This window comes from Saimiri boliviensis, chromosome 6 (assembly GCF_048565385.1).
Source record: "Saimiri boliviensis isolate mSaiBol1 chromosome 6, mSaiBol1.pri, whole genome shotgun sequence".
In the NCBI taxonomy this organism is placed as follows: Eukaryota; Metazoa; Chordata; class Mammalia; order Primates; family Cebidae; genus Saimiri; species Saimiri boliviensis.
In genome coordinates, this window is record NC_133454.1 from 116,418,081 (window position 1) to 116,490,169 (window position 72,089).

Genomic DNA, 72,089 nt, shown 5'->3' on the forward strand with positions numbered 1-72,089 from the left:
TAGGAAGCAGATCTAAAACCAACAAACAAGCAAACAAACAAACAATGTGAATGCAATTGTGAGAAATATTGTATTTATTCATACACTGAGTATTAAATGGAGAGCATGAGTTTGATTTTTATTTTAGGTTTCTTGTTGATTTTTCTAGATGGCATGCTTATTATGTAGATACCATCAAGCAGAATTAAAAATAATTAAATGCCTGAGTTAAAAGCAAACACATTCATGCTTGTTGACATAGATGACAATATAATTTCAACACGTATTAACATCATTAAGTCTGTGAGTAGGAAAGCTTACTTCTGTTTCGTGGGAGGGTTATCTGGGAAACAGACAAATGCAGTGGTTATCTGAGATTCCCTAACATCATATGTCTCCTTTATTTTCATAATAATTTAATTTTCATATACATATCTACCAATAAAATGAAAATAACAATTTTAAAAATGACATCAATTGAATTTTTCAATGTCTGCTCTCGTTGAAAAATGAGGAATGTATATTTCCTAACACTTCCATTAGAGATATACTCCAGGCAAATTAAGATAGACCCTGGAGTAAAATTAAAATATGAATCTAAGAGATTAAAGATGCTAATTGACCAAAATCTTTATTAGGTGAGTTTAAGCTTTCTGAGGAAGAGTTGCAAGTATAAGAATACTGCTTAACACACCAGCTTTCAGAAGAAAATCTTGTGTTGTGGGATTACTTTAGAAACACACTAAGACAAAAACTAATTCTAAATAGGAATCCAGGCTTGAGCAAAAAATACAAAGTTTTAATTCTTAAGCATGTGCATAAAAAACAAGTTAGCAAGAGCTCAATTTGGCTCTTATTTCTAACCTATTCCTGGAAGGTAATATATACAATACCCAGTATGTTCATCAAAACCACTATTTTTTCATTAACATCATAATATTTAGGTTCCATTATATAGGAAATAGATATCTATGCTAAGTAACAATAGCAACAGCGGTAACAACAGATCCAAGTTGTTATACTGACAATTCATGGTACTCAGAATTGCAGATGAGGCAAATATAACAAATCTGAAAATAAGTGAAAGATAGCTTAACCATAGGATGTTTCCTCTGGAAGACTGAATTCCAGGTACATTTAATTTTCTCATCCTCTTTTTCCTAAAATTTGTGTGACTGTCTGTCTCTGAGTAGTTTGCATGTTTCTCACATTGAGAAACTTGTTATTTTTTAAATGTCTGCCTCTTATAGTAGGCTTTAAGAAAAATGCCCTTCAACATGAGCAAGACAAAATGCTTTCATTGAACAAATGCTTGTCAAGTAAATGAATGGATAAATAGGAACATTTGTAATGATGGAACACATTAAATGATTAATTAGATTTGATATAATAATAGTATGTTACATTAGCATTATTAATAATTATTATTGTCGAGTCCATTTTGGTTACTCAAGGAGAGTGCTAAATGTCTAAACAAAGGTGATTTAAGTGTGCACGGCAGGCTAGTTTCAATTGCATCTATTTTGTAACATATTTCCATTAAATGAATTAGGCAATTAAGTTCTTTACATAGTTTCTAGGGTGCTCACCTGATAATTTAATTCTTATTTTTAAATGTAATAAATCATTTGTTTTACTGTTTTTAACATTTATATCATTGTCTTAAAAACTGCTATTTAGCAATTAATGAACTGGCTAGCACCTAATGTCATAAACATGTGTTTTTTATTTGGAAACAATCATGTTGTACAAACAAACACACATGAGAGAATTTCAACTACGTTATAGATGAAATTCCTCATTTGGTCTTATCACATCAAATTTTTTATTAGATAAATTGCTCTATTCATTAAATACAATTAATTTTGTTAGATAAATTGCTATATTTATTAAATACAAATCAATTTCATTAGATAAGTTGCTATATTCATTAGATATAATTAATTTGCTATATTTGTTAGATACAATTAATTTCATTAGATAAATTTCCAGACCCAGTGACAGACAGGGGTGGAGAATGGTACATCTCAGGAGGAATTTCTACACGTCCTTCCAGACACATATTTTTTATTTCACTCAGTCTTGAACTTGGGGATTTTTTTTTGTATTAATGTCTGTCAGTTTTGTAAAAAATAAAAATTATGCATAAATCTCTAGCTAACTTGAAGTTATTAAATTTTACTTTCCATTTGTAACTCTTTCATTGTTGGAGTCTGAGTTAACTCTGATTGTATATAGGGCCTTTAGATTTGAATCCTTTTCTAACTTTCATTACTGTTATTCAGCAGGTAAGTCAAAGGCCTGTGTTGATATAAATGGCTGGCCACAATTTCACTGAGGTGACTGTCTTCGTCCTCTCTGGATTTGCAACTCACACTGAATTACAAGTCAGTCTTTTCTTGATGTTTCTCTTCATTTATCTATTCACTGTTTTGGGAAACCTGGGATTGATGATGTTAATCAGAATTGATTCTCGGCTTCATACCCCTATGTACTTTTTCTTGAGCCATTTAGCATTCATTGACATATTTTACTCCTCTACTGTAACACCTAAGGCATTGGTGAATTTCCAATCCAATCTGAGATCCATCTCCTTTGTTGCCTGCTTTGTTCAAATGTACTTTTTTGTTGGATTGGTGTGCAGTGAGTGTTTCCTTCTGGGATCAATGGCCTATGATCGCTATGTAGCAATCTGCAATCCCTTACTGTATTCAGTACTCATGTCCCAAAAAGTACGCAACTGGCTGGGAGTAATGCCCTATGCAACAGGTTTCACAAATTCCCTGATATCCGTCTGTGTAATAAGCAGTTTGGCATTCTGTGATTCCAGCATCAATCATTTTTTCTGTGACACCACAGCTATTTTGGCACTGCCCTGTGTAGATGCACCCAGCACAGAAACGGTGATCTTTGTCTTAGCTGGATTTACTCTTCTTAGCTCTCTCCTTATCATCACCGTCACTTACATTGCCATCATCTCAGCCATCCTGAGGATCCAGTCGGCAGCAGGCAGGCAGAAGGCCTTCTCCACCTGCGCATCCCACCTCATGGGTGTAACTATCTTTTATGGGTCTCTGATTTTCACCTATTTGCAACCTGAGAGCACATCATCACTGACCCAGGCACAGGTGGCATCTGTATTCTATACGATTGTTATTCCCATGCTGAATCCACTCATTTATAGTTTGAGGAACAAAGATGTGAAAAATGCTCTTCTGAGAGTCATACACAGAGAACTTTTTCCATAAGAAATTTATGTACATTACAATTAAAAGAAACCTGGATGGCTTCAGGAATTCAATTACGTAACTAGGAAAATAATACAGTAAACTCAAAAAGCATAACACAAACTAAATGAGGACTTAGAGTGCTGAAGTTTGTGAATTGAATGATTATTTTATTTGTTTATATGGACCACTGACTCACTGTATTTTAGGGCCAATTTAACATATAAATTATTCAGACATAGATGTGCACAAGGAAATGAGACATCTGAACATCCATGTGTGAGCATGGCATCACACTGAAACAGATTTAAAATTATTAAATTGAGAACATGCAATTTTTTTCATTCTGTGCCCAATTTATATCACGTAACTGGATTGTTTGTATTAGACTGGTGCAAAAGTAATTGCGGTTTTTGTCATTAAACAAAACAAAACGGCAAAAACCACAGTTAGTTTTGCACCTACATGATAACTTAATGGATAAATGCTTGAGAAGAAGGATTAATCATTCTCTATGATGTGCTTATTTCACATTGCATGCCTGTATCAAAGTAGCTTATGTACTCAGTAAATATAGATATTTACTATGAACCCACAAATATTAAGGAAAAAAATTAAAAACTAAAAAAAAATTAAATTGACAAAATTTAAAAACTAAAAAAAATTAAATTGACACTCTTTTCTCAGCTAGTAGCAAATTGAGTAGAAAATTGGAAGATTAAGAGATAAGGACAGTTAAATTCTATGAAAAATATAAAATGACAGCTGATCACCTGAAAGTAGAGTCCAGAACTAAGTAAACAAATAAACAAACAAAAATAACAAAGCAATATTAGCTACAGGGAAAAACAGAGGATTGAAGCAATGTCAGTGCAAACACTAATGGAACAACAGACAATAGATAGTATAGAGAAATCACTTGACAATATGGAGTCATTTGTGCCTAACAGTTAAGTTCTTGGTCGTGTGTCTATGAACACGATTTTTGGTTACATAGAAAAGTGATCTGTTTATGGCATACTTTTTATAAAACCAGTAGAGTTGAATTTTGTATAGAATGTCTCACTCACTACAGCATTATCCCTAGATCATTTTGGATATATACGGAGATTTTTGCATCACCAAATCAAAAAGAAAGACATTGTTAATTCTCCAGTATTAAAGGAAGAAAATGTGTGTATGTGTTCATGTGTGTGGGTTGGGGTAGTGGTGCTTACCTTGAAAAGAGGCTTATTCCTGATTTAATGAATTCGCCCAGATGTTGTTAGAAGATGACCATTGAAAAAGTTTTTTCAGTACTGCCTTTCATGTCTAAGAATGAATGGATAATTATCAGAGTTGGGGTGTCATATTTAAAATTTGTGTTGAAAGGAACGGAAGATTAATTTGATGAGCCTATTTTAAAAGAAAATGTATATGCTTTTAATATTACTCTCCAGGAAGATTGTAAGCTCTTTGAGAGAAAAGTTTGCCTAATCATATTTGCACATTTCATAACAACTAGCAAATGTATCAATATGAAATATTTAAGTAAATATTTTCTTTTCATTTGTGTGTGGAAGCACAGTGATGAATTCATTAAGGTCACAGGCTCTGTTTTACTCATATTTGTATAGTTCTTTGGTGTTTGGACACTTGTACATAATCTTATTCAACTAATGTCAGTTTAGTTGAATTCCTAGAATTCTTTATCAAACATTTCTTATTGATATATTAAATATAGTATAGTGATTTACAGATGTATTTCCTCCCAAATGATGTTTTTTCTTTTTTTCTGAATGGCTAAAATATGCAACTAAGTATTCACAAAGTTATAGGCTGTATGTATGAATGTAAATAATGGAGGACAACTGATTAGGAATTCTCATCTCTTCATATATCACAAACCAACCTTCAGTAAAGAGAATATCCGTCTTCATTCTCGGGAGTGGTTGAGGATAGTTCATATGAATGGACCTGGGTGTGCACATGGTTGGGGCTCAGAAAATGATATTGCAAAGCATGACGCTTTGGCATACTGATAACTTTGAAATAAGAAATTGCAAGACCTTAGAAGTTGCCTCCGAGCCAAAGACTTGTTAACCTTCCCTGTTTCTCTTCCACCAAGCACAGGAGGGACATGCTCTGAAATTTTCTTACCTGACTGAGGAAACATCTTCTGAAAAGAAAAGAAAAGAAATTGTCTTAAACTCCTTCTCTAGGTATCTCATTAATTAACTAGAAAGATTAATCACTGCAGAAGAGAAGAGACTAAAAGTTGTCACCATACCCACACAACTTTTTATCTGTTCTTCTGAGGGCAGCTCTTAAACTCCTTCTCTAGGTATCTCATTAATTAACTAGGAAAGATTAATCATTGAAGAAGAGAAGAGACTAAAAGTTGTCACCATACCCACACAACTTTTTATCTGTTCTTCTGAGGGCGATTATGTAAGAGATTTTATCTGCATAATATTTAGCATTTGTTCAAAACAAAGTTCTGTCTCTTCCCTTAAATTGCTGGTTCCCTTCAGTTTCCTGCTAGAATCATTTACAAACAAACTGTCTATGCTTTGGGCTCTCATTTCTTCCCCATGAAAAGGGTGTTTATGCCTCAACCATCTAAGACTTGTTTGAGTGTCATATTTTGAGTGACTCCTGTGCTTATGCAGATTAATAAATCTGCATGCCTTTTCTCTTGTTTATTGTCAGTTCATTTCAGCTAACTTGAAACTTCAGAGGGGAATGGAAATTCACCTTAGCAGCACACATTCATATGTTCTGAATAAAATGATCATTTTTACAAGTATATGAGATACCATGGCTTTTACACTTTATTACATTTTTCCTGATTCTAATGTATGTATTTTTACTTTTGATTGTATTGAGTGTATATTTTCTATAATTTCAAATATTCTTATTTGCTTAGCATTAATAAAATTATGTATCAATTTTCTCTTTTAATGATTTTTTTTATTGCTAGTCTGTTTCTAGGAGCAAAACCACACCCTACTTTTGTTTGCTCATCATAACACATAATAATGTATTTTATTTATCCAAAATTGTGTCTAAATGTCCATATACACGCTTCTCAATATGCTTCTCTCAGTTTCCCCTGGCATATTCATATCTCCCATCATTCTCTCTCCTAGTTGCTCTGTGTGCACCTTCCCTCTAGATCCTGTCACACAGGTCTTTCCAGAATAAGCCTTGCCTTTTCGCCACTCATTCCTTCTGCTTCACTCTCCCAGCACTCTTGATCTTGACATCAGATGATTAATTGCATTCTTGGAAACTAAGTCCTCAGTAGTAACCTACTGTGTGAAATAGTCCAGATGTCTCCTTTCTTTTTTAATATGCTGAGCAAAGCCACTGAATTTAAAATATGTTTAACGTATCAAGCTTCAAAATAAACATACTTAGTTTTGGTTCCGTCTGTTAAGAGTGTGCCCTTGTAATGTGCCTGTCAGCCATTTGTATTCCTTGAGTTTGTGTTCTATTTCTCCAACTTTAAGAAAAATTTTGGTACGAAAAGTTTTTAAAAACTACTTTTAAAACAATTTTCATATCAATAAGTATTTCCAAAAATTCTGAAGAAACAAATTAGTCAATGAAAGTAAAATAAATTCAAAAATTGATTTTTGATATCAGAGATTCTGACTCCCTCTCATAGCCATATATTAAGATTAAAAGTCCATTTAAAATAAATTCAGATTATTATCTGTTACTTGGAGTAACTAGTGTAGCATGGCTAGGAATTTGCACAGATATTTGCTTTTTAAAATAGGGGAATAGGAGGATGGGTAGAAAAAATAACTAAAATTAATAGCTAAAGACAACAGATACAGCCCAGGTGTGGTGGCTCATGCCTGTAATCCCAGCATTTTGGGAGGCCTATACAGGCAGATCAGTTGAGGTTAGGAGTTTGAGAACAGCCTGGCCTACATGGTAAAACTGCATCTCCATTTTAAAAAAATACAAAAATTTGCTGGCTGCGGTGGGTGTGCTTGTAGCCCCAGCTACTTGGGAGGCTGAGGCAGGAGAAATGTTTGAATCTAGGAGACAGAGATTGCAGTGAGTCAAGATTGTGCTACTGCACTTCAGCCTGGGCAACAGAGCAAGACTCCAGATAAATAAATAGATAAATAAATATTTATAATGTAAACATAATTTTAACTCAAAATTTAAAAAAATTAGCATCATAATTTTGCTATGATTTTAATAACTTAAAGACTAAGTAAAGCTGAGGTTAATCTTAGTCAAATAAAAAATGAAAAATTTAATGTTAGAATATTTATATAATAAGCCATAATGGGAATAATTCAGATCACTATGTATATAGGTGAAAAGTGATACCTGTATGAATAATGTAAATACTAACTTCTGGTATTATTAAACAAGTAGCCATAAAAAATACTTTTACTAGGTGCTAGAGAAAAAATAATGACTCCAACCTGATAAAGTGCGGGCAATAAAATGTTAAAACAAAAATAACTAAAGTAACTAATGAAAAAGCAAGTTAATAAGTATTTAAACAAAGTCTATCAAAAAAAGTAATTTTTTAAATTGAGCCAAAGATTAAAAAAAAATAGTAAACTTAATCCATAAGAGAGAGAGAGAGAGAGAGAGAGAGAGAGAGAGAAAGAATAAAAGAGGCATAGGTAACATAGTTTAAATATAATGGCCTAAGGCCGGGCATCGTGGCTCACACCCATAATCTCAGCACTTTTGGGAGACCGATGCAAGAAGATTGCTTGAGCCCAGGAGTTCGAGACAAGCCTGGACTACATAGTGAGACCTCATCTCTACAAAGAATACAAAAAGTTAGCCAAGCCTGGTGGAGAGCACCTGTAGAGACCCCATCTCTACAAAGAATACAAAAAGTTAGCCAAGCCTGGTGGAGAGCACCTGTAGTCCCAGATACTTGGGAGGATGAGACAAGAGGATCACTTGAGCCCAGGAGGTGGACGTTACAATGAGCTGAGACAGGCCAACGGCACTCCAGCCTGGGCAACAAAGCGGGACTCTGTCTCTAAATAAATAAATTGTAAAAAATATAATTACCTAGAACATTACATTATTTCTCCATTTAGATTGAAAGGATAAAGGAAATGTGGCACATATATACCATAGAATACTATGCAGTCATAAAAAAAGGGATGAGTTCATGTCCTTTGTAGGGACACGGATGAAGCTGGAAACCATCATTCTCAGCAAACTGACACAAGGAGAGTAAACCAAACACCGCATGTTGTCACTCATGAGTGGGTGTTGAACAATGAGAACACATGGACACAGGGAGGGGAACATCACACAGCAGGGCTTGTTGAGGGTTGGGGGCGGCTAGGAGAGGGATAGCAGGGGGTGGGAGGATTGGGGAGGGCTAATATTAGGAGAAATACCTGATGTAGATGACAGGGGGATGGATGCAGCCAACCACCGCGGCACGTGTATACCTATGTAACAAACCTGCACATTCTGCACATGTACCCCAGAACTTAAAGTATAATAAAAATAAATAAATAAAATATCTCATCAGAATTAGGCTTCCGCAATGACATAATAAAAGGCAAAATAATTTTCCTGCCATTGTAAACAACTCTGAAACTGAACAAAATGGTTTTCAATGTTAGAAAAACATTGAGCAAGAAAACCCCTTGTTCACAGAGATTTTGCAGTCACCAAGTCTATTCAGGTTATGAGCAGTCGTAACCACATAGTTAGTTACCTTTTAACTCTTATTTGGTTTAAACCCTAATGTTGTCTATTGTTAAAGAGTGTGATGCTGGCTTTTAAATCTTTGAATCAACCTGTCTCAGGATCTCTAAATTTCTTATGAATACAATCGTCCTTTTCAAAGCTCATCAAAGCTACAATGAATACATACAATGCAGTGGTTTATACCTACCCACAGATTATCTCCTGAAATTCTACATTATTGGTACACTTTCCTTCTAGACTCATTTTTAAATTTATATGAAATTGATTTTATTATCGTGACTTAAGATTCATTTATTATTTTACTCTTAATTCACGTTGTATATTGTTTCAGATTCTTCCTTAACTTTCTCATCTTGGGCAAATAATTCTCAGTAGAATATTTCAGCTGTTCCTTATTTTAATATCTAACTCATATTTAAGAAAATAATATGACCTGATTATATATGGAGGAAGTAAGTTTTGGCTACTAAATCAATTATAAAATGTTTATTAGTCTCGGGGCTGATTTTTTCTTTCTTTCTTTTTTTTTTTTTTGACATGGAGGTTTGCTTTGTTACCCAGGCTGGAGTGCAATGGCACAATCTTGGCTCACTGCAACCTCCACCTCCCGGGTTCTAGCAGTTCTTCTGCCTCAACCCCCCTAGTAGCTGGGATTACAGGCCTGTGCCACCATGCCAGGCTAATTTTGTATTTTTAGTAGAGATGGGGTTTCACCATGTTGGTCAGGCTGGTTTCAAACTCCTGATCTCATGTGATCCGCTCACCTCAGCATCCCAAAGAACGGGGATTACAGGCGTGACTCACCACACCTGGCCCTGATTTTGCCTTTCTTCTCTCACTTTTGTTTTATAAAATTTTTATAAGCACATGGAAATAACAAAACATATTACACAAATGCTTTATGTAAATGAATTAGGTGACACTACCACACAGGGATGAATAACCAGTGCCATGATGTGGTAATGCTTCAAAACGTGTATTTATCAGCTGGCGAATGCTTCGTTAATTTAGTAAGTTATGGGGCACTAACCAATACATGAACCATAAAATTGTGCAGTTTATAAAAGGTTAATATAACATAGCCCATGGCATAGCATGCAATTTTGGTTATGAAATGAGGAAAATACACTAAATATATAGTACAATAATTGTTATGCAATCTATAAGTACATATACAAATAAGCATTAAGTGCGCAAAGCAAAATAATCAGAAAAAATACGTTAACAAAATGTTAATGACAGTTTTGAATTGTTTTCATTTACTTTTTTGAATTTTGTTATATTCAGCTTCTTTTCTAATTAACGTGTTTTACTTCTATGATAGTATCATACTTTTAAATATAAAAAACTGTGAAAAATACATTTATGCCATCCTTGAAGGTGTCAGTCATAGCGTATTTTTATGGAAATGGCTTCTCCACCACCCCAGTAAAAAATTGTGAACATCACACGAAAAGACCACGCCGTAATTTCCCTCATTTGTGTATTCCAAGGTAAAAAGGGAAACCTTTGAACGAAATGTAACATGGCTGCATTTAGTGCTTGAACTTTTGTCCTTGGAAACATGCCGAGCAATCTTCCTTGGCAAATGGTCCCCAGGGATTACCAAAAGGGTCTTATCATCAGCCTCTGGTAGATGAGGTCCACTGGAATTATCAGAGTGAGGGAAAGAATAATCTCCTTGTGGTCACAGTGGCTGCCAGTGTTCTTTGATACATGACTTCTTGGTAGTCTTTCCATTTTACCAGGACCTAAACAAAATTTCTAGGCTGGTTTATTTTAACTCAGAATAAAACATAATAAATGCACAAAAATGTAAAGACAACTTACCTTAAGGAAAACAGATACTATGAAAATTGCCATCACCTTAAATAGTTGCATATTTTATTTAATAACAAATTTGAGGTTGACAAATTTCCAGAAAATATAAGAAGAAAATTTTTTCACCAATTTTGACTCACACACAGTAAGTATTATTCTCGAAATTGGAAGATTTTGTTTCAGATTTTATTTCAGGTAAAATAAAACGGGGACTTTATCAGAATAATATATTAATACATACACACACCATTTAGTCTTTACCCTAAGTAGTGTAAGAGTTGTAACAAATACAGAGTTGATGGAATCAGAGTCTACAAGAAGAGTACATATTCTTGGAAGAAATTAGATTTTGATTAGTTAAGTCAGGAAAACATCACATCTTTTATAAATTTATACTGACATATCATCTATAATTTTAATGTAGTCTACTAAAATCCACAAGCATGAAATTTATTGAAAATTAGTATTAAATAATATTGGAAACAAAAGGGAAGTAAATAATATAATAAAACTTTCATTTTTGTATTACATATCTAGTTATTTTCTCAAGTTTTCTGAAATTATTTATAAACAAGGGTATAGTATATAAGCCTTCTCTCTGAAGTTAATACATCTTATAAGAATCAGTGTCTACATTTAATTGATCTGACTTCAGGTAAGTTACTCAAACTTTCCATACTCTATGGTAAAATATTTTCAGGTGGATTAAATGTATTAATAAATGAAGGCATTCAAAACAATGTCAGGTTTATTATTATGCAATATGGTACATTTTATTATAAAGTGCAAATGTTAATTTCTACTTGTATCTATATTGGCAATAAAATTAACTTAGTCATATTCTATAAATGTCTTATCAATTTATGGAATGCTAAACTAATTATTAAATGCTAGGTCATTCCTATAAACAGAATCCTTTAAAGTCGTTCCTGTTAAGTATCAACTTTGGTTTCTCAGCAGTTTAAAGCAGTTGAGAATCATGACTAGAAGGAATAACACGAATGTGCCTGACTTCATCCTAATGGGACTGACGGATTCTGAAGAGATCCAGCTGGCTCTCTTTATAGTATTTCTCCTGTTATATCTAATTACCGTGCTGGGGAACGTGGGGATGATACTGATAATCCACCTGGACCTCCAGCTTCACACTCCCATGTATTTCTTCCTCACTCACCTGTCGTTTATTGACCTCAGTTACTCAACTGTCATCACACCTAAAACCGTAGCGAACTTACTGACTTCCAACTCTATTTCCTTCAGGGGCTGCTTTACCCAGATGTTCTTTTTTGTCTTCTTGGGAACTGCTGAGTGTTATCTTCTCTCCTCAATGGCCTGTGATCGCTATGTAGCTATCTGCTGTCCTCTGCACTACCCAGTTAGGATGTCCAAAAGGCTCTGCCGCGCTCTTGTCATTGGACCCTATGTGATTGGCTTTATCGACTCCTTAGTCAACGTGGTTTGCATGAGCAGACTGCATTTCTGCAAGTCAAACGTCATTCATCACTTTTTCTGTGACACGTCCCCAATTTTATCTCTGTCCTGCACTGACACATACGACATTGAAATTCTGATACTTATTATCGCTGGTTCCACTCTGATGGTGTCTCTTATCACAATATCTGCATCCTACGTGTTCATTCTCTCTACTATCCTGAAAATTAATTCCACTTCAGGAAAGCAGAAAGCTTTCTCTACTTGTGCCTCTCATCTTTTGGGAGTCACCATCTTTTATGGCACTCTCATTTTTACTTATTTAAAACCAAGAAAGTCTTATTCCTTGGGAAGGGATCAAGTGGCTTCTGTGTTTTATACTATTGTGATTTCCATGCTGAATCCACTCATTTACAGTCTTAGAAACAAAGAAGTGAAAAATGCTTTCATTAGAGTCATGCAGAGAAGAGAGTACTCCAGGTAATTAAAATAGCAGGAATGCTGAACATTTACACTCATGTTTTCTTTCATTCCTATTTGGGTATTTTCTTGGTCTCTCCATAAAAACAATTGAATCCTTTAATTTATTTGCATTTCTCTTGTGCTACTTTTTGTTTGATTAAACATGATTTTGAACATTTCCAGGCATATGTTTTTAGAAATCTAAACGGTAGAAATCATAATATATGTGTCATATTTACATTTTAAATATATGTTTTTAAAACAACTGATGTGGAAAAGAAAATATGATTGTTGTTTAAAATTATACTATTCAAGTTCTTATGTATATTTCAATTGTAGACAAATTTGTTATGAAAAAAACTATTTGGGACACAATGATAGTAGTTTTAGATGTTATTCCATTTAGTATATGGGGAAGAATTATAGCAGAGTGGGTAGGAGTACCTATTTTGGAATAAAATTTTCCAAGAGTTAGAGTCTAAATGTGCTACATTTTTAGCTGTATAATCCATAATATGTTACTTAAAACTTGAGTCTCCTTTTCCTAAGTGTACAAGATAAATGATAACTCCAAATCTGATCAGAGGGTAGTTGTATTTAAGGCAATCATAATCAGTGCTGTCCATTATCATTAGAAGACTTACATTCCTGCAGAATGCCTTTTTTTCAGGAATTTTAACTTGTGTTTTACAAATTACTTTTGCTTAATTTAATTGAGAGAACATAAGCAACCAAAAGGAAAAAAATTATCAGCAGTTCAGAATTTTTTATTTTGGAAATAAAATATTTCAGTAGAATTATAGCATATATTAATATAATAGAAAATTTAGTATTATTATAATAATATAATAGAATTATTAATATAACAGAAAAATAGCATATATTCCTATAATCTTGGAGGAAATTTGAAAAATATTATAAAATATTAAAGAAAATAGAAATCCTCTACAAATATTGAGTTTTGGCTGCTCTTCCTGTGGAGCAGCCCTTCTGTTATTTCTTTACTTCTCTAATAAACTCGTTTTCAGTTTAAGAAAAACAAATATTGAGTTTTGTACATGTTCTTCTAAATCAGTAGTTTTGAATACGTGCTATATATATAACACATATAAACACATTTTCTGTCACTTTCCATGTACTGATTTTCACCTTTCTGTATCCATTTACAAGTTTAATATTTGATAATCTCTGTCATTGACAACTCCAATATTTGTTTTTTCTTTGTACATGGGCAAAAATCAAGACTCATTTCACAGTGTTTTGGACTTGAAATACAAACTCACCAAGTTAAAAATCGTGTTTGAAAGAAAGCCTCTTAAAGAAGACTCTGGAATCTAATCTGTTTATCAGTGCCCATTATATTCTTAAGTTTGGACATTTACCTCACCTTCTCTTTTAACATGGGTCTAATTTATTTGCCCTGTAATTTTCCATACGAATCAGTTGATTTAAAAGTTCATTTCTCACATTGTGCATTAAAATAAAAATTTGAACAATTAAAAAAACTACATGTAGTGATATCTGTTTTGTGTGCTAAACATTTGAAAACTGGATTTCTGCAATGTGTCAAACTGCTTCTTTGTTAAAATCCTGTGTGTGTGTGTGTGTGTGTGTGTTTTTAAAACATTGCATTTCTCCTGATTTCTACAAGTTTATTTTGGTTTTAAAAATAATTCCTTGAGTTAAATGCTTTATTCGTTGATTATACATTTATTTTTATTTTTATTTTTTTGAGATGAAGATTTGTTCTTGTTACCCAGGCTGGAGTGCAATGGCGCGATCTCGGCTCACCACAACCTCTGCCTCCTGGGTTCAGGCAATTCTCCTGCCTCAGCCTCCTGAGTATCTGGGATTACAGGCACATGCCACCATGCCCAGCTAATTTTTTGTATTTTTAGTAGAGACAGGGTTTCACCACGTTGACCAGGATGGTCTCGATCTCTCGACCTCGTGATCCACCCACCTCGGCCTCCCAAAGTGCTGGGATTACAGGCTTGAGCCACCACGCCCGGCCTGATTTTACATTTCTTAATACAGAAAAGTTGTGAAGCAAAGGATTGACAATGAATTCAGAGGTGACAGCCCATAAACTTTAGTCAGGTAGAGTGCTAAAATGTCTTTTATTTTTAAATTTTTCTCTTACATATTCTGGAATCACAGTTTTGTTTTCCTCTGCTATTTAAAGAATGCTTTAGAAGCTAGTTTTCATTTTTCCAAGTATTTGTCTTTTTTTTTGTTTAAGCTTTTGAAACAGCTACTGGATAGATTGTTTACATTCAAGTAATACTTTTTAAATCTTGTGAAAATTTTTTTCTTCGTATAATTATATTTGATTTTTTTTGGCTACATTCTGAATGTATATAGCTGGTTTATTCTTACATGCCTATATGATGGCTTCATATTTCTCCCACCCTTTGCCAAAACTGAAACAGTTCATATGTCCCATTTCCTCTTGAAAGGCTCTTCTCTCTGTTTGGAATTGAGATTATTTAAATGACTGCAGTCTTAGCTCCAGGATAGGCTCACAAAACTTGTGGTTTTATAGATTAACTGCATTGTTTTAAATAGGGTGGGAGCAGGTTATTTGTAACTTTCTACAGCTTATGTGGAAATAAAAGCTCTATATTACACTTTAAATCCTATCCATTGATATTACCTCAAATATGGCTGCTCTGAGTAAATCCACATTTACCTGTGCAATATCTCATTCTGCACCTTGAAAAGTAATGGAATCTCATAATCCATCCAGATATAACTCATCACATCTACTCTTTTCTTACATTGCTTATTTCTTTGCTTCTGTTTTTTCCGTTTCTTTTTTTTCTCTTTCTTTCCTCCTTTCTTTTTGGTCTTTATCTTATTGATCACTGAAGCCTCAAACCTGTAAACTATTTACATCTCAATAAATAGAATAAATTAGCAAGTTTTGTATAAACATTTATCCAATATTTTAAGTGCATTGTTTTTCTCTCTTATTTTTGTCATTGACTGTATGAAAACTCCTAATGTTTCCTAAAGTGTTGTCTAGAGGCAGAAAAATTAAGTTGGTAAAGTAAAATGATCAGTCAATTCTTTCACTCCATATACAACAAGCTTTAAAAAAAGGAATTCTGTAGCTAGGCAAATTAGGCTTGAATCCTCACATCACTCTTACGGACCATGTGGCATAGAGCAAATTATTTAAAGTTTGTGTGCACTGTTTCTTCATCTGTAATAAAAGATAATTATACAACCTTGAAGTTATGAGCATTACATGAGTTAATAATTGTAAAACATTTTTACAATTGTCCAATGCCTAATAAGCTGCATATAATTGTTATTGCTATTGTAAGGGAAGAAACTGTCCTTGAGCCTTCTAGAGTTCCTGGCTAGGACTGAATATAAAACTGACAAAAGAGGTTAACAGGAAAAACAATATACATTTATTTAATAAAAGTTTTTGTGACATGGGAGTCTACAGAAACTAGGATCCAAGGGTCCAGTAAAAATTGTCTAATTTAATGCATGGGTTCCATGAAGGATGGTCAGCTATGTAGAAATGGGATTGGATAAGAGGATATAACCTAATGGCAAAAGTCTATGAGGGGGAGGAGGGTAACCAAGCGAGTCCTGTGTTCAGATTCCTTTTGGCCTCTCACTGTAGCATTCCTTTACCTTGGAACAGGACAGGACCCTTCTAGAATGTGGATCTACTTTCAGACAACATAGAATTTCTTTACAATGAGCTCCTCTGCAAAAATCAGGAGAAGGTCAGAGTAATATTTTTATTTTTATTTTTATTTTTTGGCTTGCTTTGAAGAAAGGAATGCTATTTTCTATGACCCACCTTGGGGAAGAGAAACTCTAGTTTCTAAGTCTTGCCTTGGGAGGAAAGGGGAAGCAGAAGAAAGGAAGGTAGAAGAATGTAAAACAAACTAATAAACAAACTAATAAAAACCTAGATTCTGAAGCCCTTTCAGTCCCATTTGGTTCAAAGCACTCAGCTTGCCAAGTTACCATATTTCAAAGTATGGTATTCTGAGCCCCAGCGTTTCCCCCATCTGAAACTTTATAGAAAGTTTCAAAAATTCAGAGGTGAGCAAGTGGCAGGTTAGAGTATGAGTAGCAAATCTGCAAACGGGCAGAAGATATAGACTCTAAGGATAATGAACAAACTGAAAAGAACAAAATCTAGCACATTGAACAATCTAAGCATGTAAGAACAGATCTAACTCATTTATTAACTCACACTTTAGTCAGTAAATATTTTTGTTGATAAACTATATTTTCTATCTGCTCTTTTATACCCTGGGGATATAATTCTAATGTCAAATAGACACAACACCTATCTTCATGAAGTTGCAATGTCACCCTACTGGTGGATCTAAATACTAATCAAATAAAACAAAAATAATAAAAATGATTAAGTGATAAGAAAGAGAGGCCCCATGGGGATAGGATAAGTCAAATAGTATATTTGAGAGAAAAGTAATTGAGCTGAGTTATGTGAAGTTTTATTAACTTGAGCGTTAAATATATCGCTTTTCCATATTGGCCAGAACAAATAGAAGAACCTGAGAGACTGCTTACATCTATAATTTGGTTTCAAATAAAGTAGAATAAGAAGAACACTAGTAGAATTTTCATGCAGGTTAACTGGATGTTGATTCTTGATGACTTTTAGTGTATTTTCAATCAGATATTTTAGGCCTAAATGAGATTATTCTAATTCTTCATACTCACTTCTTCCTTTGCCAAAGAATGATTCTTTTTGTGAATTCGAAAATGCAATAATAAACCGGATGACAACCTTGACAAAAGCGTTTTCTTAACAATTTTGAAACCCAGATTTGGGTGACCGATGCCTAAAAATCTAAAAATGATCCTGGAATGCCGCAAAATATTTGAATTTTTAAGAGATGAATATTTAGAAACACACTGAGGCAGATTATTTCCTGCTTTCAGAAAACTCTCCTTAAAGGATTATGAACCAAAAAGTAGATTTTAAGATGCTGTGGCTTCAAATAGCATGTCTCTTTTTATAAGATAAAATCTTGTCTATAATATAGTTACTGATGTGTCTCTGCAAACTGCTTTGCTATTTTTAGAGGAATTTTGAGTGTATATTCTTCTTTCTAGTCTTTACTTATTCCAATAGAGATATACATGTTCTCTTTGCATAATTGATAAAAAAGATAAGAAACAGATGTACTAAAAATTATTATCTTGGGTCTCAAACTCACACTTACGAATTAACTCCAAAATGGACAATTGCTTCACTATATTCTAATATATTTTTTTCTCTGGCTGTATATCAGGACAATCACCCCTTTGGAGAGAGACAGTGTTTAACTAGAAAAAAAAAATAATGAATGCACTCTTAAAGGGTCTTTCTGTTAAAAAACTCTGGAACAAAAATAAATAAGGCAGAATAAGTAAAGCAGAAGGTGTGAGTTTAAGTAAAGTGAGATTGCTCCTGTGTTCTGGGCCTTGTTTGTAGGTAACCCCCGACATAGGCACCAAGGAAGGAGAGCTAAGCAGAATCCTGGCACAATTAAGATCTGAAACATACTTTAGGGGCTGCCATTGGGTATTCTTCTGGAAGGAATAGTTCAAGTTTAAAAGTCCCTCCCTCAAAGGGGGAATCCTGAGGGCCAGCAATGACCACATGAAAATAACGGGCGTTGCTCTCATCTGGTTCTGCTTTGATGCCAGGAACTGGTTCTGCCAGCAAACACTGGGTTCCCTTGATGATCCTGTGGGGCAGCCTGGCCATCTTGTCAGAACCCGAGTTTGGCCTCTGGTCTCCTCTTGGAATAATGTTATTAGAAACTATTATTTCAGTTCTAAGTCTGTTTGCTGCACTGAATCGTTCCCATGCCTTTAGGCCTTCTCAGCTGACAGATCAAGGAGGTAGAAATGTGGACATGCACTCATATATGTTGTATATACCTATCTATAACTATTTCTATCTAGTATATATATTAAGCTGAGAATAAGTTCATTTCATCGTTAACACTCATTGGTTATCACATGGATCACTCTAGAATACTCTCCATGCTAATCTGTAACCTCCTACTCCAATAATGTGAAATGTGGGATCAACTACCTGCCATTCATTTATTTAACTGTTCAGTTCTAGTATACAACCATACTGGTTTCAGAATTGTTGAAACAGATCTGTATGAGAAACAACTTTATAATTACAGAGTAATGTATAGTTCATTCTGTCTTTAATTTTCACACTCTTTTAGATGTTACTTAGGTCAGCACATTTATCCTATCCTTTACAGGTAAATTGTTTCATGATTTGTTATTGACAGATCTTGTTCTGTCTTTCAGGCTGGAGTGTAGTGGCACAATTTCGGCTCACTGTAACCTCTGCCTCCTGGGTTCAAGTTATTCTCCTGCCTCAGCCACCTGAGTAGCTGGTATTACGGGCATAGGTCACCACTCCCACTACTTTTTATACTGTTAGGAGAGACAGGGTTTTACCACGTGGACCCGGCTGGACTCGAACTCCTGCTTCAAATGATTTGTCCACCTCAGCTTCCCAAAGTGCTGGGATTACAGACATGAACCACTATGCCTGGCAAGTTTTGTGCATTTTTAATACAATATATTGTTTTGTCACATTCTACATTCCTTTTCAGATTCCTCAAACATACTGAGTATTCCTCAAACCTACTCTATGGGTATTTGAAAAATGGATGGTGTCATTTATCCACCATTATGGTATTATATCATACTGAATAGTTTGACTACAGGAAGTAATTCCATGTGTTTTACCTACTTAACTCTGCCCTTTTATCCCTCCTTTCAAGGAAGTCTTCTCATTTCTTTTAATAAATAATTATTTATGGGCCAGGCGTGGTGGCTCACGCCTGTAACCCCAGCACCTTGGGAGGCTGAGGCGGGTGGATCACGAGTCAAGAGATCGAGACCATCCTGGTCAACATGGTGAAACCCCGTCTCTACTAAAAATACAAAAAAATTAGCTGGGCATGGTGGCACGTGCCTGTAATCCCAGCTACTCAGGAGGCTGAGGCAGGAGAATTGCCTGAACCCAGGAGGCAGAGGTTGTGGTGAGCCGAGATCGCTCCATTGCACTCCATCCTGGGTAACAAGAGCGAAACTCCGTCTCAATAAACAAACAAACAAACAAATAAATAAACAAATAAATAAATAAATAAATAAATAAATATTTTACACACTCACCTTTTTCTATTTAAAAAAAGTAATAATGGTGTCCAAATATTCACAGATACTATGGTAAATTCACAGTGTCTGATTTATTGCTGTAGGCATTATCTTGTTATTTTTTAAATTTTTTAAGGTGAGCAGTAAAGGAAAGTAATAGATGAAACCCATGTAAATTATTTCACAACAGAGAGGAGGTATAAAACAGAGAGGATTGGAAAGTATCTACTCAATGCTTTTATGAAGAAACTTCTGAAGATTAAGAAAAATACTCAGGCTGAGCATGACAGCTAATGCCTGTAATCCCAGCACTTTGGGAAACTGAAGTGGGAGGATTGCTTGAGATCAGGAGTTTGAGACCAGCCTGGGCAACATGGTGAGATCCCATTTCTACAAAAACAAATAAATAAACAAACAACAAGAAAAAAAAAACATGGTAGGTGATGCATATCTGCCGTCTTAACTGTTTGGAAGGTGAAGCAGGAGGATCTCTTGAGTGTAGGAATTTGAAGTTACAGTGAGCTATGATCACACCATCACACTCAAGCCTGGGTGACAGAGCAAGATCCTGTCTCAAATAAAATAGTAAAAGATATTCAGAAATTTCTTCCCAAAAAGTTGTACTCATAGTATTGTTAGTTTGTTCAACACATTTTGTTTGAAAGGAACATGGATACAACTTTATTATTATACAAAGAGTGGTTTAACATTCACTCTCTACTTCAGGGTCCAAATAAAATCAAGCATTTTCTAGGACATTCTTTATAGCACCAGGTACAACATAGCTAATGCAGACGTCCAAACATTTTTTGTAAATTAATTTAAAAGGATACTTGTTCTCCTTCACTAGAGATGCCCAGTGTGGTTACATGAACATATAAAAATAATATTCCATTAATTTAACTTCACACTAGGTTAAATAATAATTTTTAAATTGATAAATAGTTACTGTATTTAATGAAGAAAGTACTGTTTCTTCACACACACACAAAAAAAATAATGAGGTCCTATCATTTGCAACAACATGAATGGAACTTGAGATCATTATGCTAAGTGAAATAAGCCAGGCACAGAAAGACAAACTTTGCTTGTTCTCATTTAATTGTGGGAGCTAAAAATTAAATAACTGAACTCATCGAGTTATAGAGTAGAATGATGATTATCAAAGCCTGGGAAGGGTAGTGGGGGACAAGTGGAGAGGTGAGGATAGTTAATAGGTACAAAAAATAGAAAGAATAAATAAGATCTAGAATTTTCTGGGCCTTTGATAGTAGCTGTGGATTCTTATTCTTATGATTCTTATTGTATTCAGTTACATTTCTTTTATACTAATATGTTTAGAGTTTTATCATGAAGCAATACTGAATTTTGTCATATGTATTTTCTGTTTATATTGAATCAATCATATGGTTTTGTTCTTCTTTCTGGTAACATGATGTATCATGTTTATTGAGTTGCATATGTAGAACCATCTTTGCATTCCTGGGATGAATTCCACTTGATCATAGTAGATAGTCTTTTTAGTATGCTATTGAATTCAGTTTACTAGTATTTTGTTGAGGATTTTTGCATGTATGTTTCTCTAGGATAGCGATCTGTAGTTTTCTTTTCTTCTTGTGTCTTTTTTCTGGTTTTAATATCAGGATAATAATGCTGGCCTTGAAAAGTGAGTTTGGAAATATTCCCTCATCTTTAAACTTTTGGAAGAGTTTGAGAATTGGTATTAGTTTTCTTTTTAATGTTTGGTAAAATTAGGCAGTGAGGACATTGAGTCCTGGGCTTTGTTTTGATGGGAGACTTTTTATTATTTATTTTGGTTTTCACAGTCTAGGAAAATTCTTTTCTGAGAACTCTCTTAAACTGTAGGATTGCTTACAAATTTGGGGCAGGTCATGTGGCATTGTCCTTAATCCTGTGACCACAGTAATTGCTGCAGTGCTAGGTGGTACCCTAAACCCAAGACTGCTGTGGTTACTGCATCTTGGGGCTGGAATCCTGGTGACTGTTGAGCTTGATGCAGCACTGGAGTACAGTGAAAGTCCACTGCCATTAAGGCCTGATTTGGCCAGAACCCAAGGTCAGTATAGTCAGCCATCTGTGATAGAGGCAAGATATCAGGTACATTTTCCATGGCTATAGGTTCATGACTGGTACCAGGATAGTCCAGGAGATTCAGTCTGCAGGATGCTAATATCTCAGTCAGGAGTTACCAGCCTGGATCCATGATGGACTGCAAGGTGCTGGATTTAACTATAGCAGCCCCAGTGTTGGAAACAAAAACATATCCTATGCTGACTTTCTTTTCTTTTTCCAAAGCAGATGGTGTGTCTGTCTATGATGTGCTTCCTGGGTTTGGAGGAGAGATGGTGTGGGTGATGTAAAATTGTTCTTCTTACTCTCTTCAATGCATCTTTTCTTATTACTATGCTCTAATCAGGTGCTGCAGACTCCACCTGGTTTTCTTAGCTCTTGTGAAGTTATTTTTGTGCATGGATTTTTGTTCAAATTGATGGTTCTGTTGAGAGTGATCCCTGGAGACTCCTATTCCAACATCTAGCTCCACCCTCTTACATTTCTTTTGATGTATTATAATTATCCTGACTTAAGATTTACTCCCTATACTTGAAGAAACTCTTCTACACTGAAACACACTTATAAATAAAGTGAACATACACATAGAATGTAACATATCTTGTTCAGTACAGTTCTTTGTCAATATTCGTTCATTTTTCTTTAGATGGAGTCTCACTCTCTCCCCCATGACGCAGTGCAGTGGAAGTATCTCAGATCACTGCAACTTTTGTCTTTCGAGTTCCAGCAATTCTCCTGACTCAGCCTCCTGAGTAGCCAGGATTACAGGCTTGTGTCATCATGCTTTGCTAATTTTGCATTTTTTGTAGAGATGGGGTTTCACCATGTTGCCAAGGCTGGTGTCGAACTCCTGACCTCAAGTGATCCACCTGCCTCAGCCTCCCAAAGTGCTGGGATTACAGGCATGAGCCTCTGCATCTGACCCCAAGATTCATTTTTAAGGTTCTATATCAAAAATCCCCCATGGAGCTTATTAATATATAAATTTATTGACCTTTATCTTATGATTCTGATTTGATAATTCTGAGATATAGCTGGGTTCCCGCTTATATTCAAAGCAGTACAAGAGATTTAAATGTACACTCAGTGAACAAGAGCTGTCAGAAAGCAGAACAAAATTTTTATAAAATGAATTTATTTTATTCCAAATATGTAAGAACCTTTCATTAACATGTTTCACTTAATAACATCACAACACAAGGCATTCATTTTGTATACTAAAGAAGAACAATACTTAGGAGAAAGAGACATTTTTACAGAATCCACGAAGTTTATAAATAATCCAGCATGAAAGTATATTAAATATGATACCTTGGGTCTGTCATTTAAAAATTATATAAATTATATTAAGTGGAATAAAATTATTTTAATCTTATTCTGGTTAGCATTCAAAATATAAATTCATTAATAGTATGAATTTCATTCTTTGAGCAAAATTACGAAATCATTAGACAATTTTATTTTAAATATGATTGTTAGTTCAATTTTAATAACTTAGCTGAAGAAAAGGATATTAATCATCTGTAAGTACAATTTTTCAAGAGGAATTAATTTATTATACCCAGCTATACCTGCAGGGAAGTGAATGAAGCCAAAGTATAAGAAAGTCAACTTAACTTATCTCACCATATTATTTTGCTTCATTCAAACTTATTTACATTTTTAATTTTTTTTCTAACTGCTGGAAACCATTTTTATTTCGAACTCTCTACCTGCTTAATCCCAGGCAGAATTGGTGAATAACATTTTTTTTTCTACATTAACCTCACAACTCAAAGAGTTTCAGTTTCGTTTTTAATTCAAGTCTCCTAAATTTTGTCTTGTAATTCCTACGATTGCTTATGAACCTGTAAATCAGATACCTACCTTTTCTTTTTCCTACATTTTCTCTCACATATGGCAGCTTATATTAACTCTCTCTTTATTTATCTGTACCGTTTAAAATTACATTGTTTTAAAGGAGAGCGCTGATTTGTCATGAATCTCTGTAGAGCAGACTTCACATCCTTATTCCTTAGGCTGTAGGTCAAGGGATTCAGCATAGGAATGACCAGGGTGTAAAACACAGAAGCCATCTTATCAGTATCTAATGAATGGTTACTTCGAGGCTGCACATACATGAATAGCAATGTCCCATAAAAAATTGTGACTGCCATCATATGTGAAGCACAGGTAGAAAAGGTTTTCTTTCTTCCTTCTGATGAACGTATTTTTAGAATGGACAAAACAATGTTGAAATAAGATACTAGAACTATAATCAAAGAACCAACCACATTTGTAGCTGCAGATACAAAGACAACTGTTTCTGGTAAGTAAGTATCAGAGCAAGATAATGCTAACAGAGGCACATTATCACAGTAAAAATGATTGATTACATTGGAAGAACAATAAGACATGGAAAATACACAAGATGACACCACAATAGCTGTAGAAAAGCCATAGAGGTACGTGAGGGAGACCAGCAAGAGGCAGAGACGCCGAGACACCACCACCATATAGAGCAGAGGGTTACAAATGGCCACATAGCGGTCATAGGCCATCACAGCCAGCATCATTACCTCCGATACAATAAAGAACAAGAACCCTCCCAGTTGGGTAGCACATTCATAGAATGAGGTAGTTTTCTTCTTTACTAAAAAGTTAATCAGCATTTTAGGGGCAATGACGGTAGAGTTGCCAAGATTGATGATAGCCAGATGTTGCAGGAAAAAGTACATGGGGGTCTGAAGTCGAGAGTCAACACTGGTGAGGGTGATGATGCCCAAGTTCCCTGTCATGGTCAGCACATAGAGCACCAGGAAGACCAGGAAGAGGGGAAACTGGAGCTCTGGAGAGTCAGAGACACCTGTGAGAATAAACTCAGTGACCCCGGTGACATTTTCAGGAGCCATGTAAGAGTTTGGAAATTCATCTGTTTGGGGGAAAAGAGAGGTTAAAAACTTTAAAGAATTATTTGTAGGACTGCCATTATATGGCTAGGACAGTTCCTTGGTAACATTTCTATGAATTATGTATTAATCTAACTCAATTATTAAACTCAAGCTTTGAAGTCTAATAAGTGAACAGTATAATCTGGGAGGGAGAAAAAGCAAGTATTGAAAAGTATAATAAATTAAATAGATAATCATGAAACATTTTGAGGATTGACTTCCTCACAACCTTATTGAATTATGAGTGTATTCTTAGTTTTCAAACATTTGAAGCCACAATTAATATTGTATATCATTTACGTTGAGCATGAGAAAGGCTTGAGGCATTTATATCTGCGAATAATCCAATTTCTAATCTGAGATGTCTTGCTTTTTCTTAAGAATGGATGATTCTAGATACTGTCTTGTCCCATTTTCTTTATTCCATGAGTATAATGTGAATTATGCACACGTAACTCATATGTTTACCATCCACATCTGTTTGCTTTTTCTCTCTTTTTTGAATTAACTCTAAAATACATAGAGCTATGTCCTCAGATCTGTTTTTCAGGTGACACATTTTCTTTTTAGCTTTAAATAACATCATATTGGTGAAAATTTCATTTTTGTAATTTCATGACATTATGCTTTACTGAATACTACTTTCTGTTCCTTCTTTCTCATTTCTTTTTTTTTTTTTTTTGGTGGTTGTTTCACAAGTTTGGACCACTCCTCATAGTTTTCACATTGTATCTTATGTATAATCACAATTTTATTTATATATTATTTATGTTGAACATATATCATATGATTATAATTATATTATCATATAATTATATATATTATTTTTACAACTTTTAAAGTATATCTGCTTTTTAGTTGATTTTTTATTCATCTTAATATTTTTAAGATTTTCATTACTGTAATAAGCGTAAGTATTGTTATTTTAGAGATTTTCTGTAAAAACTACAATGCTTATGTTTGACATAGAATTTAAATGCTATTTTAATATATCTAAATATTTCCCTTGAGTGCTTTATAAATTTAGGATGATCACCTACCCCTAATTGAGGCAATTAGGATGCCTTTTCTGCCATAATTTATAGTTCCACTGGTGTGGGCAATCCTATCATAGACCCTTATCTAAAAATGTGGAGTTAAGTTTCAGTGGCTTAACACAATATTATTAAAAATGCCTGAATTTTAAAATCCCAGAGCTGTTTACATTGTTTTGTCCTTCTGAAAAAAGGATAAATAGAAAGAAAAATATAAAACTATTCTGTAGTATGAAAAAAGAAAGAGATGAACCAAAATAATTCCTAACATTGTTAATATCTAATCTCAGTTTGATTCTGAAATCAAACGTGACACTTTTTCTTATTTTTAAAAATAATCACCTTATTTATTTATGTACACCTGTTTATTGAATACCTTACTCGGGTAACATGCAGACTTCAGATAAATTGCTTATCCCTCTTCTTATGGACCTGCTAGTCCAATGACAGGAAACATACAAAAATCTGGTAAACAAACATATAAACAAGATTATTGCACACTGCTATAAGTATAATAAATAAACAAGAAAATAGATTATGACAACTTGGGAGAATATTTTCACATGGTATGTTAAGGGAAGGTCTTTTTTAATTTTAGCAGTTTCCACCTTTGTGTTTTAACTTCTTTCTTGGGCTTCATTTCATAGACTAGATTCTCTCGTATAGCTGCATAAGCTTTCTTATATATCTCCTCCATCATGTCTGGAGTTAGGCTGTTCTTTATGTATAGAGAGAACTACTTCTTGTAAGCATCTTCATCTTCTTCATTAAGTAGCACATGTCATCTGCAACATTCTGGCCCATGATACACTTACAGTGTACTTCTATGTTAAATTCCTTGCTTTCAGAATCATGACCAGGGAATTGTTCGGTACTGTGAGGGATAGACAAGCCCCCATCCACAGCTCCCTTCAGGACACCAAAGCTTTGTTGCCAGTGGTAGTTCTGGCAAGGCCTGCATCCAAATAGCAGGTAAAGGCACCTGGTTGACCATCAATGCTTTCCACATGGTAATCATCGCCAGTCACTACCACTTGGCCTTTACAGGTCTTGTCCATGCCAAACCTATTGAGAAGTCTGCAGTCCGGCAGCAGGCCAGTACAATACACTGAGGCAGAATTTGTCAGGCCAGCCTTCACAACACACTTTGGCAGTTCGTGTGCATATGCTGTTGCTGAATATCGTATCCTCCTTTATACAGGAAAAAACAATCTGAAAAATGATATCTCTGTTTGTTATCCAAACTATCATCCTGTATTTGGGCATGTTGTATTTATTTTTATCCTATATCACCAAGTATTTCAGAGCGTAGTAATCCGTTTTACCATCGCATCATCTTCTAAATTTCACTTGGTGTCTTTTAAGGTAGGCCTTATTCTTCACAACTTTAACAAACCCCATTCTGCAGGAGAGAGACCCATGTCTGCAGCTCAACAGAGACCTGCAGGCCTTGAATTGTAAGCCATGACAACATTTTAAGATGGGTGAATAACATTATTAGCTTTATTTAAAAAGATTACTCTTGTTGTTATAAAGATAATGTACTATAGGACTGAAAAAGCCCAAGGCAGGACAGCAATAGAAATTGAAAAATAACAATAAAAAATGAGTTTAGAGGTTGATATGGGACTTCTGGTATAAAATAATGTGGACTTCGGCTAAAATGGAGAAACTCAAGATCAAAAGATGGTAACATTGATATCCTGGAGCAGAAACAAGATGATTTCCTCAATGTAATTTACGTAATAAGTTACATAAGTTATATATGACAGAATGACAGACGGGGGATTTATTTTGATTAGGGCAACAGCCATGCCATTTTTGAGTATGAGACAATATGTTTTAAAATGGAGTAAACAAAGTGATATTTTTAATATATTCAGTTATACTTGCTTAGGAAACATTTAAATAATCATTTCAGTAAGCTAATATTTAAATCTAGATGATATTGATGTGGTTAGACTTGGGAGACATCAATCTAGATAATGATAAAGTTTTTTGTTATATTTCAAGATTTTATAAAAAGGTATAACCCCAATTCCTAATTTGTTCTTCATTCAGTTTGCATCCTTTCTGACTCAAGATCAATCCTGTTTTCGACACTCTCATTTTTCTTTTATTTCCAAACACTGCACAACAGGTAGTCATGCTTCTGTGACACTCCAGTGCCCCTTTCTTAGCTGACTTTCTCTAGGTTTGCAATTTTAGTATTCCCTCTGCAGCTTTCAGCCACTCTGTTGCCCCCCTTAGCAAACACGCCAGATATCAGCCAATATGAATGCTTGCAGACTGTATTAGCTACTGTTTCTGATGACACCTAGTGCTTTACTGGCTTTATGATTTATTAAAAAATCCAACAATTAATTCTTAAAAGTAATCATTTTAAATCACAAAAACTGTATCCATCCTATAATTTTCTCTTTCAGATCTCAAGACTATGCTATGTGGTAATTTCCATGAATATTTTCCCATTCTATGAATCTCACTCTTCTACTTCCTTAGAGCAAGCAGTTTTATTAATTATTGTATCTTTCCTGGTTCACCATGTTATGATTCTTTTAGATTGACTGGTAAGAATGACAGTCATTAAGGCATTTTGTACAATTAAATTACGTTATCCAAGCTATTTTTTAGAATAATTGAAATATACTTTTACCTCATTTACCATCAGATTCACTTGACTTTTCTGGTCATCTACCTTAACAAACATGCATTAAAGGCATATTTTTATTTCTGACCCTTCATGTCCTCACTGGCATTGATTCTTCTGAGACTGGTTTCTTTTTCTTTCTCTTTCTTTTTTCTTTTCTTTTTCTTTTTTTGTAAATGTGAGAGGTACAATCTCCTCTGAAAAAAGTTTGTCCACCCTTTGTAGCAGTGTGTCCATATATTTAAAAACCAGAAATGAGGGTAGCATCAAATGAGGCTGATGAACTTTAATTTTGTAGTATTTAAAGATGTCGTTTGTGATCACTCTCTATGCATGTTCAATCTTTTCAAAACTACTATTGAATTGAAAGAGTAGAAAGATAGATGAGTTGCCTTTTTCTTGTGAGTCGGAGTCTCACGCTGTCACCCAGGCAGCTGGAGTGTGGTGGTGCAATTTCTGCTCACTGAAACTTCTGCTCCCAGGTTTAAGCTTCAGCCTCACTGGTAGCTAGGACTACAAGGAGTACACCACCATGCCTGCCTATTTTTTTATTTTTAGTAGAAATGGGTTGGTGGCCAGGCGGGTCTTGAATTCCTGACCTAAGGTGATCCACCTGCCTCAGCCTCCCAAAGTGCTGGGATTACAGTTGTGAGCCACTGTTCCCATTCTTGGACCCCAGTTAGTTGTCTTTAAATTAGTACAGTGTTTTATGGCTAATGTGTAACAATAATAGCCTTTAACTTTTTAACAAAATAATTCTTATTTATTCCCTATTATTAGTTTTAGTCAACAATAATAGACTTTTAAAACCATCATTCTCAGCAAACTGACACAAGAGCAGAAAATCAAACACCGCATGTTCTCACTCATAGGTGGGTGTTGAACAATGAGAACACATGGACACAGGGAGGGGAGCACTACACACTGGGGTCCGTTGGGGGGAAATGGGGGAGGGATGGGGGGGTGGGGAGATGGGAAGAGATAGCATGGGGAGAAATGACAGATACAGGTGAGGGGAAGGAAGGCAGCAAATCACACTGCCATGTGTGTACCTATGCAACAATCTTGCATGTTCTTCACATGTACCCCAAAACCTAAAATGCAATAAAAAAAGTGTTTTTTCAAAATACCTACCATGTACTTAAGATTTGTTGTTGTTGTTGTTATACCATCTGAGAGGGAATGAAAAGAAAGTAAACTTATTTTTGAACATTCTATTTTAGGTTAGTTTAACTAAGGACAACCCAGGCAATGAGTTTTTTTTTCTATGTTCCTCTTGATAATGTTACAGAGGTTTTGTCCAGTTGTGAGGTTTTTCTTAAAGTCTTACTTCTGCTTTTGGAAATGTCTTCCCGTAAATTGAAGTCCTATTTTTTGATATCAAATGGAAGTTCTTCCTTGCTATTTCTTCTGAACTAAAATACTGACAGATTTCTTTAATGACAAGATAGATGGTTTAAACATTTTCCATTATTGCACTGGATTATATACTATACTTCTATATATATTTGCTTGTATATTATCACATTGAGAGGATAATTTTTCTGAGGACACTTGCATTCTATACTTGTATTCTCAAAAAAAAAGGCATCATTTTGACTTCAGATAGTTGTATATCCAGTTTTTTCTTTCATAAGTTACACTGTGCAACATACAATTTTCATTGTAAATAATATTGCAAACTAAAACATGGTGTAAACAGTCTCCATGAGCAAAAATTCATAGTTTCAGTAGTGACATAATTTGCTTAATCATTATATTATTTGATTATACATAATGATGCTATTTCTAACTTGGAAACATAAATAGCTTAATCATAATTAATGCCCTGTATTCCTAAAAATAGTTATAAATCCTAAAATCAAACATTAGTTTAAGCATTGTATTATTTGATTATACATAAACGAAACGAGCCTTCCCAAATGAAAGTGAAGTGGCTCATTTTAAGGTACGGTTTTGGATCTTTTAAAGATCATTATAAAAAAAAAAAATAAGTATTTTCCACCCACCTCTACAGGAGAATGTGCTCCAGGTTCTTAGAGTTTATACATAGCTGTGACAATGAGAGTTGTGGGGCTTTAAAAACCTTTGAGACCTTAACTCTGAAGCACAGGCAACTCTTGTACATACACATTGCCTTTTATGTCTTTGGGGAAGATGCCACCTGGGACTGGTTCCTTAACAAGGTCTCCCTCTAGAAAGTCAATCAGACACCCTGTGAGTCCTTCTGGTAGTCTGTGTTTATTCTGTATTATTGAAGTGAATTCAAGTTCATTACAGCTAAGGGACATGATGATTAAACTGTCTTTTAAAGTAACTCATTTCCATTCAGAGACTCATTATTGCAAGATGAGCTATGTAAGAGCTAGAAGCTGATGGTATCACAGCAAAAGTTTTTTTAAAAAACTTGTATCTATAAATAATATATTTATTGTGTCATTATCTCTGTTGTCTCCATCTACCTTTTATTTCAAAGTGTAAAACTAAAGTCCCTGATTCACAAAGGCATTTTTAAAGACACCTAACATGTAGGACATATGCATTTTTATGCATGTAATGACTAATGGAATTGTTTAGAAAGAAATATGCCTTGGGGAAATTATTTTATTTAAGAATTAAGTCCTTTTTGTATATACAAAGATCTGCCCCCACAGGCCTCAAATTAAAGCAGAAAGTGAAGATATATAGCATGATCACATTTATGTACAATATAAACCTACGTACAGAGAAAACTGTTGTACGTTTTGTAAGAACACAAGAAAACAAACAAATTCACGTTAAGTCATTATGTGGTGGTTTCCCAATGGTGGTGATTGGGACTGGGTAAGGAAATTAAGATGAAAGGTATATTGAAGACTATCATAACAAAATGCCACAGCCTGAGTAGTTTTAACAATAGAAATTTGTTTTCTTACAGTACTGAAGGATAGAAGTTCAAGTTCGAGGTCTCAGCAGGACTGGATTCTTCTGGGGTGGCTCACCTGGGCTTGCAGGGGGCCTCCTTTTCCTGTGTCCTCACAGAGTTGTCCCTTGGTCTGTGTATTACATGGAGAAAAATGCATATATTCCAAATGTTTGGTGTTTTTAAAAATGCCTTCGTGCATCAGGGAATTAATGTTTTATACTTTGAAATAAGAGGTAAAGAGAGACAATGGAGATAGTGATATAATAAATGCATTATTTATAGATATAGTTTTTTTAAAATTTGACTGTAATATCATCAACTTCTAGCTATTGGAAATAGATGTTGGAAATAGATGCTCGGTGTGGCAAAGAAAAATTAACACTGAGAAAAGGATCTTTCAGAAACACAATTTTTACTTCCTGGACTGCAGGAAGGATACCCTTGCTAGCCATCGTGCCATGAGAGTACAAAGAACAAAGGAAAACACACAAATTTATCCCTTATGCAATTGGAGTCGTCCTTACTGCTGTGTCTGATCTCCATTGGCTGGAGCCAGACCTCACAATCTAAACTAAAACCCAATTATTTCTCACGAACAGAGGAACATAATTATTCCAAACCTCTCAAGTTAGGCCCAAAACAGCTGAAAAGATGGAATATTCATTTAGAAGAAAACCTGCTTCTGGAAATCTGTTCTACATAATTAATACAAATTACTTAAATATATAAATAAAATCTTCATCAGATTTTTTTTCAGTGAGATAAAATACTGAAAATGAAATACACAGTTTAGAAATTTGTTAAGTAAATTATGGGATATATTTAGTATATAATTATAATTTTTTTAAAATTTTATTTGTGTGTATTATATAGAAATTTGAGGAAAGCTTCTGAGAGGCAAGTTAAAGATAGTATTAAAAGGGTAACGTTTAACTTCGTGATCACACTCTTATGTGAAATCTAAAAAAGTCAACCTAATAGAGGCAGAAAGTAAAAGTGGTTGCTGGGGCTGAGGAGTAGAAGCAACTTGAAGATGTTGATCAAAGAAGATAAGGTGTAAGTTATGTAATGTAGTATGTTAAATGTAAGTGTGTAATGTAAACTATGTAAGTTAAGCATAAACTATAAATTATGGAGGATAAATAAGTTCTGGATATCTAATGTCCAGCACAGTGATTAATGTTAATAAGACTGTATTGTACACTTGAAAATTGCTGACACAGTAGATCTTAAATGTCCTTCCCACACACGCACAAAACTGTATGAGATAATGGATATGTAATTTAGTTTCATCCCTTGGTAATTATTTCACAATATATATGTTTATAAAAACATCATGATGATGAATGTGGTGGCTCACACTTGTAATCTCAGCACTTTGGGAGCCTAAGGTGGAAGATTGCTTGAGCCCAGGAGTTCAAGACCAGCCTGGTCAACATGGCAAGGCCCCATTACTACAATAAATAAATAAATAAAACAAAATAAAAAATTGTCATGTTGTACACCTTACATATACATAATTTTTATTTGCCTATTATAACTCAATAAACCTGGAAAAATAAATAAAACGGTCATATTATATTGGTTTCTGTTAAAAGAGCAACAACTTACATACAATAAAATGCCAACTAAATATAGTTAACATTTGAATAATGTATTTTTAATCATCCCCAAATGTTCTCCAATGTCTCTTTGCAGTAAATTTCTCCATACTATATCTCAGGATACAATTGCTATGATTTCTTTTTAATACATCTACACAGTTTTATATATAAGGCAGCATTACACCATATGGGGCATTTACTTCTATTTTACACATTCAGATATGTTTAATACACTTCTTAAGGCTATAAAATAAAACACAGAAAAACAAATTGGAATATATTCAACACTTAACAAAAAATGATATGATAAAGAATATAAAGTACTAGTTTTAACACTTCAAAAGATAAGTATATATTCTGTTTTTTTACAAATAACATCACAAATGGTCACATATTCACATGCTTTTAAATATTATTTATACTCAATGTAAGGCTATTATCATTTTTGATACCTAAAATTTTTCTAGCTCTGAAACAAGGCAAAATTTTTAATCCACTCCAGTAAATTCCATCCCAAAGTTGCTGCTTCCCATTAAGTAATGCAACTACCCCTCTTCTAAGATTTTCTAAAACGTGTATGTCAGGGGAAAATACCTCTTTTAAAAAATATTCCCAATTAGTGGGAGAATAAATGGCTGACACTGGTAGAAAAACCTTAGTTAATTGGAATTGACATGCTTGAAATTGCTATGATTTATATTACCACATATTAGTTTATCTGTACTAGAACTTCACATAAAAGGGAAAATATGTGTCTGGTTAATGCTATTGAAATTGATTTGTGCTGCTGCATATAGCAATAGCTCATTCCATTTTACTGTTGAGTAGTATTCTATTTTAGGAATACAGTATTTTCATTTGCTTATGAATAGTTGATATATTTCCATTTTATACTACTTTGAATACAGTTATCAATAACATGAATGTACATGTTTTTTAGACATGCTTTCATTCCCCTTTGGAAAACATTTAGAAGGTGAACTCTGTGAACATGTGGTAGTAATGCATTTAACCTTATTTATAACCACCACACTGTTCTCCAAAAAAGTGAAGTACCATTTTACATAGTAATCAGCAAGTATGATAATTTTAGGAGCTAATACTCTTCATCATGTTGACACTCAGTACTTGGTAATGAAATATTGTAAATTTTACTCAAACCAGTTGATGGAAAATAGTATCCCACTGTTACTGTAATTCTATTTCCCTGATAGCTGAGGATGTTGGGCCTCTTTATCATGTGCATATTGACGATTATTACTTACTATGTGGAGTATCTTTTATCCTATTTGTATTTGATTGCTTTTTAGTTACAGTTTGTAGGTGATATTTATATGTATCTAAGGTCCCATGTAAATTAAGTGGGCTTTTTAGTAGATAATCAACCGAATGTCCATGTGTACATGTGTTTTGGACTCTGTTCTGTACCACAAATCTATTTATCTATCTTTATATAGTGCTGCATTATCCCCAGTACTGTAGGTTTATAGGCAGGCATCGAGTAGGTATTGTGAGTTCTCTCACATTGTTTTTCAAGATTATTTTGGCTATTCTGAATGTTTTCTGTTGCATATAGAAGCAGATCTAAAGCCAGGTATGGGGAACCTTGCTTTTATGCCATGAGACTAGGTCTGCAACTGTCCACTCTTTTTTTTTTTTTTTTGAGAGTTGACTTTATTGAATCTTTCAAGCCCTTTAATGTGATTTTAATCAAATAAATAATTTTTAATTTTGCATTCATGTATCATCAGTTTATATAATATTAATTATATCATAGAATTACAATAAAAAACACAAATGGAATATATTGGTTTGAGAACAAACACAAATAAAGCTTAATTAGCAAATAATTGAACTGATGAGAAAGTAGTAATGGTAATATTAGCCTACCACATTGGGACATCCATCAGTGCATTTTATAGACAAATGAACAGGTTGTGTTAATCTGGCAATGTGGTTATGTGGAGATCAGTTTGGTGAAGAGACCAGGACATGTTTCTGCTCTTCCCGTATTACAGTGCATTTGATCAAGTGGGTTCCACAGCCTTGAGAGGAATGTCTACTTTAAGAAGTTAAGATTTCTTTTTTTCTTTGTTTGTAATTGTGCTTTAAGTTCTGGGGTACATGTGCAGATCTTGCAGGATTGTTACATAGGTACACACGTGCCATGGTGGTTTGCTGCCTCCATCCCCTGGTCACCTACATCAGGCACTTCTCCCAATGTTATTCCTCCCCAACCTCCCCGTCCCCCACTGTCCCTCCCTAGCCCCCCACCACCCTACAGACAGACCCCAGAGTGTGATATTCCCCTCCCTGTGCCCAAATGTTCTCATTGTTCAACATCTGCCTGTGAGTGAGAAAATGCAGTGTTTGGTTTTCTGTTCTTGTGTCAGTTTGCTGAGAATGCTGGTTTCCAGCTTCATCCATGTTCCTGCAAAGGACATGAGCTCATTATTTTTTTATGGCTGCATGATATTCTGTGGTGTATATGTGCCACATTTTCTTTATTCTATCTATCATTGATGGACATTTGGGTTCGTTCCAGGTTTTTGCTATTGTAAACAGTGTCACAATGAATGCATGTGTACATGTTTCTTTATAATAAAATGGTTTTTAATCCTTTGGGCATATACCCAGTAATGGGATTGCTGGGTCAAATGTATTTCCATTTCTAGGTCCTTGAGGAATCACCACACCGTCTTCCACAATGGTTGAACTAATGGTTGAACACTCCCATCAACAGTGTAAAAGTGTTCCTACTTCTCCACATCCTCTCTAGCATCTGTTGTCTCCAGAATTTTTAATGATCACCATTCTAACTGGCATGAGATGGTATCTCAATGTGGTTTTGATTTGCATTTCTCTAATGACCAGTGATGCTGAGCATTTTTTCATGTGTTTTGGCCTCATAAATGTCTTCTTTGAAAAGTGTCTGTTCTTATCCTTTGCCCACTTTTGAATGGGTTGTTTGTTTTTTTCTTATAAATCTGTTTTAATTCTTTGTAGATATGGATATTAGCCCTTTGTCAGATGGGTAGATTGCAAAAGTTTTTTCCCATTCTATTGGTTGTCAGTTCACTCTAATGATTGTTTCTTGTGCTGTGCAGAAACTCTTAAGATGATTAGATCCCATTTGTCTATTTTGGCTTTTGTTGCTATTGCTTTTGGTGTTTTAGTTATGAAGTCCTTGCCTATGCCTATGTCCTGAATGGTATTGTCTAGGTTTTTTTCTAGGGTTTTTATGGTGTTAGGTCTTATGTTTAAATGTTTAATCCATCTGGAATTAATTTTAGTGTAAGGTGTAAGGAAGGGGTCCTATTTCAGCTTTCTGTACATGGCTAGCCAGTTTTTTCAACACCATTTATTAAACAGGAATCCTTTCCCCATTGCTGGTTTTTGGCAGGTTCATCAAAAATCAGATGGCTGTAGATATGTGGCATTACTTCTGAGGCCTCTGTTCTGTTCCATTGGTCTATATTTCTGTTTTTGTACTAGTACCATGCTTCTTTAATTATTGTAGCCTTGTAGTATAGTTTGAAGTCAGGTAGCATGATGCCTCCAGCTTTGTTCTTTTTGCTTAGGATTGTCTTGGCTATGTGGGCTCTCTTTCGGTTCCATATGAAATTTAAAGTGTTTTTTTCCAGTTCCGTGAAGAAGGTCATTGGTTGCTTGATGGGGATAGTGTTGAATCTATAAATTACTTTGGGCAGTATGGCATTTTCATGATATTGATTCTTCCTAAACATGAGCATGGAATGTTTTTCCATCTGTTGTGTCCTCTCTTATTTCCTTCAGCAGTGGTTAGTAGTTCTCCTTGATAATGAAAAGTATTTATGGCAAACCTGCAGTGAATATCATACTGAATGGGCAAAAATTGGAAGCACTCCCTTTGAAAACTGGCACTAGACAAGGATGCCCTCTGTCACCATTCCTATTTAATAAAGTCTTGGAAGTACTAGCCAGAGCAATCAGGCAAGAAAAAGAAATAAATGGTATTGAATTAGGAAAAGAGGAAGTCAAATTGTCTCTATTTGCTGACAACATGATTGCATATTTAGAAGACCCCATTGTCTCAGCCCCAAATCTCCTTAAGCTATAGCAACTTCAGCAAAGTCTCAGGATACAAAATCAATGTGCAGAAATCACAAGCTTTCCTATACACCAATAATAGACAAACAGAGAGACAAATCATTAGCTTAATCCCATTCACAATTGCTACAAAGAGAATAAAATGCCTAGAAATACAACTAATAAAGGGTGTGAAACACCTGTCCACTCTTAAAACAGTAACCTTTGGTGGCAGTTATTAAAGTTAATATTACAGCTTGGTACCTTAAAATTGAGCCTAGCTGAAATTTGTACCTTGGACTCAACCCTATGGTGTTAGATTAAGGATGAACCATTTGGTTGCTTAGGATAAGACAGTAAAGGAGATAATTATTCTCCATTGAGCTATCTCTTTCACCATTTTTAAGTTAGAATGGCTAAATGTTTGATGCGGAAAATATGAAGTCTGAGAAAATTCCTTTAAGAGAAGAATGTCTTGCTGTCTGAATAAGGAAGCCATGGAGTGAGAATTGAAGACATTCATTACAGAGCTTATGTAGGAAATCAGCCTCAAGAGTTTTTAGAAATAATTTGTAGTTGGGTTTATGCAATCTAGTCATTAGGACCTCTCAACTTTTGTCATGTAAACATTAGTAATACAGATGTATTAAAATATATTTGGTAAAAGCTTTTAGTGTACCAAGTCATTAATTAGACAGGGAGTGAAAATAAATCAAATAAAGCTAAAAGTTTTAACTATGGGAAGAAGTTTGAGAATATATAAATACTAAAGGAATTTTATATAGGCTGGCAGCATTATTTTTCAACTACTCATGCTTATTGTGGCAAACAGAATATGTGTTTTGTGGCTATTAAGGACAATAGCAGTGTCCAACTGTGATGGAATATTATAAACTTTTTGTAGAAAAGAATGTAATGTTTGAAAACCATCTATATTTTATCTATGATATCAAATAGCTGATTTTAGACACACTACTGTCATTTTGCATTTTTGTCATCACACAATGAAAACAATATTTTAGTAAATGTTAATATGTCATAAAAAATGGACAAAAGAAGGAACACTACTTGGAAAAATTCACATTTCACAGCATTTATTCTCATTAAAATTTTTTAAAATTATAATTTATATATAGAAAATATTTACCCCCAACACATTATTAGAATGTAGAATAACCAGATGCATTTATTCTAGAAATAAAAATTACCAGTATATTATTTTATAATCAAGGTATTTATTACAGCACATGTTTTTGGTGGCAATTTAAATAATCTAAGCTGTCAACAACCAAAGTTCATCAATCAAGAAATGGCCAAGTACAAAGTGATTTGTCTATTTTCCAGAGCTGCACGCTGATCTTAAAAATAGGAAAAAGAATTTTCATTGGTCAAGAGAATTCTGCTGATGAATTCTAAAGTAAAACACAAATTTGCAGGAAACATAATATAGCATGTTTTTTTTAATGCTATTAATATTATTTAATTTTAGTTCTGGGTTTTAGAAAGGGATAGAATTGTACTATTTGGGAAGGGAAAATACACAAAACTAGAGTTATATTTATGCATTATAATATAAATTGTTACTGTGGGCCTGGCACAGTGGCTCACGTCTGTAATCTCAGCACTTTGAGAGGCAGAGGTGGGTGAATTGCCTGAGCTTGGGAATTCTCAACCATCCTGGGCAACACAATGAAACCCCCGTTTCTACTAAAATAAAAATAAAAAAATTAGCTGGGTGTGGTGGTGTGCGCCTGTAGTCCCAGCTACTCGGGGGGCTGAGACAGGAGAATTGCTTGAACCTAGGAGGCGGAGGTTGTAGTGAGCCGATATTGCGCCACTGTATTCCAGCCTGGGTGACAGAGCAAGACTCAATCTCAAAAAAAAAAAAAAAGTTACTCTGGAAAAGTAAAATTGATTCATAAAAATTAATAGGCTTATGAGCAGGATCAGATGTTATCAAAGTCAGAAGTAAATTTGATATAATTGGATAACGTAATTTTGTATTACCGTTATTATGATCAATTTATGTTTAGATGAAGTAGAATACAGTGAATGAAAGAAGGTGAAAAAGGAAAGAAAATAAATGGATCTGGCTAAAGACACCATGGTTCATTTTCTGATTCAACTTCTCACAATTTTACTTTGAACACTAGATTAAATTGAAACACGCACAATTAGAAAAGTGTATATATTTTTTACAATCTAAAAAAAGAGGCCCATTGAAACAATGGGAGAATATTAAAATGTAAGGAATCCATTTATTTGATGAGTGAGAGTACACAATGTAAATGCAGCATTAGGTTAGTATACATTCCATGCCACTGTGTATACAGGCTCATGAGAGAGACAAAGAAGACAGGAATGAAAACGCAACTCACTCTCGAGTGTATCAGTTTTCTTTAATCTGTGTTATTATCTCCATATATTTTTCTCAATTCTGTGTTAATGCCATTACAATAGATGACCAGATAACTTATTTATCTTCAGGTTGTCAATTCTAAATCAGTGTATCAGGAAGTTATCAGAATCCAGTGTTCGCAATAGTGATAGGATCTGTCAAGGAAGATCTAGAATATCCAGTATTTTTCTCATCACTCCTAATCAAAAGCCTACTTTATCTCTAATATATACAATAGTAACTTCATCCGATTGAAAACCTCATTCGGAGGTAGCATACTTTATTGTGTTCTTAGCTCTAATTTTTAAACAGCTTCCCCTCCCCTCTCCTCCCCTCCCCTACTTTCTCTTTTTCCCTTTTTCCCTTTCCCTTTCGCTTCCCTTTCCAGAGTCTCTCTCTGTCACCCAGGCTGGAGTGCAGTGTCGTGATTTCAGCTCACTGCAACCTCCACCTCCCAGGTTTAAGAAATTCTTCTGTCTCAGCCTACCGAGTAGCTGAGACGACAGGCACACACCACCATGCCTGACTAATTTTTGTATTTTTAGTGGAGACAAGGTTTCACCATGTCGGTCAGTCTAAATAGCCTTTTCATGTTGTGTTATAATCACATACTTACTTACTTTCTGGCAAAAAGTACAGGTTGCACTAAGAAGACAGGTTTTGTCCAGAAAAAGAGGAAAATCCAATTACTTTCTTGCTTCCTATCTAACCTACACGTTCTTTCTGGTTCAATCTTATTTGTCTTTAATACTCAGTGTCTGCTATGAAATATCTATTATTAATTTTCTGGTTACTTTTACTCCCTTTGAACGATATAAGCTTTTCTTTTTAACTCTGCAACTGTAAACTTGATATAATTTGCCTTATTTATAAATAGTAGAGGTTCCAACATGATCTTGAAAATTGCTTAGGACATGTATTACCTGAATATAGTATTTATTTATTCCATTGAGGTGACAAAGAATATGGGTTGCTCTAAGAGGACATGTTTTGTCCAGTAAAAGAAGAAAACCTAAGCAGATAGAATATTTCTACTTCTTGATGTTATAGTTGGTTGGACAGAGTACTAAACAAAGATTATTGTACACAAGTACGCAACTGGATATTATGATATTAACTGGGAATTTTGAATCAATTGGTCAAAGTTCTCTTTAGAGCATCTTTTACTTCTTTGTTCCTTAGGCTATAGATCAATGGATTCAGCACAGGAATCACCAGGGTGTAAAACACTGAGGCCATTTTATCAGTAGCCAAAGTATGACTGGACTTGGGTTGCAAGTAAATAAATAACAATGTCCCGTAGAACACAATCACCACTATCAGATGAGAGCTACAGGTGGAGAAGGCTTTGTACCTTCCTTCCTTTGAATTCATTCTGAGAATGGCCACTAGAATAAATGTGTAGGACATAAGAACAATTGAGAGGGAGAAGAGCAAATTACAGCCTGAGAAGATCAAAATTATTAATTCTAATTCATGTGTGTCCGAACAGAGTATGGACATCAGAGGGATAGAGTCACAGTAAAAATAACTGATGATGTTTGAGCCACAGAAGGACAGTTTAAATAACTTAATTGTGAGAAATAGTGACACAAATGTGCTATAGAGATAGGGAACGAGTACCAGCACCCAACACACTTTCTCTGCCATGATGATCACATATAGAAGAGGTTTACAGATGGCTACGTAGCGATCATAGGCCATTGCTGATAGAATAAAGAGCTCAGTGATGATGAAAATCTCAAAGAATGCTAGCTGAGTGGCACACCAATTGTAGGAAATTATATTTTTGTTTACTGTGAAGTTTGCCAACATCTTCGGGGCAATAACAGTGGAGTAACCAAGATCAGTAACTGACAAATGTCTAAGGAAAAAGTACATGGGGGTTTGTAGCTTGGAGTCCAAGTAGGTCAAGATAACCATGCCCAGATTACCCATCACTGTGGCCAAGTATATGATGAGGAAGAGTCCAAACAGTGGAGCCTGAAGCCCAGGGTTGTCTGTAATTCCCATGAGAATAAATTCAGTCACCTTGGTCACTGCTGTGTGATTGGGCTTCTCCATATGGTTCATCTTGGTGACCTGTGCAAACTGTAAAATCAGTATTTATTGTATTTGAAACACTATCTTCTAAGAAAATCAACAATATGACATATGAGTCATAGAGGTATTCCTTTATTTCAAATTCTAAATAGAGACTCCTCTTGCCATCGGGTAAAAACCACACAAAGCTACACTCACATTCATTAAAACTTTGATAAAGTGTGAATTTAAAGGGGCAAGATATTTTGAAGTTGTTGTTTTGATATAGCTACTCTGACCTACTTTTTTTTTTGACCCAAAGTCATTTTTAGTATGTAAAAATAGCTACCACTTCTGTTTCTGCTTACCACAATTTTCAAGTAAAACAAATATCTATACCTAAGCCATTAAATCTTACATTTTTGCTGATCATTGAAAGGAGCAAGACAAGATTTTCCAAACTGTTGATGGAGCAATGAATCAGGCAGTAAGTAGCACATCTCTGACCATTCTATACATGTCAATACTTCTGTCTATGAATTCAACTTGTTTACCCAAAACAAAATTTAGGCCATAATTTGAGAATTTTTTTATTAATCTCTATCTTGTCTGCATTTTCCACATCTGAACTTTTTGCCTATTGAATTGCTCCTTCTGCTGATCCCCCAATTATACATCATACTTCTGCAGAAAAAGGACCTTGTCATTCTTACAATCCATGAACATTTAAGAATTATAAAAAAGGGCTCAGTGGATAGAGAAATACAAATGAATATCAATAACCTAAGGAAATCCATTGTGTGCTAGGCAATTTTGCAAGTGTCTTACAGATATTAACTCATATGATCTACACAATAACACTAGGAAGTAGACATTACTATGATCCCCATTTAAAAGAAAAAGAAACTGAGGCACAAAGAGTTGGATAACTTAAAGATCATTCACGTTATAAGTTGTAATGTCAGGATTCAAATAAAGTCATTCTGCCTTCAGAATATGTTCTCATAAACAGTGTAACACACTTTCCATTAGAGACACCCTTCATTGGTAGGAAATGAGAATGAGACAGGAAAGACACAAGGTAAATAATGATAGACAAAGATCTTTGTTAAAATAGATGACAGAGCATGAAGTAATTTGAAAGTTAAGGTGGCATAAACAATGAATAGCACCAAGTATTGGGGACTGTATAAACAGGTCTATCTGCTCATCTGTCCTATTGACGACAGAACAGTATATTGCAGGAAGGAAAGAGTTTTGCAGAGTATGAGACCCTTCAAGATTTTGGGTGACAACCTACTTTAAGGATGTACTCTTAGACATTTTCTAAGACCAATGTTTTACTCACCTCAATGGAGAGTCTCCTTTGCTTTCTACTGCTTTAGGTCTCATAGGTGGCTACAGAATGGATTTAAATTTTTTCTACCCCCTGGAGACCCATCGTGTTGATGTTTTAATCTGACTCAGCATTAAACAAATTGTCTATAATTACCCGAGGGAAAGTGCCTTGGATATCTGTTGGTTATTCTCTGAATGTTCCATTTAGAAAAAGCCATAAATACTTATGCCTCTGTCTAACTGAACAAATAAATTATGCAATATCACTAAAGACTGGAAATCACAAACGCCAGTGTCATCACTGCATGCAAATATTACATATATAATCCCCAACAAGTCACAAGTAAATGGAATAATGACTTTCTAGAAAAAAATGTTATGCAATAGTTGATAATACATCCATTGACCAAATATATTTTGTTGAATATGTAATTACAAACTGATATAAAACAATTTGTTATAAACTGTATTAGGCTGAGATAAAATAAGATTTTATTTATTGTATTTTTTTATGTCAAGAAATCAGTGGTAAATAATTTCTTCATTTGTTTATTATTTATCTCTGTTTTTAAGAATTTTTCTTTGCTATTGGTTTTCAGAAATTCGACTATAATGCATTGTAGCATAATTTCCTTTTGATTTACCCCACTTGGAATTATTTTAGCTTTTTAATATGTCCAGAATTTTTTTTAAACACATTTAGAAAAAAATTCTGGCCACATTTTTTCCTGTGTGTTTTCTGCATTATATAGTCTCTTCTTTCTGCTTAGACTTAAAATTAAACATTACTGAAAATAACTTGTTATTGTTGTAGATGTCACTAAGACTTCATGGTTTCTGTTCAATATTTTTTTACTCTGGCTTTATTTTCAGTAGTCTTCATTGTTGACTGTTTAAGTAATCTTTTGTTCTTTGTATAATATGCCATCGTTCTCATTCCATAAATATTTTTCATATCCAATACTCCAGTTTTGTCTAGAAGTCCCATATCTGTTGTTTCTTAAATCTTCATTTTTTTCTCACAATGTTAATGTTTTTATTAAATCATTTAGTATACTGAACAGATTCATAACAGTTGTCTTAAATCTCTTGCCTGCTATTTCTATCATTATACCATTTCAATATCTGCTTGAATTATCTCAAAGATAGGGTCACATAGTCCTGCTTTCTCAAATGTCTAGTATTTGTGACTGGATGGTGAATATTGTGAATTTTGTGTTAATGAGTGCTGTATATTTTTGTATTGTTTTCTGAAAGAATATTAAGTGTTTTAAACAAAGATTAGTCAGCAGTATTTGACACTTGTTTTCAAGACTTCAGAAGCATTTGGAGTAACATTTGCCTCTGAAATCTCTAGTGGGTGCCCCGTTATTGATCAAGGATGACACATCCCAGCTTTTTTGGAACTAGAATGTCTTCCTTCCCAGTGTGATTCCTAAGAATTGTTCAGCTTAAATTTCTTAGGTCATTCTTTGAAAAACCTTGTGGACATTTGATATAGCCATGCATAATTTAGAGTTCAGACTCATTTCAAAGGGATCTTGAAATGGAGGAAAGGATGAAAAATAATAACAAAAATAATACATGTAAGAAACAAATAGCAATAAGTAGAAAGTATGTCTTCTAACATCTGTAATTTTAGACACAGAGATACATGTGCAGGATTGAAACATGAGTATATTGCATGATACTGGGGATTGAGATACGGTTCCCTTCACTCATGTAAGGAAGCACGGTACTCAATAATTAGTTTTTCAACAGACACCCTTCTCCCACCTCACGTAGTCCACAGTGTCTTTTACATGTTTATAACCATGTTTGTTCAATGTTTTGCTCTCACTTAAAAGTGAGAACATGCAGTATTTTGTTTTCTGTTCCTGCTTTAATGACAGCTTCTAGCCGCATCATGTTGTCAAAGAACATGATTTTGTTTTTTTGTGGCTTCACAGTACTCCAAGATATGTATGCAACTTATTTTCTTTATCCAATCCATCATTGATTGGCACATAGGTTGATTTCATGCCTTTGCTATTGTGAATAGTGTGATGATGAACATACGCGTGCACGTGTCTTTTTGGTGGAATGATTTATTTTCCTTTTGGATATATAGCCAGTAACGGAATTGCTGGGTCAAATGATAGATCTACTTTAAGTTTTTTGAGAAATCTCCAAACTGCTTTCCACAGTGGCTGAAATAATTTACATTCCAATCAGCAGTATAAGCATTTTCTTTTCTAGGCAGACTTGCCAGTATCTGGTTTGTTTTTTTTTTTGTTTTTTGTTTTTTTTTTTTTTAGTTTTTAATAAAGGCCATTCTTATGAGATCAGATAGTATCTCATTGTGATTTTGATTTGCATTTCTGATTATTACTACTGATTAGCATTTTTATTTTTTTGTTGGTTACATGTAAGTATTCTTTTGAAAAGTACCTGTTCATGTCCTTTTCTGATATTTTAATGGGTTTGTTTTTTGCTTGTTGGTTTGTTTAAGTTTCTTAGAGACTCTGTATATTAAACCTTGGTCAGATGCATACTTTGTGAACATTTTCTCCAATTCTGAAGTGTCTGTTTACACTGTTTATTTTGCTATGCACAAGCAATTTAGTTTAATTAAGTCTAACTTGTCAAATTTTTGTTTTTGTTGCAATTGCTTTTGTAGACTTATCCAAAAACTCCTTGCCAAGGCTGAGGTTTAAAGAGTATTTCCTAGATTATCTTCTAGGATTTTTATAGTATGAAATTTTACATTTAAGTTTTTTATCCATCTCGAGTTAATTTCTGTGTGTGGTGGAAAGTAGTGAGTACAATTTCAATATTCTGCATATGGTTAGTTAGCCTTGTCAAAGATCAAATGGTTGGAATTGTATGGCTTTATTTCTAAATTTTCTCTTTTGTTCCAGTGATCTGTGTTGTGATGGTATTATGATTTTTAGATTACTGTAGCCTTACATTATAGTTTGAAGTTTGGTTGAGTGATGCCTTTGGCTTTTTTCTTTTTGCTTAGGATTGCGTTGGCTCTTTTGGCTCTTTTTTTGACTCCATGTGAATTTTAGGATGTATTTTTTTTTCTAATTCTATGATGAATGATGCTGGTAGTTTGATATGAATAACACTGAATCCATAAATTACCTTGACACTATGGTCACTTTAACAATGTTGATTCTTCCAGTCTGTGAGCATGCAATGTATTTCCACTTGTTTATGTCATCTCTGATTTATTTCAAGAGTGTTTTGTGATTCTCTTTGTAGAGCTCTTTTGCCTCCTTCACTAGCTGATTCCTTGGTACTTCATTTTCTTTGTGGCTACTGTAAATAAGATTGTGTTCTTGATTTGACTCTTGGACATTTAGGAGCCTCTTGGTGGAGGCTTTAGGGTTTTCTAGGTACAGAATCATATAATCAGTGAAGAGAGATAGTTTGACTTTTTCTGTTTCTACTTTTATGCCTTTTTTTGTTGTTGTTCTTGCCTGATTACTCTGGCTAGAACTTGTAGTGTAATGTTAAATACCAGATCTTTGTATATCTGGTAGAATTAGGCTGTGAATTTTTCTAATCCAGGGCTTTTTTTTTTCTTGATTCAGTTTTAAAACTCGGAATTGGTCTAGTCAGGATTTTAATATTTTCCTAATTTAATCTTGGGAGATTGTGTATTTCCAAGAATTTATCCATTTCATCTAGATTTTCCAATTTGTGTGCATTGAGGAGTTCATAGTGTTCTGAGGCTGTTTTGCATTTTTATGAGAACAATATAATACCACATTTTCATCTCTGATATAGCTAGTGGTCTATCAATCTTGTTCAATTTTTTCAGAGAATCGACATTTGGTTTCATTGACCTTTTGTGTCAATTTTTCTGTCTCAATTTTTTTCAGTTCTTCTCTAACTTTTCTCCTGCTAGCTTTGGAGTTGATTTGTTCTGTTTTTTTGTTTTTTTCCTAGTACTTGTAGGTACAAAGTGCCATTTTTATTTTGAGATCTTTCTAACTTCTTATTGAAAGCATCTAGCACTATAAACTTTCCTCTTAACATTGCTTTAGCTATATCCCAGCGATTTTGGTAAGTTGTCTCTCTATTTTCATTAATTTAAAAGTATTTTTTCAAATTTATGTCTTAATTTTAATTTTGATGTTCACGTAAGTGTTATTCAGAATAAAGTTGTTTAATCTTCATTTATTTATTTCATTTTGAGAAATCTTGTTGATGCTAATTTCTGTTTCTATTGCACTGTAGTGTGAGAGTGTGCTTTTGATTTTTTGAATTTGTAGAGACTTGCTTTATTACTAAATATATGGTCAATGAGAAGAATGTCTATTCTGTGGTTGTTGGGTGGAGTGTTCTATAGATATCTATTAGATCTAATTGGTCAAGTGTCAAGTTTGAGTCCAGAGTTTCTTTGTTAGGTTTCTGTGTCAACGATCTGCCTAATGCTGTAAATGGGGAGTTGAAGTGTCCTACTACTATCCTGTGGCTAAGTATTTTCATAGGTCAAGTACAAGTTGTTATATGAATCTTGGTTCTCCAAAATTGACTGCATATTTGTTTAGGATAGTTAAGTCTTCTTATTGGATTGTACACTTTATTATTATGTAATGACCTTCTCTGTCCTTGTTATTGGTTTAAAGTCTGTTTTATCTAACACAAAAATAGTGATTCCTTCTCTTTTTTGTTTTTCATTTGCATGGTAGATCTTTCTTCATCCTTTTACTTTGAGCCTGTGGGTGTTAATACATGTGAGATAGGTCTCTTAAAAATACCAAACTGTTGAGTCTGTTTTTTTTTTATTCACCTTGCCACTCTATGTCTTTTAAGTGGAGCATTTAGCTCATTTACATTTAGGGTTAGTATTTATATGTGATATTTTTATCCTGTCATTTGTGCTCTTAGCTGGTAGTTATGCAGACTTGATTGTGTAGTTGCTTCGTAGTGTCTGTGGGCTATGTGTTTAAGTGCATTTTTGCTTAAATGCAGTAAGTGTCATTTTTTTTTTTTAACCATAGAATGGATTTTTTTTTATTAAAACATCACAATGATTATTTCCTTAAAACAGAATAATGACATTTTAAACATAAATTCAATTATTGTAACATCAGTAATAATTTCTTTTTCTGGTGAGAAACAATCTAACAAAGGAAAAACAACTATTTTTTTAAAAAATAAATGTGTCCTATAATTGATATTGTCTATGTAGGAAGTAGCAGATAGATTGCAAAGCATTTAGAAAAGGAAATTATTTAAGTCACCTTATATACTGGGTACTTTTCTAGGAGCAAGTGAAATATTACTGAATAAGACATAGTCCTGACCATTTGGTTCATGTAAGTAGAAAAGATGAGACACTAGCATTCAGGTATTCCACTCAGGCTTATTGAATTTCTTCTCAAAACATGGATTTTTCTTTTCTATTTCATTTTCATGCTGAAAATTTTCTGAGCTTTAATGTCGTTTCCCTTTTAAAACTGAATGCTTCTAACAGCATCCAAGTCACGTCTTGCATGCTTTACTGCTGAGAAATTTCTTCTGCCACCTACTCTAAATAATTTCCCTCAAGTTTAAAGTGCCACAAATTTAGTACAGGGGCAAAATGCTGTCAGTCTCTTTGCTAAAATATGCAAGAGTCACCTTTACTTCAGTCCCCAACAAGTACCTCATCTCCATCTGAGGCCACCTCAGCCTGGATTTCATTATCTATATCATTATCAGCATCTTGATCAAAGCCATTCAATAAGTTTTTAGGAAGTTCCAAACCTTCCTAACTTTTTCCATCTTCTTCTAAGCCCTCCAAACTGTTCCAGCCTCTGCCTGTTACCAAGTTTCAAAGTTGCTTCCAGAGTTTTGGGTATCTTTATTACAGTGCCTCACTCCACTGGTACCAATTTACTGTATTAGTTTGTTTACACATTGCTGATAATGATGCTGCTAGTATTGGGTAATTTATAAAGAAAAAGAGGTTTAATAGACTCACAGTCCAACATGGCTGGGAGGCCCCACAATCGTGGTGGAAGGCAAAAGGTACATCTTACATGACAGAAAACAAGAGAGAGAATAAGAACCAAGCAAAAGTGCTTTCCCTTATAAAACCATCAGATCTCATGAGATTTATTAACTACCATGAAAACAGTGTGGGGGAAACCACCCTCATTATTCAGTTATTTTCCCCCAGGTCCCTCCCACAACACATGGAAATTATGAGAGCTACAATTCAAGATGAAATTTGGGTGGGGAGCTGATTGATGGCAATCAGGTTCAGTACTATCTGTGGTTTCAGGCATTCACTGGGGGTCTAGGAAGGTATCCTCTATGGATAAAGTGGACTACTGTACTTGTATTTTTTGAAAGAGTTTTAGAATGATGGGTAATGATTTACTTTTAACTGTTTGGTGGAATTCAGCCATAAAGACATCTGATCCACAGCTTTCCTTGTTGGGAGGTTTTTAATTACTATTTATGTTATTTTGTTTTCACACTGCTCTAAATAACCTTACCTGAGACTGGATAATTTATAAAGGAAAGGTTTAATTGACTCGTAGTTCTGCATGACTGGGGAGGCCTCAGGAAACTTACAATCACGGTAGAAAGCAAAAGAGAGGAAAGCACTTCTTTACAAGGCAGCAGGGGGTGGGGAGTGCATGTTGTAAGACATCAGTTCTCCTGAGAACTCACTCACTATCAAGAGAGAAGCATGGGGGAAACCTTCCCCATGATCCAATCACCTCCCACCAGGTTGTGGGAGATCGCAATTCTTAACACCTGGAGATTGCAATTCAAGATGAGATTAGGGTAGGGAAACAGAGCCAAAAGAGATCATTCTGCCCCAACTCCTTCTAAAGCTCACTTCCTTCATAGATTTTAAAACCAATCATGTCTTCCCAACAGTCTCCCAAAGTATTAACTCATTCCAGCATTAACTGAAAAGTCAACAGTCCAGGATCTCATCCAAGACAAAATCCCTTCTGTCTATGAGCCTGGAAAATAAAAAACAAATTAGTTGCATCCAAGATACAATGGGGGTATAGGAATTGGGTAAATGTTCCCATTTCAGATAGGAAAAATTGGCCAACACAAAGGGGCTACAGGCTCCATACATGTATGAAATCCAGTGGGGAAGTCATTATATCTTAAAGCTTCAAAATAATATACTTTGACTCAATATCTCATAGCCTGGGAATGCTGATGCATGTGGTGGGCTCCCAAGGCCTTGGACAGTTCCACCCCTGTGGCTCCAAATGGTACAGTCACTGCAGCTACTTTCATGGACTGACTTTGAGTGCCTGAAGCTTTTCCAGGTTAATGGTGCAAATTGTCAGTGGATCTACCATTCTGGTCTAGAGAATGGTAGTCCTCTTCTCACAGCTCTACTAGGCAGTGCCCCAGTGGGGACTCTGTGTTGGGGCTCTGACTTCACATTTTCACATTTCCCCTCTTCATTGCCCTAGTAGAGGATTTCCAATAGGGCTCTGCCTCTGCAGCAGAATTCTGCCTGGATATCCAGGCGGTCCTGTACATCCTCTGAAATCTAGGTGAAGGCTGCCAAGCTCTGTCAAGTTCTGACCTCTGCAAACCTATAGGCCCAACACCAGGTGGAAGCCACCAAGGCCTGGGATTTGCACCCTCAGAAGCAATGGCCTGTTCTGTACCCCAGCACCTTTTAGCCATGGCTGAAGCTGTAGTGGCTGGGATGCAGGATGCCAAGTCCCAAGGATGCACAGAGTAGTGGTGGGGCTCTGGACCTGGCCCAGGAAATGATTTTTTTCCTCCTAGGCCTCTGGGCCTGTGATGAGAGGGTCTGCCATGAAGATCTGTAAAATATCCTGGAGATACTTTCCCCATTGTCTTGGCTATTAACATTTGGTTCCTCATGACTTATGCAAATTTTTATAGCAGGTTTAAATTTCTCCTCAGAAAATGGATTTTTCTTTTCTACAGCAAGGTCAGGCTGAAAATTTTCCAAACTTTTGTGCTCTGCTACACTTTTAAATGTAATTTTCAATTTGAGATTGTTTCTTTCTTCACACATGTATGCATACAATTTTAGAAAATGTCTGGTCACATCTTGAATACATTGCTGTTTAGAAATGCCTTCCATCAGATAGACTAAAGTATCTCTCTTAAGTTCAAAGTTCCACAGATCTCCAGGGCAGGGGTAAAATGCCACCTGCCTCTTTGCTAAAGCATAGCAAATGTGATGTTTGCTCCAGTTCCCCAAAATTTTCTCATCTCCATCTGAGACTGCCTAAGACTGGACCTCATTATCTATATCTCCATCACCATTTTGGTCAAAATCATTCAAAAAGTCTCCAGGAAGTTCCAGATTTTCCCACATCTTCTTGTCTTCTTCCAAAGCTTCCAAACTGTTCCATTACTCAGTTCCAAAGTTGCTTCCACATTTTCAAGTATCTTTATAGCAATGCTCCACTTATCTCACTACCAATCTTCTGTATTAGTCTGTTTTCAACTACTTTAAATAACTACCTGAAACTGAGTAATTTATAAAGTAAAGAAGTTAATTGACTCACAGTTTCATGTTACTGGGGAAGCCTCAGCAAACAATCATGGCAGAAAGCAAAGGAGAAGCAATCACCTTTTTTACAAGGCAGCAGGAGAGACACTGGGGGGCAGGTGAAGTGCCCCACTTTTACTTAAACCATTATATCTCCTGAGAACTCACTCACTATCATAAGAACAGGATGGGGGAACCACCCCCATGACCCAATCACCTCCCACCAGGTTACTCCCTTGACATGTAGGAATTACAATTAAGGATGAGATTTGAGTGGGGACACAGAACCAAACCATATCGCAACTTCAATTTCTTTATTTGCTGTGTCCAGGGAGTCCAAGGATTTACCAAATTGTCATCTTCCTCATCTTTTCTCAGGAGATACTTTTCCCTATTAAAAAACCAACCTCAATCTTTCTTTCTCAAAGACAGTTGAACTTATTAGCATACAAATACAGATAATCTGCCTATTTCTTTTTCTTCAGCATATTACTGAATACTTAATGCTAATTTCTGCTATCCTCTTCCTCTGTAATTTATTATAACTCTACTCAAACTTTACTTTTTGATGGCTTTCTACTTGAGCATAGATACTCTTTCAAAATGTCAAAATGGACTGATAAGTTTACATTTCTGAATCAATTTTCTTTTTGATTATGTGTTTTATAAATTAATTTCATATGTGTCACATAGTCCACTACTTTTATTTATTTTCTTATTTGAAAATATTTCATTGACAAAAATGTACATTTTTGAGGTGCACAGTGTGATAATTTTATATATGTATACATTCTTTAATGAGTACTAAAATAACATTAATTAGTACATCTGTTACCACCCATGGTTCACCGTGTGTGTGTGTGTGTGTGTGTGTGTGTGTGTGTGTGTGTGGTGAAGACACTTGGAATCTGCTCTTCCATCAAATTTCAAGTACAAAATTTGGCATCATAAACTGCAATCACCATGTGTTACACTGGGTCCCCAACATGTACTCCTTCTATAATTGACCCCTCTGCTCTTCTCTTCTAATACCAAACCTGTCAAAGTGAAGTTTTTCTCTCTTGCAACTCAGGGTTACATTAGTGAAGCATACAAACGACATTAAGACACAAAATAGGGCTGGACGCAGTGGCCTACACCCTTAATCCCAGCAATTTGGAATCTGAGGCACTTGAATCACTTGAGACTAGGGAGTTCAAGCCCAGGCTGACCAACATGGTGAAACCCTGCCTTTTCTAAAAATACAAAATTAGCTGGGCTTGGTGGCACACGCATGTAGTCCCAGCTACTTGGGAGGTTGAGGCACAAAAATTGCTTAAGCCTGGGAGGTGAAGGTTGCAGTGAGCCAAGATCACACCACTGTACTCCAGCCTGGGTCCATACAGAGCAGGAGACTGTCTTAAAAAAAAATAAAGAGAGAGAGAGAGAGAGAATACAGAGAAAGGCATGGTGGCTCAGCCTGTAGTCTCAGCACTTTGGGAGGCTGAGGTGGGAGGATTAATTTGAGCTCAGGAGTTTGGCACCAGCCTGGTCAGCATAGTGAAACACCATCTCTATGACAAATAAAAAAATAGGCTGGGCATTGGTGGCTCGTGGCTGTTGTCCCAGCTATTTAGGAGGCTGAGATGAGAGGACTGCTTGAGTGCAGGAATTTGAGGTTGCAGTGAGTTATAGCTATTCTACTGCACTCCAGCCTGACCAGCAAAGGGAGATTCTATCTCTTAAAGCAAGCAAACAAACAAAAATACAAGACCTGATTCTAATACTTATTACCTTGTTAATCTCTGACAACTTACTTGCTATATCTAGGCTCTACTTTGTCATCTGAAATATGGAATTATATATATATATATAATTGCATTTTAGGTTTTCGGGTACATGTGAAGAACATCCAAGATTGTTGCATAGGCACATACATGGCAATGTGGTTTGCTGCCTTCCTCCCCATCATCTATATCTGTCATTTCTCCCCATGTTATCTCTCCCCAACGCCCCACCTCCTGCTGTTCCTCCCCTAGTTCCCCCCAACAGACCTTAGTGTGTGATGCTCCCCTCCCTGTGTCCATGTGTTCTCATTTGTTCAACACCTGCCTATGAGTGAGAATATGAGGTGTAGAACCTAACTCACAGAGCTGTTATGATGGCTAAATTAATTGAGACATAAAAATCCCTAAAATATAGTACTCAGTAAGTGTGAGATATTATTACCTGGTAATTTCTATGACCATCCTGAAAATTCATTTTCAGTACAACAACAATATGGTAGTATTAATAACCACATGACAATGTACTATGCATTGATTCAAGTTTCTTTGGCTGCACATGGGATTTTATTTTATGATGGTGAACTAAGGAAATATTGTAGACACTGACGCTTTCAGTAAAATCTTAGGAGTACTAAAAAGAGTAAAGGAAATCAAAATACATAAGAAAGTTAATGAAAGTAACCATGTTCAAAAGGCAAGATAATGACATCATTACATACAGATCACACCTCACTTGCATGTTGAAGGTCTGTAGCTGTCCAAGGGCATCTATAACAGCCAGCAGATAAATATAGTATGGTATAGCGTGTTTTATTACTTTTATTTGCTTTGTGAAGATGGAACAATCAACTGATGGAATTAAACAGTGAAGTCAACGAAAATATAGTGCATTTGATATACTGCATATTGATAAAAATTATGAATTGTCAACTCAATGAGAAAGAGACTATAAAGTTAATCCATCATAGAATGGTTCTCTTACCCAAAGATGTAAAAACAACTGGAACATAAATTTTGACCACAGATTATTGCTTTTTTTAGATAAAAAGGGGGAAATCCATGAAAAAAGGCAAGGACAACTAGAGGAAATGTATAAACCCGAGAGTTTCTATGGTTGTCTTCTAAACTTTATTATAATTGATGTATCCACTCATGTACACAGAATTGGCTGACTGAAACAATATCAGGTGCTAATCAGATTATTGAGCTACAAAATATGTTCAATTAACAGACATATGTGGAAATAAAGGCATTGATAAGGAAAAGGGGGATCCTAATGTTTGGAATAGTTATTATTCAAGCACATTTATAAGACATGAAATTATCACATATCATATAAATGACCGGTATTAAATGCAATGTCAAAATACACAAGCAATAAGTATAAAGGCTAAAACAGATGGAAAATGATTATATACAAAAATACATTAAAAGAAACATACAGAAACACACACACTGCAAATTTATTACAATACTTAATAAACACACTAGAATCCTTGCCATTCCCCTCTGTAATGACTACTGTTTCCTACTCCCACCCAGCATACTAGCTTTCCTTGTCTTCCATTTTTCTTTGTCTGTATCCATCTTGCACATTCTACTGTTATATAAAATGGGCTTAGTGTGAATATAATTAATTGGTCCATCAAGGAAGGCAAAGATTTCTACTGTTTTTTTTTTTCCACTAATCTGTGTATAGCAATTAGAAGAGTCTATCATGTTTTAGACATATGTAAATACCTATTGAATCAGTTATGCTTGTTATGTCTTCTGGAGTTATAAAGAGAAAAAATTGATGCTGATAACCTAATTTATAGGAATCATATTGTGCAAAATTTAAAGAAAAATATTACATAAGTTTTTCCATGTTCTTTGTAGAGCATATTTTACATCTTTGTTTCTTAAACTGTAGATTAAGGGATTCAACATGGGGATAACCAGGGTGTAAAATATGGAGGCCACTTTATCAGTGTCAGAGGATTGACTAGACTTGGGCTGCACGTACATGAAAAGCAAAGTCCCATAGAACACTAGGACCACCGTCAGGTGGGCTCCACAGGTGGAAAAAGCCTTGTGTCTGCCCTCAGCAGAATTCATCCTGAGAATGGCTGCAAGGATGAGCAGGTAAGACACAAGAACTATCAGAAGAGATGAAATCAAATCAAAAGCTGCAAAGATTGAAATTATCAATTCAACCTCATGAGTACTGGAGCATAGTAAACGTAACAAAGGGAGACAGTCGCAGAAGAAATGACTAATGACATTGTAGCCACAGAAGGATAAAGTAAAAATCTTTAAGGTGACTAGGAGAGAAATGAATGTGCAGTAGAGATAAGGGATTGCCACCAGCACCTGACATATCCTTTCTGACATGATTACCATATATAGCAGAGGGTTACAGATGGCCACATAGCGGTCAAATGACATTGCTGAGAGAATAAAAAGTTCATTACCAATGAACACAAGAAAGAAAGCCAGCTGTGTTGCACAAAAATAATAAGATATTGTATTCTTATCCACAATAAAATTTACTAACATTTTGGGTCCCACAGCTGTTGAATAACCAAGATCAGTGAGTGCCAGGTGCCTGAGAAAAAAGTACATAGGATTTTGCAGCCTGGAGTCCAACTTGGTGAGGATGATTATCCCCAAATTGCCCATCACTGAGATCACATAGGTCATGAGGAACAATGCAAATAATGAAGCCTGCAGCTCAGGAATATCCGTGATTCCCATGAGAATGAATTCATTCACCACTGTTAGATTGTGGTTTTCCATCCAGGTTCATTAGAAAATCTATTCTGGATAGAGACATCAACATACTCAGTATATTTTCTTTATTATCTCCTGAGAAATGTTTTAGTATGCAAAAGTAACATAAGATATATATATAAATTTCATAATTTGCAACATTTGAAAACAAACATATCTCTCACAAATAAAAACACACTTAAATATAATTCAAGCTAGAGATAAGACAGATCTGCAGTTTTCATTTGGTTTTGATTTTACTCATCCAATGACATTTTGCAACGTTTAGAGACATTTTCTCTTTAACAATTTGGAAGTGGGTTACTGTTGCATCTAATTGTTAGAAGCCAGTAACCTGCTAAACATTCTACTATAATTAATACTGAGCCCATTCAAATAATCAGCCCCAAATATCAATAGTGCTAAGGTTGAGAAACTCTGATCACATACATGAATAGATGATAGATAGATAGATAGATAGATAGATAGATAGATAGATAGATTATGGATGATCATATGGATTCATATGAGAGAGAGAGAAAGGGATACAGATAGATATTCATGTCTGAATAGATATATAAAGAAAATTTTTAAAGTTAAAAACATTAATACAGTGGATATTTGATATCTGAACAATTCTTGTACTATGTTTTTAGAGATTGCTCATATTTATAGATTACAATTACTATTATGACACATAATTTTAGTTACATAAAAAATTTCTGTCAAAAATTTCAAAAGTGCATAAAACAACAGACTTTAAAACGTCATCCAGTGAAAACTCTTTGGATGGTACAGCTGAGACTAATATATTTGAGAAATCTTAGGCATATGAATAAAAGCAGCATAACAGATAACAGTGGCAATGATTTGTATTTAAAAATATCAGGAAATATATGGATATAGATATATCCTACACTGTATCTTAATTTACATCATGTTTGAAAATTTACTTTAGGCAAATAGCGTAAGTTATTTAAACTATTTGTTCTTACATCCAGAACCAACATGTCACTGCAGAATTGTTAGAAAGGATGAGTGAAGGTTAAGTGATTCGATGTGTCTGTGCTGCCTAGGAGTACTTCTAAAATATCAAGCACATTGTGAGTTTTATTCTTATTGTTATTTGTTTTGATTGTGAGAGTGCCTTACTTGAAAGAGGTTTGTTTACATATTTACATATAAATTATGACTGTGAATTAACTTCTTCACTAGGATCATAACGATGCCTAGGTGGGTTACAGGTCAAGTAGAATGTAATACTTGCAATTTTGGCCAGTTCTTCTCCAGTCCCCCAATTCAACACTGAACTTGGGCAATTGGTATGCTATTTTTGTGGATTACTTTTCTATTTTTTCACAATTTTAATAATATTTTAAATAAATTATTTTGACATAAACTTTATTAAAACATTAATCTTCCCATAGTTTTATTCTCCTTATTACTGAGAAATACTCTCTTGAATGTAAACTTCAATTTTATTTTATCATACAAAATATTAGGGGATTTTGAGGACATCTGAACAAATTGGGAGATAATATGGCCCTCAAATTGGTTTTGTATAATAAAAATTAGTAAAAGCTCTTTTTGGATAAAGGGATACTATAGATTAGTGAAAAGAAATGATTAAAAGTCATTTTATTACACAATAACATAGAGACAAAATAAATACACAAAACATGAGCTATACATGGATTTCTAGTTGTGATTTGAAATCCTTCTGGACATGCTGGTTACAGAAACTAGAAACTAGAGTATAATACATAATGCAAATAAACATATATATAATCAAATAAATATATATCTAAATATCCCCAATAACTCACAGATTTAAAGCATACTAGAGCATGAGATGGAAGGCATGATAATGTAAGATATTTATTATTGGTTAAAAAAATTGCAAGCCCTAATGTTCCCTGAAAAAAAAAGGAAGAAAGAAAATAGTGTTTACAATGAAAATCATGACAGCAATCTCAGAGTTAGCAATGAAAAATAGACACATGCAATTTTGTCACATTAAATATAAAGAAGATTACATATAATATGAACTTAAATTGATTTTTTAAAATAAAATTGTGACCTCCTTCTATCCTACCCTGACTCAATGAACACACCTTTCTTATATTACATTCATGCTAATGTTTGCCAGTAGATAGAAATGTTACATAAATATCTTTAGTAAATACAATGATAAGCAGCATAAATCTTGTATTTTGTTTGCTTGTTTTGTACAGTTTGGCAATCTAGAAAGGTAGAAAAATAATATCATCATTTTTAAGCCCCTATTTTCTTGTTAGGTAAGGAAATATAAATGAGCTTCTTTTCATCTTTGGAGTTCTCTAGAAAGAACCAGATTGCTTTTTTTCTATTTTGGTATCTTTGTTGAATATCAAATATATTTTTTAAAGCTACAATCTTTAAGAAAATAATATCTGCTTTTGTCACCTCTTAGTGGAAATTGAAGTACATTCTGAAAATTGTGTTGTGCCATAAAACTGGGTACTTAACAGTCTCCTAATTTTATTTTCTTACAGTTTTAAATGTTTTTTTTCTGTGCAAACATTTACTCAAAAAGCCTCGTAAGTTTAATAATTCTTTTCATATTCTAATGTAAGGTAGAAACCTCCTTTTTGTCTCATCAAGAAGTGATGAATCATATCTACACATGTATTTAAATAATCATTGAGTGTTAAATCATTGTTAAGGAATCTAAGAGCCTAGAGCATCTGAATAACAAGTATTTGGAAGAAGATGAACATGAGTGACTGAATAGTTGCAGTTTCTTCATTCCTTCATTAAAAATATATTCATCTCCTGTAGTTGCGCTTTGTTTTCTCCAAGTTTTGGCCTCAATTAGAGAAAAATATTTTATGTAAAATAAATACTTTACAAACAATATCGTGATGGTGCTTCAAAGATGCTTATGAGCATTCAGCCTGTTAAACCATGTAAATTGGTGCTTCAAAGATGCTCATGAGCAGTCAGCCTGTTACACCATGTAAAATACTTACAAAACTATATGAAAAAATGGAGCACTGTTATTTCAGCTCAGGCATTATTGAGTAAAAGGAATCCTAGGACAGGCGTCCCCAAACTTTTTACACAGGGGGCCAGTTCACTGTCCCTCAGACCGTTGGAGGGCCGCCACATACTGTGCTCCTGTCACTGACCACCAATGAAAGAGGTGCCCCTTCCTGAAGTGCAGCGAGGGGCCGGATAGATGGCCTCAGGGGGCCGCATGTGGCCTGCGGGCCGTAGTTTGGGGACGCCCGTCCTAGAGAAATGAATCAGAGATTGTCACACTTTACTATGGTTATGTCATCAAGTTAAAGTGGCAGCTTGCCAATGTCACTGAAGCATTGTATATATCTGTAATATATGGCACCACAAGAAACATTCTTACTTTTTTTTTTTTTTTTTTTTTTTTTTTTTACCTGTAATGAAGCCTCTCTCTTGACTCCTCCATGTGTCTCTGACATGGCACAGTGAGAACAATTTATCCATTTCTTAATCTTTTGAGACTCTCCCTGGGGAGATGGAAGGCAATTTGTTGATAATCTCTAAAGCACGTAAGAGCATAGCAAAATGTTTTGAGGCTGTCCATTCGCTGTAGAAGACAATTTGTATTCACTAGTATATCAGAGTTCTTCAGAGAAACAGAACGAAGAGAAGCTGTTTAGATAATTGATAGATAGATACATGGCTAGATAGAGATTTATTATGAGAAATGGTTTTATGCAATTATATAGGCTGAGGATTTCTGTAATTTGCTGTCTTTAAACTCCAGGAAAGCTGGTTGTGTAGTTTCAGTTAAAATTTGAAATACTGGGAGCTAGGGGAGCCAAGGGTGTAGATCACAGTCTGATTTCCAAGGCTCTAGAATCTGGGATGTCAATGTCTGATGGCAGGAAACGAAGGATGTCCTAGCTTAAGCAGGGAGTGAACTCACCCTTTCTCTTTTTGTTCTATTAAAGGTCTCAAGTGATTGCAGTGATACCCACCTATATTGGTGAGGATGATCATTTACTCTGCCTACCAATTCTCCCTCTTCCAGGAGCATCCTCACAGGGACACCCAGAAATAATGTTTACCAGCTATCAGGACATCATATAGCCTTGTTAAGTCAACACCTTAACCATCAGTACTCCATCCTTTGTCAATTTGGCAAACATACGCATGTACTTAAACCACACTTAGTCTCTAAACATAGACAATAATAAGGTCATAGTTATGCTTTACATGACACAACTATCCTGCATATAAATAATAACTCATTAATCCCTTATTCCAAAGAGGAAATATATTCTTTAAGTGATATTGACTCTTCTCCTGCTGTTCTTAGAGTAAAAGTTTGTAATGTAAAATTAACAACATTTAAATATTGATATAAAGTTCACATATTTTATTTACATAATAAGGGAATAAAAGAGGGAATAAAGTATCTTTACTTAATAAATATGTACACATATTTATAATAAAATAAGGTTGGAATTCTCATTACAATTAGACCTCATTTCTGTAACTGGCCACATGATTATAGCTGCTATTTATAACTGTCTTCTATCCATACTGTATTCCCTTTGTCTTTAGCAAGCATCTTAGCTGCTCATAGGTTTCTTCCTTGTGAAGCAACCCAAATCTTTATTCCTGAAGAGTTTAGGCAATTAGCAGTTCTGGTTAGTTTGGGCTATTACAATTTTCCATTAATAAGAAATTCCCTAAGGGATATCTCGTATTCTGGACTTATTCTTCATTGTATTGTGAAGTAATCGCCCAATTTTTCCTGGAAATTCAGGATCAATTATGATAACTTCCTGCTTTGTCTATTGATTCAGTAGCATGAGGAGCTCAAAATGGCTGGGTAAAAGTCTAAACTTCCAATCGTATAGAATTATCACTATGTCTCTAGTTGGAAGCATTCATTCCTCTGTGACTAAGACCTGTAGGCCAGTAAAGCTTAAAGTCAATGGAGGTGGAAGCAGAAATTTTGAGAGTGGGTCACTAGGGTTAACAGTGAGTGGTGTCACTCCCATTTCCATCTCTTCATTCCTAGACTCCTAAATTCAGACTATGGCAAAAACACGACAATATACTGGAGACTAATTCAAAGTATATATATCTTTGTTGGGAACTTTTCCCAGCTCTTCAAGTTATTGCCATCTATTTGGATTGTAATTAAATTTTCAAAGCCAGTTTCTTTGGGATGATGGGAAGCATGGTAACACTAGTGAATTCCATGATCATAAACGCATTGCTACACTTCTTTATCTGTGAAGCGAATTTCTTAATTGTATGTAATGCTGTGTGGAATATCATGATAGCACATAAGGCATTCTATAACTTGGAAAGTAGTTATGAAAGAATTGCTTGCAGATAATGACAATCTGTATACAGAATAAGTATATCTTGCAGTAAGAACAAAATGCTGCTCTTAAATGATGGGAAGAGTCCAATGTAACCAAACACCTGCGAGGTAGCTTGCTGCTACCATTGGGTAATGGTGCCACATTAGTGGATATGTATTGCTCTCTGCTGCTGGCAGATTGGACACTCAGCAGTGGCTATGGCCAAGTTGGCCCTCATGAGCAGAAGTCTATGTTGTTGTGAGGCCACACATAACCTATGTCCCTGCCACCATGTACACTTTTTTGTGAGCCCATTGGGAAATGACAGGGTGCCTGAGGGAAAAGGCTGACTGGTATCCACAGAATGAATTGTACTATTGATTTGACCTAAAATATAGTACTCAGTAAGTGTGAGATATTATTGCCTGGTCGTTTCTATGACCATCCTAAAGATTCATTTTTAGCACATCAACAACAGTAGTAATATTTATCCTTACATGACAATGTACTATGCAACATTTAAAGTATTCTGATGAAATATATTCATTCAAGTTTCTTTGGCTGCACATGGGAGTTTACTTGGTGAACTAAGGAAATATTGTAGACTCTTGATACTTTCAATAATATCTTAGATGTATTAAAAAGAATAAAGGAAATCAAAATACATAAGAAAGTTAAAGAAAGCAACCATGTTCCAAAGGCAAGGTAATGATATCATTACATGCAGGTCAGACCTCACTTGCACGATGAAGGTCTATAACCATCAAAGGACATCTGTAACAGTCAGCAGATACCTACAGTATAGTACAGTGTGTTGTATTACTTTTTATTTGCTTTGTACAAGTAGAACAATCAACTGATGCGATTAAACAGTGAAATCAATGAAAATACACTGCATTCGATATAGTGCATATAGATAAAAATTATGAATTGTCAACTCAGTGAGAAACAGACTGCAAAGTTAATTCATCATGGAATAGTCCTCTTATTCAAAGATCTGAAAACAAATTTTAACCACAGGTTGTTACTTTTTTAGATAAATAAGGGAAAATTCATGAAAATGGCATTTATTAAACGAGCAACTAGAGGAAAGGTATAAACCTGATAGTTTCTATCAATGTCTTCTAAACTTAATCATAATTAATATATATAGTTATGTAAACAGAATGGACTGACTGAAGCAAAATGAGGTGCTAATCAGAATTTACAGATTATTGAGCTACAAAGGATGTTCAACTAACAGACTTACATGTGTAAATAAAGGCACTGATAAAGAATGAGTGGGATCCTAATATTTGGAATAGTTATTATTCAAGCACATTCATAAGACTTAAAATCATCACATGCATGTCATGTAAAAAACCAGTATTAAATGCAATGTCAAAATATACAAGTAAAAATATGAATACTAAAACAGAAGGAAAGTGCTAATATATGCAAACAAACAAAACAGAAACATATAGAAACACACACACTGCAAACGTATCGCAATAGCTAATAACACTAGTATCCTTGCCTCTCCCTCCTGTAATTACCATTGTTCCCTACTCAAACCAAGCATAATAGCTTTCCTTGTCTCCCTTTCTTCTTTGTCTGTATCCATCTTGCATGTTCTACTGTTATATAAGATGGGCTTACTGTGAATATATTCACCTAATATCAAGGACGGCAAATATTTCTACTGTTTTGTTTATTAATCTACATATAGCAATTAGAAAAGTCTACCATGTTTAAGACATATGTAAATATATGTTGAATCAGTTATGCTTACTATGTTTTCTAGAAGTAGACAGAGCAAAAATTGATACCAATAACCTTATTTATAGGCATCATATTGTACAAAGTTTAAATAATAATATTACATAAGTTATTCCCCATCCTTTGTAGGGCATATTTTACATCTTTGTTCCTTAAACTGTAGATCAAGGGATTCAACATGGGGATAACCAGGGTGTAAAATATGGAGGCCACTTTATCGGTGTCAGAGGATTGACTAGACTTGGGCTGCACGTACATGAAAAGCAAAGTCCCATAGAACACTAGGACCACCGTCAGGTGGGCTCCACAGGTGGAAAAAGCCTTGTGTCTGCCCTCAGCAGAATTCATCCTGAGAATGGCTGCAAGGATGAGCAGGTAAGACACAAGAACTATCAGAAGAGATGAAATCAAATCAAAAGCTGCGAAGATCAGAATTATCAATTCAATTTCATGAGTATTTGAGCAAAGTAAAGGTAGTAAGGGGAGACCGTCACAGTAGAAATGACTAATGACATTGTAGCCACAGAAGGATAGAGTAAAAAGCTTTATGGTGACTAGGAGAGAAACGAATGTGCAGTAGAGATAGCAGATTGCCACCAGCACCTGACATACCCTTTCCGACATGATTACCATATATAGCAGAGGGTTACAGATGGCCACATAGCGGTCATAGGACATCACTGAGAGAATAAAAAGTTCACTACTAATGAACACAATAAAGAAAGCCAGCTGTGTTGCACAAAAATAATAGGATATTGTATTCTCATCCACAACAAAATTTACTAACATTTTGGGTCCCACAGTTGTTGAATAACCAAGATCCACGAAAGCCAGGTGTCCAAGAAAAAAGTACATAGGGGTTTGCAGCCTGGAGTCCAACTTGGTGAGGATGATCATGCCCGAATTTCCCATCACTGAGATCACATAGATCATGAGGAACAATGCAAATAATGGTGCCTGCAGCTCAGGAATATCTGTGATTCCCATGAGAACGAATTCATTCACCACTGTTAGATTGTGATTTTCCATCCAGGTTCATTAGAAAACCTATTCCGGATAGAGACATCAACATAGTCAGCAGCTTTTCTCTATTATCACCTAAGAAATTTTTTAATATGTAAAGCTAACGTAAGTAAGATATATCTAAACGTCACAATTTTCAACATTTAAAAACAAACGTATCTCTCACAAATAAAAACATGTTTAAATATAATTCAAGATAGAGATAAGAGAGGTCAGCAGTCTTCAGTTGGTTTTGATTTTACTCAACCAACAACATTTTCCAATGTGTAGAGACTATTTTTTTTTTTTTTTTTTTTTTTTAGACGGAGTTTCGCTCTTGCTGCCCAGGCTGGAGTGCAATGGCGCGATCTCGGCTCACCGCAACCTCCGCCTCCTGGGTTCAGGCGATTCTCCTGCCTCAGCCTCCTGAGTAGCTGGGATTACAGGCACGCGCCACCATGCCCAGCTAATTTTTTGTATTTTTAGTAGAGACGGGGTTTCACCATGTTGACCAGGATGGTCTCGATCTCTTGACCTCGTGATCCATCCGCCTCGGCCTCCCAAAGTGCTGGGATTACAGGCTTGAGCCACCGCGCCCGGCGAGACAATTTTTTTTTATCACAATTTGGAGGTGGGCTACTGTTACAACTTACTGTTACAAGCCAGTATGCTGATAAACGTTCTACTATAATCAATATTGAGCCCATCCCAATAACCAGCCCCAAATATCAATAGTTTTGAGGTTGAGAAACTCTGATGAGATACATGAATAGATAGATGATAGAGATGGATAGATAGATAGATAATGGATATACAGATAGATAAAGAACAGATAGATTCATATGAGAGAGATAAAGAGATTTAGATATTCATATCTATATAGATATATAAAGAAAATTTTTAAAGTTAAAAGCATTGTTAATATTGTGGATATTTGTTATATGAACAATTATTGTACTACATTGTTAGAATTTGGTTATATTTATAGATTACAGTTACTATCATGACATAATACAGTTTTAGTTATATAAAAAATTTCTGTCACAAATTCCAAAAATGCATATAACCACCTGCTTCAAAATATCATCCCTTGAAAACCCTTATCCCTTTCAGTGATACAGCTGAGGTTTTAACATAGTTGACAGATATCAGGCATATGAATAAGAGCAGGATACAGATGACAGTGGCAATATTTGTATTTACATAGCAAAAATAATCATGAAATATATGGATATAGATATATTCTACACTATATCTCAATTTATGTTATATGCGAAACTTTATTTTAGGCAAATCGTGTTAAGTTATCTAAAACTATTTGTTCTTATATCCAAAACCAATGTGTCCTTGCAGAATTGTTGGGAAAGATGATTGAAGATTAAATGATTCAATGTGTCTATGTTCCCTAGAAGTCATTCTAAAATATCAATTTCATTGTGAGATTTTCTTGTTGTAATTTGTTTTAATTGTGAGAGTGCCTTACTTGAAAGAGCTTTTCTTTACATATGTACGTGTAAATTATTCTGACTAACTTCTTTGCTAGGACCATAATGATGCCTATACGATGCCCATAATGATGTGAGTTACAGGTCAAGTAGGATGTAATACTTGCAACTTAAGCCAGTTCTCCTCTCCCTCATTTCGGGACTAAACATGGGCTATCAGTATGCTGTTGTTTCGGATTACTTATCTAATTTTCACCACTATTCTAATAACATTTTAAATAAATTATTTTGACATAAACTTTATTAAAACATTAATCTCCCCATAGTTTTATTACCTTTATAATTGAGAAATACTCACATGAATGTGAATGTTAATTTATCGTACAAAATCTTAGGGAAGTTTGATGAAATTTGAACAAACTGGGAGAAAATGTTTTTCTTCATATTGGTTTCTTATAATTAAAGAAGATATTTTATTAGAGAAAATAAATGTTAAAGTAACTTGGTAACACAATAACATAGAGACAATCGATACATTAAACAAGAGATATACATGAATTTCTGGTGTGTTTTAAAATCCTTCTGGACTTGCAGACCACAGAAACTTGGAAATTTGGTATAGCACATAATGTAAAGGAGCATATGTATAATCAAATAAATATGTATCTAAATATCACCAATAACTCACAGATTTAAAATATACTACAGTAGGAGATAGAGGGTATGATAATATCAGATAATTATTATTGGTTAAAAAAACTGTGAGCCTCAATGTTTCTTGAAAAAAAAATAAAGAAAATAGTGTTTACATGAAGATTATAGTAACATCAATCTCAGAGTGAGCTATGAAAAATAAAGATATGTATTTTGTCACATTAAATATAAAGATAATTACATTTTATTTGAACTTTGAACTTAAATCATTTATTTTTTTAATAAAATTATGGCCTCCTCCTATCTTACCCTGACTCAATGAATACATCTTTCTTATATTAGATATTTGGTAATGTGTGCCAGTAGATAGAAATGTTAGACAAATATCTTTAGTAAATATGATGATAAGCAACATAAATCTTGTATTTTGTTTGCTAGGTTTGTACAGCTGAGCAATTTAGAAAGGCAAAAAAGAAATAATATCATCATTGATAAGCACCTATTTTCTTATTAGTCAAGAAAATATAAATGAGCTTCCTCTCACCAGCTTTGGAGTTGCCCAAAAAGCCTCATAATAATTTTAATAATACTTTTCACATTTGAATGTAAGGTAGAAACCCCCTTTTTGTCTCATCAAGAAGTGAGAAAAGAATAATATTTACACATTTATTTAAATAATCATCAAGTGTTAAATTATTGTTAAGGGATCAAAGAGCCTACAGCATCTGAATAACAAGTATTTGAAAGGACATGAACATGAGTGACTAAATAGTTGGAGCTTCTTCATTCTTTGATTAAAAATATATTTATCTCCTCATAGTTGTCCTTTACTTTCTCCAAGTTTTTGCCTCAATTAGAGAAAAACAATTTATGTAAAATGAATAATTTAGAAACAGTATGATGGTGCTTCAAAGATGCTTATGAGCAGTCAGCCTGTTAACCCATGTAAAATACTTACAAAACTATATGAAAAAAATGGAGCACTGTTATTTCAGCTCAGGCATTATTGAGTAAAAGGAATCCTAGAGAACTGAATCAGAGATTGTCACACTTTACTATGGTTACGTCATCAAATTAAAGTGGCAGTTTGCCAATGTCACTGAAGCATTGTGGATATCTGCAAAATATGGTACCACAGGAAACCTTCTTACTTGTTTTTACCTGTAATTAAGCCTCTGTCTTGACTCTTTCATGTGTCTCTAACATGGGTCAGTGAGAACAATTTATCCATTTTTTAATCTTTTGAGACTCTCCCTGAGGAGATGGAAGGCAATTTGTTGATAATCCCTTAAGCATGTGAGAGCATAACAAAAGATTTCCAGGATGCTCATTATTTGTAGAAGACAATTTGTATTCACTAGTGTATCAGAGTTCTCCAGAAAAACAGACAAGAGGAGCTATTTAGATGACAGATAGATAGATAGATGATAGAGATTTATTATGAGGAATTGCTTTATGCAGTGAAGTAGACAGGATTCCTGTGGTTTTCTGTCTGCAAGTTCCAAGAAAGCGTGTGATATAGATTTAGTTAAAACTTGAAATATTGGGGAGCCAAGGGTGTAGGTCAGTCTGAATTCAAAGGCTGTAAAATCTTGGATGTTAATGTCTCATGGCAGGAAACGAAGGAGGTCCTAGCTTAAGCAGGGAGTGAACTCACTCTTGCTCTGTTTTTTTTTTTTTTTTTTTTTCTATTCAAGGCCTCAGTTGATTGCGCTGATCCCCGCTTATATTGATGAGGATGATCATTACTCTGCCTACCAATTCTAGTCTCTTCCAGGAACATCCTCACAGGGATACCACATCCAGAAATAATGTTTACCAGCTATCAGGGCATCATACAGCCTAGTTAAGTCAACACCTTAACTATCATTTCTCCACCCCTTGTCGACTTGGCAAACATAAGCATGTAGTTAAACCACATTTAGTCGCTAAACATAGACAATAACAAGGTCATAGTTGTGCTTTACATGACACAGCTATTCTACATTTAAATTAAAACTCACTAATCCCTTATTCCAAAACGGAAATATACTCTTTGAGTTATATTGGCTCTTCTCCTGATTTTCTCAGACTAAAATTCTATAATGTATAACTAACAATATTTAAACATTGATGTAAAGTCCATATATCTTATTGATATAATAAGGAAATAAAAGAGGGAATAAAGGATCTTCACTTAATAAATACACATATTTCTAATAAAATTAAGATGGAATTCTCATTACAATTACAGGCCTCATTTCTGTAACTGGCCACATGATTATAGCTGGTATTTATAACTGTCTTCTATCCATAATGTATTCCCTTTGTCTTTGGCAACCACCTTAGCTGACCATGGTTTTGTTCCTTGTGAAGTGACCCAAACCTTGTTTCCTGAAGAGTTTTGGCCATTAGTCGTTCTGGCTAGTTTGGGCTATTACGGTTTTCCATGCATAGGAAATGCCCTAAGAGACGTCCCGTATTCCAGACTTATTCTTCCTTGAATTGTGAAGGAATAGCCCTATTTCCTCTGGAAAGTCAACATCAGTTAAGATAACTTCTGGCTTTGTCTAATGATTCAGTAGCATTAGGAGCTGAAAATGGCTGGGTAAAAGTCTTAACTTCCAATTCAATAGAATTATTGCTGTATCTCTAGGTGGAAGCATTTATTCTTCTGTGACTAACACCTATGGGCTAGCAAAGCTTAAAGTCAATGAAACAGGAAGAAGAAATTTTGAGAGTCAGTCACTAGGGTTAACAGTGAGTGGTATCACTCCCATTTCCATCTCTTCATTCCTAAACTCCTAAATCCAGACTTTGGCAAACACAGCACAATATACTGCAGACTAATTCAAAGTATATATAGCTTTCTTGGGAGCTTTTCCCCAGCTATTCAAGTCATTGCCATTTATTTGGATTGTAATTAAATTTTCAAAGCCAGTTTCTTTGAGGTGATGGGCAGCATGGTAAGACTAGTGAATTCCACGATCATGGACACATTGTTGCACTTCATCTGTCAAGTGAGTTTCTTGATTATGTGTAATGCCGTGTGATATATCCTGATGGTGCATAAGGCATTCTATAACTTGGAAGGTAGTTTAGGCAGAATTGCTTGAAGAGAAGGATAATCTGTATCCAGAGTAAATATACATTGCAGTAAGAACAAAATACTACTCTTAGATGATATAAGCAGTTCAATATAACCAAACTCCTGCCAGGTACCTGGATGCTCCCACTGAGTAATAGTTTACTCCCACTCAATATTAGTTCCCTATTAGTGACTTCACGTTTTTCTCTGCTGCTGGCAGATCGGGCACTCAGCAATGACTATGGCCAGGTTGGGCCTAGTTAATTGCATTGAATTATCTTTCCTAAATAAGCTTTATATTTTTTCTAAGAGTATCATATAATTAATTTCATTAGGTAAACTGCTGAGTTTCATACAATTGATTTCATTGTATAATTTGCCAATTAATTTCCTTAGATAAATTGGTGTCTTCATTAGATAAAATTAATTTCATTGGATAAGTTGGTATTTTCATTAGATAAAATTAGTTTCATCAGATAAATTACTGTATTCATTAGATACATTTATTTTCATTAAATTGCAAGACCTGTTGATAGACTGGGGCAGAGCATGGCACAGCTCAGGAGGAATGTTTCCTCCTAGGCATCCTTCCACACACATGTTTTTTACTCCACAACATTGTTAACGTGAGGTTTTTTAAATTAATGTCTGTTTGTAAAAAAAAAAAAAATTACGCATAAATCCCTAACTAACTTGAAATCACTAAATTTTACTTCCCATTTGTAACTCTCTTATTGTTGGAGTCTGAGTCAACTCTGATTATAGGCCTTTAGATTTTAATCTGTCTCTCACTTTCATTATTATTATTCAGCAGGTAAGTCAAAGGCCTGCGTTGATATAAAAGGCTGGGAACAATTCCACTCAGGTGACTGTCTTCATCCTCTGGATTTGCAAATCACCAAGCATTACAAGGCAGTTTTCTCTTGATGTTTCTCTTCTTTTATCTACTTACTATTTTGGAAAACCTGGAACTGATCATATTAATCAGAATTGATTCTCAGCTTCATGTTCTATGTACTTTTCCTAAGCAGTTTATTGACATATTTTAATAAATTCATTGACTTATTTTACTCCCCTACTGTATCCAATCAGAGATCCATCTCCTTTTGGCTGCTTTGTTCAAATGTACTTTTTTGTTGGGTTGGTCTGTAGTGAGTGTTTTTTTCTGGAATCAATGGCCTATGATTGCTATGTAGCAATCTGCAATCCTTGGTTTCAGTAGTTATGTCTGAGAAAGCATGCGGCTGGCAGGGAGTCATGTGGTATGTGACAGGCAGGTCACATATTCTCTGATATCCGCCTGTGTGATAAACAGTTTGGCATTCTGTGATTCCTGCATCAATCATTTTTCCTGTGACACACACCTCTTTTGGCACTGGCCTGTAGAGTGCCAAATGGCAATCATTGTCTTAGACAAATGGTGATCTTAGAAATGGTTATCTTTGTCTTAGCTGGATTCACTCTTCTTAGCTCTTTCCTCGTCATCATGGTCACTTATATTGCCATCACCTCAGCCATCCTGAGGTTGGCAGCAGACAGGCAGAAGGCCTTCTCCACCTGTGCATCCTACCTCATGGATGTAACTATCTTCTATGGGTCTCTGATTTTTCACCTAGTTGCATCCTGATAACACATCATCACTGATCCATGCACAGTGGCATTTGTGTTCTATACAATTGTCATTTCCATGCTGAATCTGCCCATCTATAATCTAAGAAACAAACGTGTGAAAAATGCTCTTCTTAGAGTCATACAAAGAAAACTTTTTCCATGAAAAATTTATGTTCATGACAATTAAAACAAACCTGGATGGTTTTAGGAATTCAATTACACCAATGACTAGGGAAATAGTAGAGTAACCTCAAAAAGCATAACACAAACTAAATGAGGACTTAGAGTGTTGAAGTTTGTGAATTGAGTCATTATTTTATTTGTTTATATGGAACACTGACTCACTGTATTTGGAGGTCAATTCAGCATATAAATTATTCAGACATAGATGTGCACAAGGAAGTAAGAGGTATCTAAACACCATATGTGACCATGCCATCACACTGAAACATATTCAAAATTATTAAATTGAGAACATGCAGTTTTTGTCATTCTGTGCCTGGCTTATATCATGTAACTGGATTGTTTATATTAGAATGGTACAAAGGTGATTGTGTTTTTGTCATTAAAAAAAAAACACAATTACTTTTGCATCAACATAATAACTCAATGAATAAATGCTTAAGAAGAAGAATAAACCATTCCCCATGATGTCCTTATTTCACATTGCATGTCTGTATCAGAACATCACATGTACCACATAAATATACACATTTACTATAACCCCATAAAAACTAAAAATTAATTTAAGAAACAAAAAAAATTAAACTGACAATATAATTTGGCATTGTGTTTTCTCAGCTACTAGCAACTTAAGAGTAAAAAAATGGAAGATCAAGGCATAAGAACAGTTAGATTTTACTAAAAGTATTAAACGACAGGTGAGCATCTTAAAGCAAAGAGTACAGGACTAAATAAACCAAACACAAAAATAAAAAGGCAAATATTAGTCACAGGAAAAAATAAGAGATTGAAATAATTTCAGTGCAATCACTAATGGAACAACAAACATCAAGCAGTATAGACAAATCTCTTGATAATATGGAGTCCTTTGAACCTCACGGTTAAGTTCTTGATTCCATATCTATGAACACAATTTTAGATTACATAGAAAAATGCTCTGTTTATGGTGTATATTTTCTATTAAAAAAGAGTTTAATTTCTCATTAACTGTATAATGTCTCACTAGTGGTAGCATAATTCCTAGAATACTTTGGGCATATACAGAGATTCTTGCATCTTCAAATCAAATGGAAAATTGTTATTAATTCTTCAGTATTAAAGGAAGAAAATGTGTGTGTGTTGTTTGTGTGTGCGGGGTAGGAGAGGTGTGCTTTTCTTGAAAAGAGACTTA

The 72,089-nt window shown here is 34.7% G+C and overlaps 6 protein-coding genes and 2 pseudogenes across 6 annotated transcripts; 3 read left to right on the top strand and 5 right to left on the bottom strand.

The window, feature by feature from the left end:
* The first annotated feature begins 2,294 nt into the window (after positions 1–2,294).
* LOC101037747 (olfactory receptor 8I2) lies at positions 2,295–3,227 on the top strand. The gene has a single exon (XM_003920088.3). It carries the CDS (start codon positions 2,295–2,297, stop codon positions 3,225–3,227), a length of 933 nt encoding a protein of 310 aa, XP_003920137.1.
* Positions 3,228–11,706: 8,479 nt separating this feature from the next.
* LOC101038057 (olfactory receptor 8H1) lies at positions 11,707–12,642 on the top strand. Its single transcript, XM_003920089.4, has one exon. It carries the CDS (start codon positions 11,707–11,709, stop codon positions 12,640–12,642), a length of 936 nt encoding a protein of 311 aa, XP_003920138.2.
* A 10,888-nt stretch (positions 12,643–23,530) lies between these two features.
* Positions 23,531–30,547, bottom strand: LOC101038377 (olfactory receptor 8J1). The gene is made up of 2 exons (XM_003920090.4): positions 30,514–30,547; positions 23,531–24,801 (listed from the first exon to the last, which is right to left on the bottom strand). Exon 2 carries the CDS (start codon positions 24,779–24,781, stop codon positions 23,816–23,818), a length of 966 nt encoding a protein of 321 aa, XP_003920139.1. The 5' UTR covers positions 24,782–24,801; positions 30,514–30,547; the 3' UTR covers positions 23,531–23,815.
* On the bottom strand, positions 26,426–27,255 carry LOC101043684 (large ribosomal subunit protein uL18 pseudogene; annotated as a pseudogene).
* A 10,063-nt stretch (positions 30,548–40,610) lies between the features above and the next one.
* Positions 40,611–41,552, bottom strand: OR8K1 (olfactory receptor family 8 subfamily K member 1). Its single transcript, XM_003920091.4, has one exon. The coding sequence runs from the start codon at positions 41,550–41,552 to the stop codon at positions 40,611–40,613; it is 942 nt and encodes a 313-aa protein (XP_003920140.2).
* A 13,386-nt stretch (positions 41,553–54,938) lies between these two features.
* LOC101038991 (olfactory receptor 8K3) lies at positions 54,939–55,880 on the bottom strand. Its single transcript, XM_003920092.1, has one exon. It carries the CDS (start codon positions 55,878–55,880, stop codon positions 54,939–54,941), a length of 942 nt encoding a protein of 313 aa, XP_003920141.1.
* A 7,163-nt stretch (positions 55,881–63,043) lies between these two features.
* On the bottom strand, positions 63,044–63,985 carry LOC101044313 (olfactory receptor 8K3). The gene has a single exon (XM_039471494.2). The coding sequence runs from the start codon at positions 63,983–63,985 to the stop codon at positions 63,044–63,046; it is 942 nt and encodes a 313-aa protein (XP_039327428.2).
* A 5,041-nt stretch (positions 63,986–69,026) lies between these two features.
* Positions 69,027–70,898, top strand: LOC141584957 (olfactory receptor 8I2-like; annotated as a pseudogene).
* The last annotated feature ends 1,191 nt before the right edge of the window (positions 70,899–72,089 follow it).

Bases quoted from the DNA above. Each gene is read 5' to 3' on its own strand.
- LOC101037747 (XM_003920088.3), top strand. From the start codon at position 2,295: ATGGCTGGCCACAATTTCACTGAGGTGACTGTCTTCGTCCTCTCTGGA.
- LOC101038057 (XM_003920089.4), top strand. From the start codon at position 11,707: ATGACTAGAAGGAATAACACGAATGTGCCTGACTTCATCCTAATGGGA.
- LOC101038377 (XM_003920090.4), bottom strand. From the start codon at position 24,781: ATGGCTCCTGAAAATGTCACCGGGGTCACTGAGTTTATTCTCACAGGT.
- OR8K1 (XM_003920091.4), bottom strand. From the start codon at position 41,552: ATGAACCATATGGAGAAGCCCAATCACACAGCAGTGACCAAGGTGACT.
- LOC101038991 (XM_003920092.1), bottom strand. From the start codon at position 55,880: ATGGAAAACCACAATCTAACAGTGGTGAATGAATTCATTCTCATGGGA.
- LOC101044313 (XM_039471494.2), bottom strand. From the start codon at position 63,985: ATGGAAAATCACAATCTAACAGTGGTGAATGAATTCGTTCTCATGGGA.